Source organism: Blennius ocellaris, assembly GCF_963422515.1.
Source record: "Blennius ocellaris genome assembly, chromosome: 1".
Lineage (NCBI taxonomy): Eukaryota > Metazoa > Chordata > Actinopteri > Blenniiformes > Blenniidae > Blennius > Blennius ocellaris.
In genome coordinates, this window is record NC_137650.1 from 31,112,865 (window position 1) to 31,184,953 (window position 72,089).

The window sequence follows — 72,089 nt, forward strand, 5'->3', positions numbered from 1 at the left end:
ATTTGAAGATGAGCTGGTGAACAATGTATATACACACACGCACGCATGTACGCGCACACACACACACACACACACACAGGTGACAGTAATCTCCCGATGCTGACATGGCCGTCTCAATCTGTCTCTGCCCTCAGGCCTCCATTGCAGAATTGATTCAATTTGCCTCCATCAAAATGCAATTTCTCTGCTCCGCCATCGCTCCCCACCCCCCTACACCTTCCTCCTCCTTCTGCCGCTTATTTTTTTTTCCTTTCTTTTTTTTTTCCTGCAACCTCTTCTCTGCCCTCATATCTCACACCTTCCCTCAATGCCATTTACTTTCTCCCGCCTCGTCTCATCTCTCCCACCCCCCACCTCTGTTTTCATCTCTCAGGTTCGATCTTGATATTTCCCTGGGGCACTGTGTCAGCCCGCCTTGTGTTGTCTCTCCATGTGATGGGCGAAATACGGCGGCGGCATCTTTACCCCCCAGCATACCGATACATGGTCCCGTCCACACTGCCGAGGTTTGGGTGGGGGGGGGGGGGGGGGGGGGGGGGGGTCATGGCCTTGAGCTTCTTTCACACTCTCCTGGCAAATGGCTGTAGAAAGCTCTGCACCATCCAAGCTGCTGGGTTCATAAAAGATGATGATATGCATGTAAAGTGGTTTAAAAGGGAGCTTTTTAAAGCCCGACTTCACTGAGACACATTAAGGGTAGATGTCAAAGCCTGTGCCCCAGGAGAGTCATTCAGAAATGGTTGAACACTGTGAATAAAATACAGAGGTAAAGGCTGCTATTGAGTTCCTGTTCAAATTTGAATTGTTTTTTGTAGGATGCCAGGATTCTACATCAAAGGGTTTCCTTGAGATTCGTCCCCAAAACATCTTGATTGAAAGCATCTTTGGCTAAGAAAGCAAATGAAAGCAATGTGGTACTTCGGTGAGACTGGTGTTCTCGTATGAAATCCAAAGTTAATGCAAAGCTTTGAAAATCTATGTTCATTAATATTTTTATGAAAATGTTCTAGAAACTAAAAGTACTACGTTGTCCTCAGCCTATTACCATTGTAATGTTATGAGTTAACTCATTTTATTTACTCTCTCACACTCATTTCAGGAATATTGTTATCCCTCTTCTCTCCTCCATCTTCTCCACTTGTGTCTTATTATCCAACATCTTTTTGCTATAATTAAACGGGGCCTTCATGCAACTGAGAACTTTACCAGATGGAACTGGTTCATTTCCAAGTTGGGAACGTTTACATGACAAGATGAAACAGAGAACAAGCTAGCCCCATAAAAACTGGCAGATAAATGACAAACAATGCTGTTATCCAATTAGCTGGCACATGGAGGAAATAGAGAGTTCAGTACCATTCTACACAGATGGAAGTACTTGATCCCCCCGGAAGTATTGAACTACAAACACTAGATCAATAAGGAATAAGACCAAGCTATTTCCCCCTAAACGTTTGTTTTCTTTTACAGAGCACATCGTCACTTGTCTTGTCTTTGTCCATGGTGCTGCAGCTTCTGTGCGCCCTGCTTTTTTTCCTCCTTTGGTTTATTTTGGGACCTTGCATGAACTCTGGATTCTGCTTGCATCAACTTGTTTCGATTGCCTGCCTAGTTTTGCAAGGTAGGCATTGTTTTGTTTTTTTGGTGAGCGCATCAAACTGCTTGTTCTGATGTATTTTGAAGGCCAGTGCATTCGAGTTTTTGTAACTGAATCCTAAAAAAGTGGCTTTTTACTACATTGTACTGCATTACAAATGCTAGAGATTAGAGATTGCATATGGTAAAACCAAGAAATCCTTGTTTCCATGGTATATTTTTTCATCATTCATTTAGTTGCATTCCCTGAACTTTGACATTTGAGCGTTTGCTATAATGTTCTCTTATTTCATTACTAATAATACTAATAATACGAATACTAATACTAATCTTCTATTTGTATTTGATTCAGTTACATATGGTTTAAAAGCCACAAGCAATATATGAATAATTGTTACTCACTCGACTTATGGTGTTTATTGTGAAACTGCTCATTTTAATCAGTCGATTATATACCATATGTGCAAAGCTTGTAGGAAGGTAACTATAGCTTGTGGAATTTATTATTCTCGGCAACTACTTGCTCCTGTTGGAGCAATAAATAGCAGCAGAATGTCAAGACAGAAGATGAGCTATTAATACCTGCTGTTAATAATGAGGCCCCTGTATTTTCCACACTGCTGTGTTTTCATTGCATTTCTTTAACTTTATTGGATTGCAGTGTGAATTTACAAGAAAACAAAGTGTCTAAAAAAAAAAGAAGCTACAAAGTGTAAACTGAATTTAACAGTGCATCCTTATGTTCCATTTAACTCTAATTAATACATCACAATCAATCAGGCACCGAAGTGGATAATGGGAGAGCTGCCACTTGAAATGAGTAACATCTAATTGACTCTAAAGAACGTGATTGGCGGTATGAGTTATTTAAACTCGCTGAGAGAGGTAATGACAGTCTACAATGGAACAATAGAGGCATGGCAGCAGCAATGTACACTTTATGAAAGTTTTGTGTAATTTTTCCTGAATTATGAGAAAGGTCAGAGCTTATAGCCAATGGACTGGATTTCTGCTCTAACCTCAGAGTGAGAATGTCATGGGTTCTAACGCTGGCTGGGCCTCTCTGTGTGGAGTTTTGCTCTGGGTACTCTGGTTTCCTCCCACGGTCCAAAAAACATGCATGTGAGGTTAATTGGTGACCCTAATGTTCCCCTTGATGTGAATGGAAATATGTGTGGTTGTCGGCCTCTTTGTTTTCCCTGTGATAGACAGGCGACCAGTCCAGGGAATAGGAGATGGATGAATGGATTGAATTGTATATTTTCAAGCAGATTGTTCATGCACTTGAGCAAAGCAAAAAAAAAAGGAAAGAAAAACTTTATTCCAAAATAAAGGAGTCAACTCTTTTCTATTCAGATTTGTGTCATTTACATCTTTTCTTTACCTGAGTGGGTGTGGATGTGTTCACTTCCAAACTGAACTTAAATGTAAAGTAAACTTTTTTTGTATTTATTCTATTTATTTCAAGAATTGGAAATACATTTCGTTTCAACATTTGATTCAAAATTTTACATTGCAATTTGATTGGATGATCCTAAATGGCAAAAGTGGTTTCAGAATAATGTAGACATAAAACCAAAATATGCATTTAGAAATTAATACGATGCGTGTTATGCATTGCTGCCTAAAATCAGAAGTGTAACAGGGTTAAAGTTATACATTTGATGGAGACTTATTATGTTCTGCAGCAAAAAGTTAGTAAATTCTTATTACTGAAGTGATCCTAACAACTGTAAACTATTTTATCATCTAATGGTGTCTTTTATCTTCTAACATTTCAGTTGGACTTAACTTTCCTTTCTGGGTCATGCCATTTTTCCCGATGTGATGTTTTTGTCTTGCCTTTCTTGTTACACTGAACACAAATAAACAGATTAAATCTTCGTGACCATTTGACGAACCGCCGTGAGACGGGTTTGGTCGACGATGCGGCGGTACAAGAGGGATGATTAAAAACTCACAACACGGTTCAAAACAAGGTCAGTACCAGACAAGGGTTCCCAGACAAGAGGCGTGTGGCACAGAGGGAACATAGAAACCAAACAAAGTGACATCCAGACAGAAGGCCACTACGTATATATACACAAAAGGTGTGGGACTCGTGACGGGTGAAATACATCAGGAGTGTGTGAAGCCGAGGAGCACATGGAGGGTGAGACAGGAGCAGATCTGAAATGAAGAGTAGACGATGCCCACCAGCAGACGTGGAACATAAATCTAGACTTCATAAGACAAGATAAACAGCTCTTTAGTATCATGGAAAGTTTTTGTTTTGCTGCTGAGTTTCACTGCGATTCACACACTGCAAGATGGAAATAGGCAAAAGGGCAGATTCGCAGCAGAGTACGTGGTCCTTATTTTGATATGCCGATGTGCTTTAAACTCTATTTCATAACTGTTTATAGTGCGGGAGCCTCGTTTGATCTGATGTGGCTCAGAGTCAAAAAGCTGATCTCCTGTTTGTGTCAAAGCAGCTCAGGTGTGCACACCTGCAGGGCGCTTCACTACTTGATTACAGGGTTTGAACACGCTGTACTACTGGGCTGTGTGTACTCTTTTTGCTACATAGTTGCAAAGTTATTTCCAGAATTGTTCTCTCTCACATTTTTCATACATTTTATATGAATGGGTAAATTCCAAAATAGCGAGCTCCGTGATTAAGTGGGAGGATTGGTGGAATATTCAAAATGAATACGGATTAGATGTTAGAAGGTAGTCCACACATGCCAAATAAAAAAAACAGTATAATCAATATTTCATATTGATAGGACTATAAGTTTGCATTTGGAACCTTCAGACTGGCTTCTTAAAAAATACAACATTTCAGAAAAAAAGGGCCCAAAATCCCATCTCTAACAAAGAGTCAAATGGATTGAAGACACAGAGATTTACATGCATTTAAAGACAGGCGATCAAGTGCCTGTACCAGAACCAGTCCAGACAATGACAAAGTAATTAGATAGCGTCATGGCAACCATCCTCCTCTGCATTTAAAAGCATAAACTCTGTCATACAAAGCTCAGGTCAGACATTGAATTCAGTTGTTGGTAGATTTTCTGGGAATTGAAAGTTTATGGCTGAATTGGCCGAGTGGTCAGCCTTCAATCAGAAGATTTTATGTTCGACTCTCAATCTCGACAGTCCATATGTTGGAAGTGCCCTTAAGCAAAACCCTGAACCTCTAATGGCTCCCAGTAGATGAGTGGAGCACCTTACATGTGGCAGCCACATACATTGGTTCAAGAATTTCCCCAGGGATTAATAAAGTATTTCTATCTTTTTCTACCCTTTTCTCCCACATCGTTTTCACCTGCGTCACCTTCCAATAATTCTTTCAAGCTGCCAAACTGTGCGGACATTGAATGAGGCAGGCATTTGCTGTACGACTATTTGCAGCACTTCATTTAAGTGTAAAACCCATTTCAACACTTTTAATATCTCCCCGTGGAGGTGCTCTGAAAATGAGTTCTAAAATGGAGCCCACTGATCTCTGTGACCGACTCCCGGCAATTCTAGCAGAGAAGGTAAAACAAACAAACAAACAAACCTACACTTATAAATGCATTTGTTTTTCAAAGTGTTTGCGCTCATGTCTTAAAGGAGAATCTCAATATATTTCAATCGGTTCTATTTTGCATTTCTGTGTGTACTGTGGACAGGTGTTCCAGATGGAGATGAGAAACACCAGTCGTTAAACAACCATCCCGAGTGACTATAACGTCTGTGTTTGTGCTCAAAACTGTCTAAAAAGCGACTCCCTGTGTGGAAGCTGCACGGCGCTGCAGGCCCTGCTCATATCCGTGCACATAGTGGGGCTTTAATCTCCAAATGTTTAAACAGTATTTGGGGGCAAGTGTGGCTCAGGCGTCAAAGTCAGGGTCACGTTTCATGATTTATGAATATTGTTGTATAGATGATTGCCAAATCAGTCTTGGGTCCATAGCTTACAGAAAAATTGAAGACGTAGCGGTGGTTATTTTAGATGTATGTTGATATGACATGTCACGAAGCATGTGAAGACTTTGTCTCCCTTGTGCGCCACTGTGGGATGCTTTTGCCTGAAATAAAAAAAAAAAATAAAAAATAAAAAAATAAAAAAATAAAAAAATAAAAAAATATAGCCAGAATACTAGAGGTCAGATGATTTAGCTAAATACAGTACAGCTTTTGATGAATTTACAATTTGCATGAGTGAAGATCTCACTCCAACAGTTTTCTTCAACAGCCATATTTTCACAAGTTTAAGATTTTAACAGATTCATGACAGTAAGCATAGGCAGCAACAAAACAGCTGAGGTAAACTATTACCATGCAGCAGACAGCTCTCATAAAGGGAGGATAATAATCACTGCAGGCTGCCACTGTGGATGCTGACATTGATATTGCACATAGATAAACATATAATTAATGAAGTGCTCCAACTACAGTAAACAGAACTTCACTGGAAAAGCACCTGTTAAATAAAGAAAAGCTTTGGCTATGACTATAACTATAGGTGACTATAGGTTATCTCACGTGCACAATAGAAATGTTCATCGGTTACGTGTATCATTGCAAAAAGTAGTGATGCTGTAATCATGTAATATAGATAATTTGATTGATTATCGATCATACTGACCATGATTCAGCACTGCCTAATTTTGATTCTGCTTTTTCTCCCCGTTTTCATGTTTTGTATCCCAACATGTTTTCTGATATCCTTGTATTTCACGTCTTTATTGTTTTAGTTTCTCAGTTTTATTCCGATTCATTTGAACATTGCTGCAAAACTAGAGTTTGCTATGATTCAAAATCGCAGATATTTTATTCATTTCTGCATTGAAAGAATTAACGAAATATCAAAAATTGATAACTTTTTGACAAAACATTTGTATTATTTCACATTTCAGTTTTTTTCTTAATACTGAATGGTACAGGATGGTAATTTCTTCCAGTTCTCTACTTGTATATTGAAAATATAAAACAATTATTTATTTACAATTATTTCTCCCAAAAACCCATATGTCAAAACATTGTATGAGAAAAAAACTGTAAAAGGGCAACTCCAGTGGCTATTTCTTGAAGATTCCCGCAAAGGATCTCCCCAGAGATGAGAAATATATTCTCCGGTTCACACTTGGCCACGACAGATATTGGTTTTTCTGATACTGCAGTAACCCTTATGGCACACTGCTGCTCTGCTCGCCTGTGTTCTGCTCCGTCACCCTGATCAGAGCTGACAGGGACATCTCCAGCTGCCGAGCCTCGGCTCCTGAACCAGCAGCCGTCGACTGGATGGTCATCATGACTCACGGGCACCCAAATTGATCTTAACGCGTTAAAGCACAAACACAAAACCCACAATTGTTGCCGTGGAGTCCTCATTAAAGTGTAAATCAGCTCGTAGTCAGACATGCTGTCGCCCGGGCCGCGGCTCGGTCAGGAATGTCAAAGCTGGTTTCCAATTAGCTGTTAATGAAACCAGAGAAGATATGAGCAACTGTTCACGTACACACTCATATTTTATTCACAGCGGGACACAGTTGTATCCACATCATAAATAAATGTTTAGATTTGGAAAGCCGGCCTACATTCACAGTAAAGTTGACAGGATCTGACGGAGAGCAGTGCCTATTGGGATGCGTCATGTTCATATTACTTAAAAGTATTATTTAGATAGATAGATAGATAGATAGATAGATAGATAGATAGATAGATAGATAGATAGATAGATAGATAGATAGATAGAGATTTATTGTTATTCGATACATACAGTAACAAGTGAAGTAACTATATTTATTATAGAAGTAACTTGCAGCTGCAGTCAGTTCGTTATTTTCAGAAGTGGGCCCAACAGAGGTCATAAAGTGATTGAATTGTGAACTATATGAATGAAATACAATGAGTTGTATAAAAGGGAAGGGGAAGTAACAGCAGTGAAGAAGCAGTGTTTGCTGTGCTGGAGGACAGAAGCCCGGGGACACCTCAAGGCAAAAAAACCATCGAGACCGGCTGACTTGAGAGAAATATAAGTGGCGTGTCAATTCAAGCAGCAGGACACAAAGTGTTGTAGTGCTAAATGTAGTCTGATAGGAGCTCCTGAATGAGACAAGCATCCTGGGTTTATCACCTAGAAAGGTTTTCGTTAACATGTGAGCCTTGTGGATAATGGAAGTCTGCAGACAACCGCTGAGGAAACACAAAATGTGACAGGAACCACTCGACAGAGTTAAGAGGACGACAGCCTATCGTTCCTTGAAGACGTGGAGGTCAGGAAGTAGAAGTGTGAGAAGTGTTGATGCAAAAGTCATAGGATGCTGTGATTAAAGAGTTTTTCAGTAAGATGGGTAAGATCGGAAGTCCAAGAGTTTGTACTGATTCTGGGAAGAAGTCCTATAGAGTTTGGAGCCACAAAAATCAAAGGTTAAGTCAGGCTCAGATGAGATATCACATCAGTACTTTATAAGTTCAAGCAGCTTATATGTGTTTGATATACCCCAAAGAGAGAGAGAAAGACAGAGGAGTAGAGGGCTGTTTGAATCAAGAAGAAACTGGCTTTCGACCAGAAGAAATGAGAATGGATGAGATGAGTGTAAATGTGAGCTTTCTGTTTTTAGCCTTCGCTCCGAGAGAAATTGGAGAGCATCGGCGAGTGCAGTTTCCATCAGCGAGCACAAGGCACTTTGCTTTTTGACAGTTATTCAGTTTTTAGTGATCACGCGAAGAACCACAACATCCATCTGGTCGGAGCTTAGCGGGAAGGTCATTTGTTTATCGGCAGAACGATGAGCCAAAACACACATCCAGGCTCTGTGAGGGCTCTTTGAACAACAAGCAAAGTGATGTATAATGTAACTTCGCCTAAATGCTAAACAAATGATTAGGAGCACAGAATGAAGGACAAGCAGTGAACAAGCACTCAATGTTATGGCTTATAAAGGTTGCAGGTGGCAGGTTGATGAAGCTGATGGGAAGAATGAAGAGAGTGCAAACCTGTTATCAAACTTAAAGGTGATCACTTTGATGGTCATTTTGGATTTTGCATTTCGCAGTACTATAGTTAGTGAGCGCACAGCAGGCAATGCAAAATACTAAACAAAAATAGGATGTTTTGTGCACACTGTGGGGAGAGCACTGTTCCCCGTGGCTCCATACAGAAACACACTGTGCCGCTTTTCTTCTCACACTCTTTTACCAAGACTGGCATTACTTTCTGCAGTGAGTTGACTGTTAGTCGCTAATCTGCTGAACTGAACCACAAATCATTGACACATCTTATCACTGATGAGCGTCATCATTTATTGGGCGGTATTGGGGAAACATGGCGGTGCAGTAGTTGCATTCCACACTTTCTTTCGGATGACAATCTAAACCAGAATTTTTTTCTGAAATGAGAAGGTTCGGGCCAAGATCACAGACTGGTTCATCCACCTTGGTTAGACTTGAGATCTGCATTTTTTTTTTGTTACGTCTGAATGGGTATTTTCACAGGGCTTTGGCTCCATCGCACAGACCAAAGACATGCTGACGTCCCAAAACCCTTCTGTCAATTAAAAAACATGAAACCTTCAATTGGTGTCTTTTAGAGGTTTTGTATTTATTACCCCCCCCCCCCCCCCCCCCCCCAACGAACCACTCTAGAGCTTTGTAGAGGAGAAACACTCCCCTCATTACCTCCATCTGAGACTCTGCTAATGACAGCTCCACAGCCAGCGCACCTCAGCCATATAATGAGCTCAAATGAATCGCACTCCTTTCTATTGCGATACTTGGCATCTCATAACAAAGCCGCATGCATACTGAATATATCTATTCTACCTTAACTTGCTCCTGTGCACACAAACACACCCCATCACCACCATTAATATTCAAACTAATTAATGCGCAAGGTTGCCACAGGAAAACAGCGGCATGAGCTGAATTATAAGAGAAAGGACGGATATGATCCGGGAATGTGTTGCTCAGACATGAAACACCTGGTGTGTTCACTTCCCGCCCTGAGCTGCAGCGTTTGCCATATGAATCCACTCAAGGACACCGAGTTACGTAGGTTGCCTCTTAATTAATCAGGTGCGTTGAATGCACAGCTGTTGGACTGTGTACCTTGCTACTGTACAACGTCAGCAGGAACAATCTCTGGTCTCCTTATACTTTCTACAGCAGTGGGTCCCAACCTGGGATCTGAATCCCCCTTGGGTGCTACCAGAGATCACAAATTAGGGCAGAGGCTTTGCCGACTCTGCGAAGGCTAAAATTAGATTTGCACATGTCAAATGAAACGATGATAAGGTATTTTCTGGAATCTAAAGCAACCTGGGAAACTGTATTTTGCTGTCACTGTGAAGACCCCGGCTATGTTTGGTTGTGCACGTAGAGAATCCATTGTGTATGGATAAAGTAAGGGTGAATTGATCAGCTCATCTTATTAAATGGAGACTCGTAAAATATATAGAACTAAATTGTCCAATCTTTTCCTCGTGTATGTAAACCCCCTTCCCTGATGTCTCGGTGCCAGGTCATCATTTTACCTTTGTGTTGCAACATCCAACGTCTTCCGAAGTGCCCCTTGTTCTATTTTCTGTTTTGCTGGGTTACTCTGCCATTGGTTTTACTCTTCCTGGATACCTTCACCTGATCTGATCTCTAAGAAACTTTCTGAAATTGTTTGAGTCTGTTTTTGGGTTTGCCGTGGTTTTGGACAAAAATGAATGTGAAATAACTATTAAAAAAACCCACAATCAATTGTTTTAATTGACTGAAATATGTATGAATATCAATAAAATATGCAGTACAAAAAACATAATTCAAAAATGGATTGTTTAAAAACATATTGTTGTATCACCATGTCCAAGTATCTTGGTTAATCAGTGTCCTCTGACCTTGCCTGTTTTCTGATCATGCCTGTTTTCCTTGTTTGCACCTTAAAACCTGCACTCCATCTTTATTTGTGGATTAGTTATTAAACCCAAAACTGTGCTGGATATCAGATGGACACATAAACAAGATTTAAAAATAAATAAATCTTAATACAGTAATTTTAAGGTAAATCACTGAAAACAGTGTTTCATCAGCAAAATCAAAAAACTCTAGAATATCAGATGAAAACCTGAACTGAGCAAAGCGGCCCCCGTGGTCGGAGGTTTGCGGGTTTGAATCCCGCTGGGAGCTCCTGAACTCATTTTGACCGTTCACCCAGGAGCTGCACTGCAACAGCTCACTGCTGCAAGTGCTCATAGTCAGAATTAACTATACGATGGGTTGAATGAATTGATGCTTTCCCCAATGGGAGCAATAGTATCTAAAACTGAAAAATAAAAAGAGACAAAAAAAAGGCCAATTTCGTCAGAGAATTAATAGAAAGATAGGATAAAATGTGTAAATCTGAATAATCTTACACAACACAACACTTATCTGACTCAAGAAATGCAAATACACTGAGCGTGTTCCGAGTAGATCAGACGAATCCGAGCTTGCCTTTAGTTGGAGAAATTGGAAAGAATATAAATGGCTTTGCATGATTACGTTCTTTCACTTAGTTTAATGATTAATTGATTGATTGGTTGATTCATTGATTGATTGTGGCAGTTGTACTGAGTTGAGATCAACAAAAAATTTAAGAAATTCATTCCCTGCCTCAAATGGGTTAAAGTGAAAAGAGGCTTCAGAGTGTGTGTCCTTGCCTGTGTTTGCTCCTCAGGAGAGATTGGTTTGATAAATCAAACTCAACAAGCAAAAATCACATTTTTGCCAAGGGACCCCAAATCACCTCAAACACAACAGTTTGGCCTTGATGCTCCTTTTCATTTTCAAGCATACTACCTTTCTATGTAATATACAGCATATATCAGCATAATCCAAAGCCTGCGGGTGGATGTCCTCACTCCTCTGAGTCCAATTATAGTGTGTGAGCAGACAGGCTGCGTTGCACACGGAGACCCAGATCCAGCCAGCACCAGCCCATGCTCGCTCCGACGCCCACTCACATATACGCAGCTATAGAAACGCGTGGACGCACACGTTCACATTGTAGGAGATTTGTTCAAATTTAACCAGGCATGCTGAGCTGCTGCGTTGTTGTTTACACTGTCACATTCTCCTCCATATGCATAATTAACAAGCCAGAACTTATTTAATGATGTGGGGAAGGGGGACGAATCCTTATTCACTGACATATCTTTTCAAGTTCCTCTTCAAGTTTCTCCTTCCGCCTTATCTCCGAAAAATAATGGACAGCACTTTCATGCGCAGTTCCTATTAATGAGATTTTTCTTCCTATGACTCATTTTCTACTACAAATAACACCTTTTTTTGTTGTCTGGCCAGTCATGAAACTTATATTATAAAGAAACTTGCTACAAAAATGTACTGATGCATCACACCACTAGATGTCATTGTACAACAACATAGAGCTGCTCCTGTACCACAAAACTGTATAACTATATGAGTGACAGTGCGAGCTGAATGCCATCCCAGCCCATGTTCGCCCGCATGAATTACCAAAAAATGCTACAAAAATTGTAAAATATACAGCAAAAACACTAAAGAGAGCAACAGAAAGAGAGATGAATCTGTAAAACGTTTTCGGTTTGAGGCTTATCCGTGCAGTTGTGTCTTGGTATGATAAAATAAATACCTTTTATACACCAGTGCAACTTATATATGTTTTTTTGTCTTCCTCATCATGTTGTATTTATTGACAGTGTGTCCACTTGAGAATAACTTACCTTCCCTTAACAAAATGCTTATAATTATTTAGTAAAGTACAGGAAACTGTTCTAATTGAGAAGCAGCTGTGAGTTGAGGGTTGTAATGGTTTATAGTCTTAACACCTTCTCATGTCTAAATGTCTCTGCATGCCTCTTTTGTGCTAAAAAGTGAGCCCTGATTTATTTCCGATGTCTGGCAAGCACCCGACATAGCAGCTTGTCATCACTTGTGTGGCACTTACAGACCACTTTAATATAGATGTGCCTTTTAAGTGCTGGCTTCCAAGGTAGCATAATAGTTTCATCCAAAATCAGTTTACCTTTGTAAGCTACCTCTTTATCTGTTTATTTTTGGTATTGGCACAAGAAGATAAGTGAATTGGCATGCCTGAACACTAAACATATTAAAGTACAATGCATTATCTCTCAACTAAAACATCATTAAACCTCAAGGCTGCAACTCAGAGGTTCTCATTGTAGACCCTTGTTTGAATATTCAGCAAGAAATCACAAATTAGCCTTAAAAAAAAATAGTCCAGCTGGTTTCCTTTGAAGTCAAACACATCTTTGTTCAGGCAGGAAGCTTCTGCACCTTTGTTAGAGCTTCAGCAGACAGAAACGTCAAAGCAGCGAAAAGCTGGTATTCACAGCAGGTGAGAGGGAACAGAAATGATGTGCTTTAATACTTGTGTCATTATGGTGTGATCGTGTCCGGCACAGCTGCCTGTGGCCCCGTGGTGTCTTTAAAGCCACTGATCAGAGGCCCGGCGCCTGCAATGTCACCCTTTGGGAGGAGGGGATTGCTCGGTGCCAAGGACCTTCTTCCTCTCTCAACACGTCTTCTTCTTATCCTCACTCCACACCTTCCGACTCCACTTTGATATAACTTTCACATGAACCCTCAATCTCCCTTCACCGACCAAACCTTGCCTCCCTCCCCGCGCTTGATTGCCTGTTAGCAGTGTCAGTGTCAGACATCAGCTACCTCCCTGGGAACAAGGACTTTTTTTTTTTCTTACTTTTATATCACAGCTCTTCCACATTCAGGAGCCAAAAACATGCACATCTTTCATGTCAGTGAGATTGCCTGGAATTAAATAGTGAGCACGCCTCTTGCTGTTATTACATTTATTAAATCAGCACCTCCGTCTCTCAAAAAGCAGATGGAAATGCAGATTCATATGTTAGGTCTGTATGCTTCACACTAAGTGCTTGTTGAAAAGCTGAAGAGCAACTGGCACGCCTATCCTCTGACATTTCACTCAACATCTCAAAAGTGGCTTTGAATGAATGAGTTTCAGAAACCCAAACTTGAATTCTGTGTTTGTTTGTAGAGGATGACGCATTCAGTGGCTCCTCTCCTACATCCTGCAGAGACAGAATTGGGATAAGATGATACAATGTGGGTATTTGTACTTATCATACTGGGTTGCCATATCCCAAAAGTCCTCATGGCCAAGCCTTATTCTGTAACATGGCAGAGGTTAGCAGATCTTTCAACATCCCATTGTCCTGGATGAAATATGTTTTAACCGCTAAAAATAAGTAATACATTTACTTCAAAAAGGTTTTCTGACACTTTGACCGTTGAGCTCGGTGTATTTGCAATTTGCAGCTTAACAGACACGCATTTTTTATGTGTCCCATAAAGATCGGCTATCATGAGTTCCAAAGTTTTGTTTTAATTGAATCAGCAATGGGGGCTTGTGCATCAGCCACACTTTGGCTGCATCTATCAGACGTGATACTGTCGGTTCCCTAATTGTGGCTGTCTGGGTCAACATGGGGTCCGTTGACGATCACACCCTCCGTCTCCATCTGCTGCAACTGTGACGTCAGAGATTAATTCATCCAGGAATCATTCATACCAAGAAATATCAACATTAAGGCTGTATTATGTGTTCATAATAATGTCTTTTGTCTTCCATCTTACTGCAAACGAGAGTCACACAGTCTGGAGTCTATCTAGCGAGTGAAGGGCAAACAACATTATTTCACGGGTCGCTATTCCATCACAGGCCAAACATAAAAAGAAAGGCAAACACGTTATGTGCGCTCACACTCCATCATCAAATTAAACTGGCTAACTAAGAAACATTGTGGTAGAAAGCTGGAATAAGTGGCGAAAACCCAGGCATACACAGGTTAGGTTGAGCACATTATGAAGTAGAACACTTCTTGAAGTATCTGTAATACTGTAAAAAAAAAAATCCCCATAAATGCCTCGTAGTCCTTAGCAAATAGTGTTGTTGATGGGAATTAACCACACCGGCACAAGCTAATACTTTTTCAGAGTCCTCCTCAGGAGTAAACTTCATCGACATTGCGAAGTCACGCGGAGTACGCTATTTCCACATAGTGCGCCGGTCAGCACCAGGATTGCCACATCAACATAAAACCCAGACACCCCAATAAAAGTAAGCTCAAATCTCAGCCTGTGTAGGAATCATGTTCAAACCGTAAAACTATTAAATGTGTAGTAAAGAACACGCCACAAACACACAAATGCATGAAATAAACAAAGTTAAAAGGTAAGAGAGCCTGGCTCCCCAATTGGGAGATACCCACCATGTCAGGCAAAGCCGTTCAGCCTATGTAGAGCTATTTTCAAGTGGTTGTTAAATACTAGCAGACTAAGTCTCGACAACATGACGAAGGAATGAAGAAGGAGAGTGAAGAAAAAAGAGAGCACAGCTTCTAACAGTTTTTAACATTGTGGTGGAGACGCTTCCTCCGGCGCTTATCTGTGACGTTGGCCAAAGCAGTCGCACGTAAGAAAATATCTGAATTGATCCACATACAAATGAGGCCTGGGTCTGGTGTGGGGGAAAAACAAAATCAGAATTGGGTTTCATTTCCCTGCAGAGGCAAAAGTGCTAGTTTGGTCAGTGTGATACAGGTCCTCCATGTAGTGCACTCAGCAGACCTTCACAGCTTCTCCCAGGACGAGATGGTGCCATCTGCTGCTTGTACAGTGGAGCAATACATTATCTTCTGGCCTGGATTGTCCAATGAGGCAGAAACAAGGAGATGAAACTAAAAGAGGGATGAATAAAGACACGGTGCTTGGAATTCTAATAAGAACTAAATAATATTAAATGCAATTATGATGCAATTCAGAGAAAATAAAAACCCAATAAGACCAGGATAAATCCTACAACTCCAAGATTAAACAAGTCTGCAGTACTGCTTTCTTTCACCCGTGTAAAGTCTTTAAAATCAGGAACATGTTGACTCATGTTGAGTGACACTGAAGAATTAATCCCTGTGTTTGTTACTTCGACACCAGACCATTGTAATTCACTATTATCACAGTGTCTGAATAACTGCTTAAAAAGTCTTCAATCAATTCAAAAAGCTGCAGCGAGAGTCTTGACAAGAACCAACAGGAGAGATCACACCACTCCAATATTCTCTTCTCTTCAATGAGTTAGGGTTCGGGTTAAATCGAGAATATAATAAAAAATCCTCCTTCTAACAAATAAAGGTTAGAAGGTTTGTCCTATATTACCCCAGAAGAACATTTGGTTCTCAGAATGCTGACCTACTGGAGATTCCTGGGTTTTCTAAAAGTAGTAGCAACTGAAAGTTTGTGATCTGAATGTCCTGCCTCCATCGCCACGAGTGGATTTCCAACTTTAATTTAAATGACAATCTATTTGTTGCTTTTTGGACTTGTTGGCACAAGGTGAGATGTTTGCATCCAAAGGTTGGACTTAATCTCTCTCATGAGAGAGTTCTGCTTTATAAAGATTAAATAAGACATTTTTTAAATGTTTTTTTTTTGGTTTTTTTGCTTTAACGCAGAGGACTTCCATTTCATCTGCCAGTGTGGGTCAATAATTATATGTCCATGGGAAATATCCCCAACTTCCCACCCAGCAAATTGCACTCTGGCAATGCAGATTCTGAGAAAATGTTTGTTCCACACATTTAGCATTGTATAATTCCTCTCTAGTCTTTAAGTGGTTTGACAAATCAGCTAAAGAATGACTAAAATGCAGAATGATATATAATTAATGCCTGGACTTGTATTTCAGTGCACTTTCACTTGGAATTTTCTTTTTTTCTAAACTGAGGAATATTGCATTTTCTGTGTGTATTCTTACAAGAATCAGACTGGCCTCTTTAGAAGTTGATCTCAATCCAACAGGAAGGCTGCTGAGTGCAGTAATGATGTACTGAGCATTGTTAGAGGGCAATATTTATGCTTAGGTTTTGTCTTTGCTCCAGCACTTTCTCTCTCTTTCATCTCTTGACTCCTTTTTTCTCTCCACTGCTCTCTCGCCTTCATCTGCTCTTGTCCTGATGTTTGCAGCATGTGACTGAACAGATTTAGAATCAGGTCAACTTGAAGGCATGAAACGGCATCCCATCTCTTTCTGACTTCATCTTACCCACCTTCCCCTGCCGGCCCAGTTCTTCCATATCCCAATTCAATGTCCACCTGTCCATCCGTCCTTGCATCTTTTCCCTTGTGAAGCCAATCCCATTAACACTCAGGAAGACAGAGACACGTCTGTCAAGTGAGTGAAGGTGTGGGATGGAAACAGGCATCAAGCTGGAGGTGAAAGGGCATCAACAAAACGAGATGAGATGAAAGATACAAATTTAGATTTTACACAAGCTTGACAACAGAAGGGAGAGAAAAACACACACATAAACTATCTCAATTTACGCATGTGCGCCAATTAGATTATATGTAGTCCCTTTAAATAAATCTTATTTAAAATGGGCTTTCTAGCTTCTGGCGAGGAACAGGAAGGAGAGTAACTGGACAAAACATGCAAACTCCACACCCAGAGGAAGAATGTTTTTTTTTATACATAGGTTTAAATGTAGACTGCTTTTGGATTTCCAGTTCATGAAGATAGTCTTTCTTGTGGTGCTCCAGGAAGGAGCATGCAGGATTACGTTTTCTCTGAGTTAACCTCCATGACATTAGCTAAAAAAAAAGCAAAGTGCGCATGAGACCGACAATGACCACGATTCTTTGCCAAAATATTCAAACTGGTAAACGCGGCCAAAGTGTGTGTAAATAATAAACTCATGTTTCAGTAGCATAGTCTGCTCAACACCACTGCAAAAGGTCAAGATTTTCATCAAAATAGTTTAGATATTGTTGAAAAATTATATCAATGGCAAAAGACAAAATACTGAAGTCTAATAGGCTAAAATGTTTCATTTTTTCTGTCCGGAGTCTCTGTGTGTGTGTGTGTGTGTGTGTGTGTGTGTGTGTGTGTGTGTGTGTGTGTGTGTGTGTGTGTGTGTGTGTGTGTGTGTGTGTGTGTGTGTGCATGGTCTCAGTAGTTTGGTGTGGTAGTCTACCTTCGCATTTTCCCCTCTCCTCCGTTAACGTGCTGTTGCTAAGATACAAGCTGCTCATCTTTACTCCTCCACACAGTGTGTGTGCGTGCGTGTGCGTGTGTGTGTGCGTGTGTGTGTGCGTGTGTGTGTGTGTGTGTGTGTGTGTGCGTGTGTGTGCGTGTGTGTGTAAAAGACATATTTCCTGCTACCTATTGAATATCCTTGACACACACACACACACACACACACACATACCCACACACATTTGTCTGTATAAATCATACCTCCACACCCATTCACCACCCTCTCGGTCACCTGTTTGATAAGAAATAAAGATGTTTTGCTTTTTTTTTCCTTCTACCTCCTACTCCCCTGCAGACACATCTCCGCCACGAGAAATCTGGAGACAAATTAACTAAGACTGTTGAACTGACCTGGGATCATCTGAGGCACTTCAGATATCAACTCACTTTTCAGTGGGGAAAAAAAAGAAAGGCGCCCCCATGTGCCATCTCTCCATTGAAAATCCCTGTTCGCATGGTAGAAAACCAATAGCTGGAGGTACAGTTTCCACAAGGGAAACGAGACGAAAACACACGTGTAATACAGTATATAGATCTACAGTGCTACACATGACATATTTAGTAGCATCATCTATCATGCAATACCTTCTGGGAGGTATCTAATACCTGAATTAAATCTGCAGCATTACTATAAGCCGGAGAAGAACAAGAAGTCCTTTAACAGATGTTATTCCCCTCAGAGAGACCAGATCCTGAGAAGCTGAGAACGACGACATCAAGAAAGGAGCTGAGGCACACTCTTCCAGATGCTTCAAATAACCCACCCGTGTGCCAGTGTAGCCAAAAAGCAATGGGTAATACCAAATATTGAAATGTGAACTAGTTTACGTCACTTGTATTAAATTACTCAGTGCTGTTCTCTCAATGTGGATGATGGATACAAATCTCCAGATGGAATTTACAATGTGGGACCGAATTGCATGGTATGCGTAAAGTGTTGCTCCATTAAATACAAGAACATCAGCTGCACAAAGCTGAGATGTCTACCTTCAACTTCCTCACAGGATGATAATCCTGGCTCCTGAGCATTAGGAAATTCACACACGTACACCTTGGGAGTCATCAATAAACCCTTATGTGACACTGACTTCCCGGGTCAAAAATCAACATTCTACCATTTGATAACTTAGGTTTAAAATGAAATGTTCTTCATTTGTGTGGTAAAATTGTCTTTTGCGTACAAAAATGCATCAAAACTGTAGTTTCGTAAACATTAAAAATAAATAAAAATGGCCTGTTTGAAATGATGGTACAAAGCAGCTTTGCCTCTAGTGAGATGCTGTGATTATTGTGGTGAGAGGAATTTCTTTTAGACGTCTGCTTATGGACTCTGTTTTTTTTTTTTGTGTTGTACCTCAGACATGGACTTGGAAACTGATCATCTCCCATATTCTGTTGTTCCTTCTTTTTTTTTATTTAGACCCTGCAAATTGCTCGTATATACTGTTTTGTTGCACTATTTGACACGGGTCTACCTATATTTATCTATTTATCTTTCACGTGCCTAAATTCGTTTTATTATTGTTAATGTACTTACATGTACATAAAGCATTTCACTGCACATTATGCTATGTGTAATCGTTTGTGACAAATCTCGCTCTCTCTCCCACCAGATCGTTCTCAAGTAAACAGGGTTAAAAGATCATGAATCCTTTGTTGTTCGTTGATTGCATGCAAACTGCGGGTGCATTCCTTTTGCAGAGGCATTGAGCAATTTATTCTCTTTATGTAGAATCTTGGTTAATCACACATGCAAACACACACAACAATAGGATATGTAGTTCAGCCATTGGAGGTTGCGGTTGCGTGGGTTGCTCAGTGTAACAGAAGACTCATTTATTTTCTTCACAATGTGAAGAGAAGCTGGAGTCCTGAGCTCAGGCTGTCTTGTTCAGTATGTGTGTGTGTTTGTGTGTGTGTGTGTGTCTGTGTGCGTGTGTGTGTGTGTGTGTGTGTAGTCTGTTAGTATATATATATATATGCATTTCTCTGTATGCAGGTCAAATCGATTTTATTTGTACGAGGGGATCATAGTATGTATACTCAATCATTCATTTTACCTCAAATATTCTTCACGGAAAGTAAATTGATCCAAAGAGGAATTTCTTTTGTTACATTTTTTTTTTTTTTAAGGAAAAATATAAAATGGGTCACTTTGACTTGAACCACAGGGGAAAAAACAAAACGTTTATATTGTGGACATAAGTCAAACTATTGGAAAAAAAACAAACCCATGCTGGAATAACATGCAAACTTCACACAGAAAGACTCTGAGGCCAGAACGGAATCAGGGTTTTCTTCTGTTTTTGGCAGCAGCGCCACTGGCCACTAAACACCAAAACACCATCTTCAGTTTTAGTTTCTGACAGGATCAGACTGTTTCCTCCACCACGATGAACAATGCCTTTTGTTGTCCGGCTCGAACTGTCATCAATCTTGTTGTTGTCAGACTTCACACTTGTGTGCCGACTCGGTTTCATCCCAACATATTACGTGTGGATTATGTGAGACATATTTCCTTCAGACCGCCAGAGCAGACATCGTGCTGCTTGGGGGGGCGCAACTCGTCTCATGGAAAGCAAATAAAAGTCTCCAGTGGACAGTTAACTCCACCGTTTATGTAAAGTACTACTTTCTTCAGCCTTGACCTGAAATATGAGCACTGATGATTTCTGTGGTGAAATCAGGCAGAAGCACTGTCGTTAGTTTGGCTGTGATTAAGCTTCAGACAGCAACTGACTTCCTGATTCTTTGAACGATAAAACTAACAACCGCCATGTAATGTATGTCTGTTTGTATTATCTTAATCTCTCCCCGTCGGGCGTGTTTAGTCCACAATCTATTAGAAAAAGGAACACATTTCATTATAATGCTTGCTGTGGGTCTGTAAGTATGATAGATTTTGTTGATTACGACTGATTACGACTGAAATAATAAACTAAACATTTTACTTAATGTGACAACATCCATTTTCTTGTTATGGGATTTCTCATTTTTTTCCGTCTGCATTTATTTTTATTTCATTTCAAAATTTCATCATTCAAAAATTACGAATGAAAGGGAGCAGAAGGAAGGATGAACTTATGTAATGTTATGTTGATTTTCTTATGGAGAAAGAACACCAAAACACACACACACACACACACACACACACACGCACACACGCACACACACACACTTGCTCTCATATGCGCACGTGAAGGCCTGCAGCACATTAGATGAGAGGAACACCACTAAAAATAAAGCTTTCTGCACCGAGCCACTTTCTTCTTGAGTCACACACACACGCGCGCACGCACGCGCGCACACACGCGCGCACACACGCACCCACACACACACACACACACACACACACACACACACACACACACACACACACACACACACACACACACACACACACACACACACACACACACACACACACACACACACACACACACACACACACACACACACACACACACACACAAATCTCTTCAGTTTAGTTTCTGCCAGCAGAAACGATGAGCTTGGAGGCGAGTCCCAGCGCTACACAGCGATGAGTCAAATAAACACTGGAGGAGAAAACAGTGGAGTAATAAGCCAAAGAAAGAGGCAGAGGAAGGATTTGTTTACGGAGAAGCTTCATGCAGACGATGTGCGATGGAGAATATTTGGTTGGGTTTGATTTTTACAGAAGATGGTCACCGTTGAGAACTAATCAGTGGGGCTCGTCGTGTGTTCAGGGTTCAGCTCCCAGTGTGAAGAGTCAATCACAACCTGAAGAGATTCGGTGTTGTCACGCGAAACGTTGTGGTGTAAACGGGGCCTAGCCGAGATAAAGAATAAGAAAGAGCCATTCTCACAGGACTAAAATAAAAGCAGTTACAATAATGAGCTCAACATCACACCATCTATAAATAAATAAATGAAATATCACTGGAATGGAGACATATGTTCATAGAGAGAGACAGAGTGCTGTCAAAACACATCGGCGCTGCGATTCTTGACAGCGGTGAGTCACAGGATCCCTCTGGAGCCTGCAGGTGACAGATTTTTGAGCTGCCTGCATTTAGAACAGAATGAGGAAAAAAAAAATTCCTTGTAGGAAATAAATAACGGAAAACGTGGGCCTCACTCAAATACATTAACTTCTATGGGAAAGACAAACATTTTGCTTTATGGAAGATTATTATGTTTTCTACTGTTTACAAAGAGACAAGCTTTTATTCTCCTCTGAAAAAAACTCTTTTGTTCTGTTGTAAAAATCTTACTAAAGTGTCCGTCAAGCTTTTAAAATCCCTCTTGGCTTAACCTGAAAGCCCCCAAAACGTTGTGCTGTTATATATTCCTAGAAAACGATGCAACATGACTGCCACCTTTTGGTTTTATTAAGCATTTCTGCATATTTTTCTTGGAAAAACAAAAGAACATAACTTTGATCATATGTCATCATACAATAAGTATTCAAACATTTAAAAAAATAACAGGTTCTTACCAAAAGTATTATTGATTAAGGATTTTTTTGTGGATCTCATCACAAAAAGGATAAATGATGGTTGGTGTTATCAGTATACATACAGCTCTGATTTCAGAAATGGCAATTTTTTCTTGGATTATATTAAAGAAAAATCTTTACTATATTTCATGAAGCATTTTGACTTAATTAAACTTTCACTCATCAAAATATATCGTGTGCTTAATCTTTGTGTGTTTTGTTACTTCAAATAACCAAATCTAAGTACTAAATAACCAATCACAAGAAGTTGATGGTATTGCAGTCTAACTTTTTAATAATAATAATAATAATACAAAATTTGTAATACACTTTACATTTAAACAATCTCAAAGTGGTACAGACAAAATAAAAACTATTAAAAGAAAAGGTAGGTAAGGGCGACAACAAAACATTAAAGTTTTAAAGGGACAAATAAAATACTATTAAAATTAGGGTTTTTTTTTTTTTTTTTTTTTTAAAGCTAGGTTTTTTTTTGTCCAAACAAAACCAAAACATTTCTGATATAAAAAAAAAAAAAAAAAATTCTAATACTACATTCACATACATTTGAGGGGGGGGGGGGTTGTATGCTAAATCAATTTCTTAAAAAAAAAATCAACAACAACAAAAAACAGTATTTCATGTACAATTCAGTTTCTTTAGAAAAATCAGCTGCTGAGAGTTTGACGTGATTGAGTCCATCCGGACCTTTCGGTTAAATCCTGTCAAGCTGAGAGTTGATTTTTCCCGAGATCGACCAATTCTTGATGTGTTTCTAGAAATAAAACATGAAATCAGTGAGTGGCCTGAAGTCTTAGCAGGGCTGTGTTTTTAAAGCATGACTTATTTGAAACAATAGATACAGGTTGGTTTTTCTTTTTCTTTTTTATATATATGTACTCACAGCATTTGTAAAGCCGGTTGACACGGTTAATGTCATTTTTGCTCATCACTTTAGAAGTCCCAAAGTTGAGGTGAGGGTTGGATTTGGCTACAATGGTTGGTTTACCATTTTTGGAGAAGGCATACCTGCAGAAAGAGACGTTTTGATTTGTACTGAATTTTGGACTCAAACAAAAGCCAACAACACATTGACTCTTTTCACACTCAATGCAGCAAGGCAGTATGATAATTAGTATACTAAATTATATCTGTTAACTGGTTGTATATGCTTAACTACTTACTTTTTCAACATTTTTCACAATGGCTAGGTTTTTTGTAAATTCTTATTGTCATTTCAACGTAACAGACATACAGTATAAGTGTAAATATTATACACAGTCAGTAACTGCAGAACGCACGCACGCACGCACGCACACACGCACGCACACACACTTACTTGGAGTATTGCATGATAGACTTTAAGTCATAGGGGGTCCCCAGGTTGTTGGTCCCAATCTTTCGGAAGTTGTGCTCCCTTCCTGAACAAATATAAAAAAAAACAAAAAAAAAAACAGATTTTTAGCTTTATGTGGTGACTGCCCTGAAAAAACAAACTCAAAATCCACGTTGCCTGTTTCACTGCTACTCTATAAAGTTGTGAAATGTAACCACAGTTGAGATTCATTTCTTTCAGCATTTGCTTGATATGACTTGAAATATGTCGGCGTGGATGAAAATTGATGCTGCGGTGAAGTAATCCACTGTGAGCAACAACATTACATCCGAATACAACTATAATAGTATATTTTCCTTGAAAATTAAGCTATTATTGAAAGTGATGCTTTTTTTTTTCTTTTGAGCTTTTTCCAACAAACAACCTCTAGTTGATAGACGATGAATAATTTAATAATCTGAATGACAAATCAATTGTCCCTTCGTTGTTATGTGGAAATATATTCCTAAATACTTGTAAAGCACATCTAATTTGCTCACAGTCTCCATTAAACAAATCTGCTAGTGTATGCTCACTTACATGAGGCACATTCATCAGCTGGTTTAAATCTATTGCCATGAACTGCTTTTAATTTCATGTTCCGGAAGAGAGACCGTGACAAATCATTAGATGTGATTGGTTGCCTTATTCCTCAAGACAAGAATCCAGCGATAGGAAATCAGAAACGATATTAGTGGTGGCTGAACGAACCTCTGATGACGTTCTCGAACCGGATGGTGATGTGTTTGTCTCTGTCAGAGCGGACCTGCTCATGGTGGAAGCCCAGAGCATGCAGAACCTCGTGCTGAACGATGCCTTGCTTCACACATCCGGGCCTTGCCAGAGAGATAGATTGGCCCCTTGTCTGACGGCCCAGTTGGGAAAAGCAGCTGGAGAACACATGCAAGGTAACATTAGTATAAACAAACATGTTTAGACACGAGGATAATGTGCCACAGAATGTTCAAGATGGTATTCTGCAGTTAAAAACACAATTTGTTCAGCGGATGATACATGACTTGATGCTTTAATACTGTATAGCAGACATGGGCAAGAACCCATTGTCGACAAATGAAAATATTTATTGTTTATGTAGGTTGTTGGTCCTTTTATGTTATAATTTTTTTCAGGTAAAAAAAAAACCAATTCAATGCAGGTTTCTACAGAAAAGACTCAAAATGATTGTATTTCGTTGTATATTTCAACGTAAAAATGACAAACATTTCCATTAAAAATTACTTACAGAATAGGTAAATAACCATAATTTTCATCATATTCAGAAGAATCATGATTTGTTTATGCTGAAAGTTTTCAGCATCCAACTCAAAAATCTAAAGATGTTTTTTTTTTTTTTTTTAAATTCATGTGAACACATTTTGTTGACAGTTCGAACACGGTGTTTTCTATTTTCGTAACCGCAGTTCACTGTGTGTTTGTCTCACCCGGCGCCAGGGTAGAAGGATATGTAATTTCTATGCCACCACCTCTTCCAGACAAAGCGGATACAGGTGGACCTGTGAAAGGTCAGCAGGGCGGCGATGATGGTGTTCAACTCTCTTCTGGCTGCAGAGAGAAAGACAGAAGCAGCATGAGCAGGTTGTACATTTCCTCCAAGCGAAAAAAAGCCCCTCACCTTTTTGCCTCAGATGACAAACACAGAGCGCAATGGTAATGAGATCCACCAAACGTGATAAACATAATAAGTCATAGGCTGATCTACTCATCATTCAAACACATGGTTATCTCTATCATTCAATGAGTGATGTATTTGCGATACCTGTCACACATGTTTATATTTATGGTAACTTATAACAAGGTTGATGAAGGTGGATGTGATCAAATTAAAAGAAAATGCTAATAATATTCCACAATGTTATGGTTTTGCTGATGTATACTGATATAATTATGAAAGTGTTAAGCTTTATCGTCAAGGTACAATATGGAATATTTAAATTTAACATAAACGTACCACCAGATAGGCGTATTGAGTCACTCAAAGAAGCTGCAGGAGCAACAGTAAATACAATACTCAACACTGCCTTCTGATGTACAACAGTGAAATCGTGTTTGCATGGTAGTTATAATAACATAATATTAGCATAATATATGACCCAGGATATCAGATTGCTTCAAAAAACAATGTGGTCACCTTGAAGTATAAAACATCACATATGATGAGTTCACTCTTTATATTATGCCTTCCAACTATTATCCTTGATGAATCTTTTAACATGCCATCGCGTTGTTATTATAATGAGCATGACCTGCTTTTATTATGATTACACACAAAATGAACAACACAATAGACCGTCATAGCATGTGTGACTCTAAACGGCATACGTGTGGTTTGCCTGATGGCAAATTCTTCTCTGAAATCTCTGTAATACATCTTCATAATTAGTGTCTGAACTGACAGGATCAATTTGTACTGTGGCCTGTTCTGTCGCCTGGTGAAACGGCTGTCAAATACAATGACGCCAGACTTCCTTGAATGTTTGAAACAGTGTGAACTCAAGCCAGAATCCGATATCGTGAATATTTCAGCACCAGGGACAGCGTCTATAATCTTCATCTGGTTTAAAGTCTATTTTTAAAGGACCTCATAGATGATGGAGCCACTGATCAAATAAAGCCAGAATTGCTGAGGACATGACTATTACAAAGGTCTAATTGAACAAAGAAGAAACAGTGATTGGAATGTTATATACCAGCGATAATAATTATATGATGTGTTCATGAAACAAAAAAAGTCTTGTAAAAAAAAAAAAAAAAAAGCTTTATGGGAAGAAACCACGATTAGAGAAAAAAAAGATTATGTACATGGGTAACAAAAAATAAAATTGGGAAATCCTACTCGGGGACCATCAAACTTATACCCCATCATAATCGATAGCCGGTGACTTACAGTATGTTCTGGAGAAAGTAACAGGCACGTAGACGTAGCGGGAATATTTCTGCCACTTGCATCCCCTGGCAGTGCATGGGACAGCATTCCTGGTTGAAGAGGGCAGAATGTCTCCATAGACCAAGGCTGTTTCTGCAGAACAGCAAACAAACAAAAAGCTCGGGTTCATTTTCCACATTTCCACTCTTATCTTCTCTTTTGTGCATTTTCTATTTTTCCAGCATCAGGAGGGATCAAGTTGATCTCTTTCTATAGTGTGAGTCCGAACTCACACAAATCTTCCATTTTTCTATATTTTATAATAGAACTTATCCAAAACATGCTTATAATATTATATTATAAGCAGCTTTAGCAGAGGATGATGTATCTATGGTCACTCGTACATCCATATTAAAAACATCTTACTTGAGTTAGCATTGGATTTTTCAATGGTTTCGTTGATATCTGAAGGCTTGTCTGAAAAAAAACAAAAAACAGAACACGATCACTTTTTTATTAGTTGTATTTTGGGGGGATTATCCACAAAGCAAATATCAAAAACATAAATAAAAATACAATTTGAATTCTGTACTCAGTTACTTAACTCACCATGATGTTTTTTGGCAGCACTCTGCATCACAAAAGAATGAAAAACAATTTTTAAATACAACTTCTGGTCATATATGTTTGCAAAATGATTAATTTGCTGTTACACGAAAACTAAGTGTTGCATTTCACTGTCGCATAACATTCAATTTGTTTTTGTTTTTTTAAGGCTTTATGCATACTAAGGTGACATGATGAAAACAATTGTTCACAGAACAGCAGACAGCATTTCAAAACCATTGTTTCAAGTAATAATGATATTATTAATAATAATAATAATAATAATACTTGCCAGAGAAACAGCCGTCATCGAGAGGATGACAAGGAGGGGAAAAGCTGACTTCATGGTTAATATCTACTTAAATCCAGCACTGAAAGCATTCATAGAGAGAAACCATGAAGACCGTTTCATTGTTAAAATACAATATTCGCACATCCTTGAAGTGGATGAGCACAAGAAGAATCAGAAGAATCTGAGAGGAGCTCACCTGTCACAGGAGTTGTTCGATGATGGATGCAGCAGGTGCTCCTCTCTTCTTATAGGCTGGCCGTGCTTGGCCATTTTCAGGTTTAACCAGTCAGCAGTCACTTTGGTATTTCACTTTTTTTTTTTTTTTACCCATTTTTTTTAACAGTTGGGAAACAAAAATGTATTTTCCACGAAGAGATCAAGATGAAGAAATACAGGTTTTCAAGAATTTTCCAAGTGAAAGAAAGAAAAAAAACAACTAACAATAACACTAAATATAGTCGGCTTTGTTATTTTTTATGTTTTAATTTTTTACTTTGTAATTATGAAATTATGTTTCAGTCACAGATTGTGTTTTGCAATCTGTGTGATTGTGGGGTTTTTTTTTAGAAGATGTTTGTTGGTTAACAGATCGTTTTCTAACAGTGTGCATGTTTCCTCTGTGGCTGCATGTCTTTATAGGATCTTCTTCACGAAATCCAAGGATATACATTAATGGGTGACAATTCACCAGGTCTCGCCGCAAGTTTTGACACTCTATATGAGCAATTTGATTGAATAGCTAATTATTCTTGTGGCAAATGAGATTAAAAGCTTGTGTTTTTTGTGTTTATTTCTGACTCAGTTTCTTTTTGTCACTCAAGAGACAGTTAATTGATGTGCAATTGGCACACCTACTGAAATCTGCACTTTTTCTAAACTGCCCCAGCCTTTGCAATACACTTTGGCACCACAAGAGGGTGTGTTGAGTCAAGAGGAATAGTTAATACAACAATGGCTGAAGCTGTTTATATGCCACCTACCCACTGGATCCAATCGGGACAATTTTTTATAATTAACCAGGAAGAAAAGTCAAAACTGATGAAGGCAGGTGAAAGATTGACCGGTTCTAAAGTTACTACACACTGCCTTGTTCACATGGTGCCACTTTAAACTGCCTCCGAAGCACTGCGAATCGCACTCCAAGTAAATCTGTGAATTTGCAAAGGTTTGGTCAGGTTCGTTCTGGCTCTGATTCCACATGTGTTTTCAGCACCAGACGTTGCTAAATGGTGAGGACAAAGCAAGATTGTTAGCAGTAATTGCAGAAACTCCAAATAAGTTCCATTGTTAGTCTTTTAGTTTTGTTTACTTGCAGGTCTGTCGTGACTGTGAGTGTTTTTCCTTGGTTTCTTTGTCGTATTTTTGAGGCTTCATGTTCGATTTACTGCTGGTTTGTTTTTCGTTGTTGTGTTTTTTGGAGGGACTTCATGACTTGCTGTTTGAGAGAATTCAGCTGCTCCAAAGACGACTAAACTTAGTAAAAGAAAACGTGTCTTTCTTCGTGGAATGAAACCCTCTATTGTTCATTTGAGGTGTGTCAGATTTGAGGGAATTTAGTCAGGATTAGCTTTCTCAGAAAAGTGGCTAATAACCTCAAAGGCAGAGGCGTCAGAACACAGGCAATTGCCAAGAGCCCCGAGCGAAAGGCTGACATTGATCAATTTCAATAACAAAATAATGTCACTGCTTCAGACGCTAAAACTAGAGCATTGAAAATCCTCCGCATGGGGCCCTTTCAGAGTAGTCACTGGCTAGTTTTCAGTAGGGGGGCCCCCGACAGACGGCAGATATCAGCGACACAACTTGAAACCCCTGGACACATGTTGATGACACGTCGGGACTCTTCCTAATGGGGCCCCACTGCTACCCTGCATCAGCACACCGAAAAAAATGAAGAGGACAAATCTCTCAGGGCTCATGAAATGAAAACAAAACAAAACAAAACAAAAACAACAAGAGGATCAAAAGAAAAAAACGTGATAGTGGTAAGTGAGAGTGTGAACATGTAACTGTGTTACATGATAAAAAAAAAAAGTTAGTCCCAGACACTCTGTCCCAAACTCTATATACTAAGAGTGCCACACACACACACACACACACACACACACACACACACACACACACACACACACACACACACACACACACACACACACACACACACACACACACACACACACACACACACACACACACACACACACACACACACACACACACACACACACACACACACATTGAAATGCCAGACAAAAGTGCCTTTAAAATAACAGACAGGGACACACAGTGTGTTTCTCTGGACTCGAGACCCGTGAAAAGAAGGGAACTGAATTTATAGAAATTGACTGGAGGGTACAAATGGTTGCTCTATAGCCAACCTGCATGATCCAACTGAGGATTGCCAAAGACTCTGGAGCCAAGTTGACAGTGGACAAACATCATGTTACACACTGAATAGCTGGTCAGTTACAGACAAACACACACACTCACATTTAGTCCCAAAGGGGACTTTGTTGTCAGTAATTAATGAGCATATCTTTGGATCGGGCAAGAAAGCCAAGGTACTCTTTAGGAAGCCTGAAATCTTCTTGTTGTCTCAGTACTTATCAGTCCAATTAGTGACAATAACAATAATGATAAAAAAAAATTTTTTTTAAATTATATTAATAGGCACAATAACAGCAAATTCCTCGACTATGACATACTTAACTACACAAAACCTGAAGCCAGCAACTTTGTTATTTTGCTACTACAATGGGACATTTGCTGGATTGAAGTTTTTAAACTGATCTTTCACAAGAATTTACAAGAAGCAAACAACTCAGAGACTTTAAAGGATGTACATTGGATGAATCATGCCAGAGGTTAGGGTCTGTGCAACACGTGCAGCTGACAGACTTGAGAGCACATGTCCAACTGATTGCTTAGAATTTGTAGTGACAATTTAATTTGAAAAAAAAAAAAGTACATTTTTTTCTAAACAAAGTTCTTGGAAAGCAAAAATGTCTCTCGTAGTCACGTAGCATTGACTTACACGTCTGTGTACGACATACTGTAAATATGTCTGTGCTGTGCATGGCCCCACGCTGTCATTATGCAAATGTGTGTGTTTTCATATAATAATATAATATAATATATATATATATTTTTTGCAGCAAAGATTTGAAGCACAAACTAATCTGAAATATTTCTGCAAATTTACATTTAGCATGCACTTGCACAGTGCAGTCACAGTAGGCAAGGGAGAGGAGCAAAAAAAGAAGAAATGATTATTATTATCATTATTTTTTCTTTATTTTTAGTTACATGACCAAATTGTAGTCTGGAGACTTTTTAAAATACCGATAGTAGTATTTTCATGCTTTTTATCTAACTGGTGCCTCTTGCTATGTAGTCATTCACTTTTCAAAACTTTTTATAGAATAATTTCTCTCCGGCTTTATAACACAGGAGAATTTCTCTATCAAATAAATATTACGTACAATATACAGCCACTGTTCTTGTTTGGGGGAATTTGAAATGAACTAATTCCAGGTTCTGGTTTTGTTACTTACTGCCACGGTAAACACCATTTTAACAAGTATTTGCTTTTAATTAAAATCAAACATGGGGGTCCTACAGTTTCATTGTCTGGTGATCAGCCCCGACACACATGGAGCTGCTTCTGTTCGTGCAGACTGGATAATGGCAAAACTTTCTCATTAGATTCTAAAACAGTGATTCACACATTTTTATGTTTGTACATGGTTCTGCACATAAAAGCTCTGATGGGAAAAGTAATGTAATCTATTCAACTACAATACTGAAAGCTGAACCCCTAAGTGAACAAGGACAGAAGTTGCATCTTGCAGTATAATGACACGTTTACAAGCAGTATGCATTTTTGCATATTACAAAAATAGGTAAACCTGAAGGGAACGTGAAGAACCATGAGAAATTCCAGCTATCTGTGATGCAATAATGCTGCCAAACCAGATTACTGCATGCAAATATGAAGAAAAAAAACCCCAAAACAAACAGTACAAGAACAATAGAGCACTTTAAAAAAAAAAATGAACTTCAATAATCATATGGCACAGTACAACATACCTGGACAAATACAATCAACAGGGAATAATGGCTTCAGCACAATACTAACAGTCAGCTACCTAATTTTAAAGTGACAAAACCCAACAAAAACAAAAGCTTAACTACACAAAAACCTGGCAAAAATAAAGTTAAAATGCAGCCAATAACTTAGGTGCAGTAGTTTCCATAATTTCAATCATTATGTGCATTTTTAAGGGTATATTTTCACAGGCATTTCAGCCACTTGACCTGCAGTAATTCCCCCGTTGCAGTGAAGGAATTACCCACAATGCTTTGCCACATCCACCCTGAGAGAGAACTGTAGTGGCACTTTTGCAACAGTAGGTGTCAGTGTTGCGCCGTTTAGCTGGATTTAGACCTTGACTAAGTTACATATCCACTACACTGGCGGCCCTGGTTGGTTATTTATCAATCAATCAATCAATCAATCAATCAATGTAAAACGTTAGAATCTGTATAAACAATGATGCAGCAGGGCAGACAGTGATCAGCACAGAGTTTTGGGCAAAACCTGTTATTTGGGTTAGGGTTATTATCCATATCAATTATTAAGCAAATCAATGCTCAGTCTGTGAATCACTTTAGCTGGTGATGTGGATATCTTTTGTGTAAATTTGGAGAAGTTTAAGTCGGCAAGATTAAGTTACTGAGGTTAAAAAAACAAACAAACATACATGTCATGTTTCTACTCATGTGATTTTTACCTCAATTTAAAAGAAATGAAAGATAAATGTTCCATCAAAAGATCATCACCAGACTTCGATTCAAATCACAAGCCAACAATAATGAGGCTATTGCTTCAACGTCTGCTTCCTCACTCCGTGTCTTTACACTGGTGTTTGGGGAAGTCACGTCCAGATTTCCCCGGATGGTTTCCAGGAAGCCACATGGTCCATCTGTCGTATACTGTCCTCACACACCAAGATGTGTGTACAGTATATATCGGTTGTGAATGTGGGGACTCTGATTCCCACCAACTGGGCACCAAATGTCGTGTTTAGCCCAGAAACAAAAGAAAAATGCCTTAAAGAAAAAAAACTCGATTGACTTTTGTAAGCAGAATTTAAAAAAAAATCTTTTAGCTCAAGCTGATAAAACGAGTCACTCTTGTGTCGATTGATTTTCTCATTGGAGAAGCAGGAAGAGCAAAGACTGAAACATTACATGCAACAATGAATGAAACTCATAGACAGTTATAATTGAAAACTAGACCTTCCTAAGCACAGGAGTAGCATTACGAAAACCAAACTGCACCTTCAACCCTTGACCAAGCAAACGCACATTGTTGGTAACTTTCAACAGACTTCGTGACAACCGACAACTTTAGCCATTTTACATCGAAAATATATATTATAGTGGTTTAATGCACTTTAATAAGCCACCAATTAAAATAAAATCATTTTTGAATTATTTCAGAGGCGTGGCCTATAATATGCTGAAATAGCTTTCATAACTCAAACTGGAGTGATTACTTTTCTGGAGGCTGAACAAATTGAGCTTTACTGAAGATAAATGTTTCTCTGGAGTTACAGTCAGCTCGAGTTAATCCAATGCTTCTGCATTCGAGTTTATTTAACTCCATTTAGCACTACTGAGGTCACAACAATAAAGGAATCCTTCAGTGAATATGTTTTCATTTGTCTCACACACACACACACACACACACACACACACACACACACACACACACACACACACACACACACACACACACACACACACACACACACACACACACACACACACACACACACACACACACTTTATTGAAAGCTTTTCTAACAGTACACGTGGCAGTGCCACAAAAGAACTACTTTTGAATGTCAGTACATCACAATGTAGGAATGTTGTTCAAATAACTTCTGTGGGGGGAAAAAACAACAACAAATGTGTGTATTGGCCTCAGTACTCAGTATCGGTGAACCACTAGTGTTTATATACATGTGCGTGTACATAGTCTTTTATATTAGATAACATCCTTACTGTTATAGTTTACATCTATAATACTATTATTAAAATAAAAAGAATTATGAAATCTAACTTAAATATTAGAGAAGGGGGTAGTATTTGATAAGTTTACTTCTTCCTATCCCTTTTCAGATATGTTAATCATATACAGTATACAAGGTGGGTGTGTATATGTATATTGACAATTATATGTTAGGTAAACTTAAATACAAGTTATACATTTTGCATAACTATATATTCATAATTTATAATTTCATTATTTACTATCATCAAATGGTGTATACATTTTTTGGACGTGTGTGTGCGTATTATATGGATTATGTATGTGATTACACAGAGTGTTTGAAATGTTCCATGCCTGAAATGAATGGGAAAAAAAAGATATATATACGATTTGACATATGTAATGTGGGAAGACCGGTACAAGAGGGAATCTGTCCTGTGATTTCTTGTCTGGGTTCTGGATTAATTGGCATACGAATTGACAAAATATGCAGTATTGCGAATTTATCAAACTCAGATGGAGTCACAGCATCAGAGCACTGCCTCCGTCAGTTTCACCTGAAATTCAGTCTGAATAGTGATACAATGGCGCCACCTACTGGCAGGACCGGTTGCTATAAGACAATCAACCCTTTTGAATTAATACACAAGTATAGAGTTTTATTGTTTATATTAAATCAGAAAGGTAAGGACTATAACATACGTTACAAACCAATAAAATTTTATACCTTGCGGAGAAACAAACTCAAATGACATTACAAAAAAAAAGTCGCTAACACTAGTGGACAAAAACATTCTTTAAATAACATAACTGTACATTTTAATATGCATCTAAAAAAAGTAAGACACCAAAAAAAAAAAAAAAAAAAAAAATTTAAACAGTGAAACTACAGAAAAAGGTACCAAACAAAGCTGAAGCTAATGCAGGTTACTGCTGGAATATGAAAAATACAATAAGGCAGCAGAAGGCGTTTAGACAGCAGGAAACAGGCCGGGACAGAAAGAACTGAGAGAAACGAGTCAAGTTATTAAAAAAAAAAAAAAAAAAACCCAAAACAAAAAAAGAAAGTATTGAGTGCTACGTGGCTCCTTTACTCACCCGCTGCATTCTAGTTAATAAGAGAGCAGGTAACATTTTTTTACTTGCTGAAATTTAATAGAAACTCTTACAAAACAATCTCATAATAAAACCCGCGTCCCCCCTTTTCATTTCGTATTTGACAGAACACAGTCCGCGCAGTGCAGATGAAGAACAAACAGATAAACGACAAACACTTGCTCTCTGACGGGATGGCGGGGCGAGTGAGTCGTCGCCCTGTGGACACTGGACACATGTAAAATTGTGATTCCGAGCAGATTTGATCCCGCACAGTGTGTGAGTAACAAAATGAATGTGCAAGCCGTGTTATACTGCATAATATACAAGTTGCACCTGTTCAACAGGTTTCACTTTCTCTATGAAAAAGTTGCATAGGTAAGAGCAACAAATAGTAAAGACAGCTCTTTGATTTCGATAAAAACAGACACTAGGGGGCACTCAGTGCTCTAAATGGCTTGAGTCGGTACATTATCAAATGTAAATAGGAACTCTTTTACCAAAAAAAAAAAAACAGAACAAAAAAACAAAACATCCTCAGAAGAAAAGAAAATATTTCCCCAAAATTAGACACCTGCTTCCCGTTTTGAAATGTGTGTTTCTACATTGCCTTTACGTGATTAGTTGTGAAGTTTATAAGCAATGGCTTTGTTCGACTTCTTTGGGTTAAACAGGTAAAAATACAGTAAAAAAAAAAAGAAGAAATAATTAGTTATATATGTATATATATCTCAGTCGACACAAGGTGACCCAATTAGTGCAAAAGATTAAGTGCAATGTTACATGGTGTCCGATGTCCACATGATTACTACCTGCTCTCTGAGTCCCTCATTGACTGTGGAGCCACAGGATGGTGGTGGTGCTGGTGCTGGTGGGGATGTGGGCGGGGCCGGGTGGGGATGTGGGCGGGACCGGGCGGGGATGTGGGCGGGGCCGGGGGAGGGTGTTGCGGTACTGCTGTAACAAAAGGACACAGAAGCAACCAAAAAAGACGCAGGACACAATGTATCCACATCAGCACAGCGCATGCCCTTATTCACAACAAGATTTAAAGTACAAGTGCCATAACAACTCGGTACAAAATGTAAAATAAGTAATATGCGATGTACAAAAAAAAAAAAAAATGTAGTTCCTTTTTTTTTCCATTTTTTTTTTTCATTGATTGGATTTTGATGCTCGTTCTTCGCAGTGCTGTCCCGAGTTCTGCCAGCAAACATGACAGCCGACTCATCAGTGAGGGAAAAATATATTCAATAGTTCTCAGAATTGCATTTCTCAATTAGAAATTCACAAATGAATACTCCACAGTAGGATTTACTTAAGAAAATCTCATATTTGTAAACAGTTTGCCCTTTTTTGTCTCTTGTTTTGAAAATACATTCTAATCAGATCGAACTGGACAGTGGCAAACATTTAAAAAATAATCAGCAAGGAAATATATTTGCCAACAAAAGCTTCTCTAAGTCTTCAATTCCACTGGTGATTGTTCCGGAGCGTGACGGAGGTGCAGTCCAGCTGGATTCCACTTTACCTGAAGAAAACTACCAGATGTTTCACCACGAACGAGCGTCATCGCCGCTCCGGCTGCAGGCTCCTCTCCTGAGCTGGAGGAAACATGCGCTGGCATTTCTGTTGCTCCTCAGCATGGCGATGGGGTTGCTATGGTGCGTAGCCATGGCGACGAGGTTGCCATGGCCTCGGGGAAGGGGCGGGGGATTGTAGTAGGGGGGTGGGGGGGGGCTGGTGATGAAGGGGAAAGAAGCAGGGGGACTCTGGGCTCCTCTACGGACCACCTTGCAGTGGAGGGGTTTTTTTTGGGGGGGGGGGGGGGCGCGTCTCAGGACTGCTCCTGAGTCACATCCCAGCGCTGAAGTTTATATGCCGCCAATGTAATATCGCAGTGATTTGTGCATCCTTGTGGGAAGCTGTAACAAGTGCATCCCGGGTGTGTTTGTAATGGAATTTGTGTGCGTACTTCGATTTGTGCGTACACCAACCGGTTTGTGAAGCATATCTGTGTGCTGGCAAAGTCGGTTTTGTGTGTTTCTCTTCGCCTCCCCCCCACAGGAGTTTATTTTTAGGATTTGTTGAGGACACAACTTTAAGTAGTCCAGACTCACATTCATTACGAGGACTGTTTGGTCTGCAGTATTTCACATAGAATATGGGACAGGAGACATCCCCTGTTGCAAGTTATCCCCGCGTATGGTTGGGTTTTAGTCTTCTGCGTTTTTTAATTTGAAAGAAAGGTGTAATAAAATGGATGACTCTATCGTCCTGCACAGTCACGTTTGTAATCACTGAGCACTACAGTCGCTAAGAAGGTTGTGTCGCGAACGAAACACATTTTAAGACCAATCGACCTTCAGCCCGACAGAGTGAGCCTGCAAGTCCAGACCAGGGGGAAACAAAACCCAGACGTGAAAGATAGCCCAGTGAGAGGCCTGTCTGAGGTGCAGCCGTCAACAGAGATATTCACACATCCTTGTGGGCACACGGATCTTAGTAAACACACAGAAAAACGATTACATGTGTAGAGGTTGGATTGTGTACGCACAGATCTTGTAACGCAAACACAAATCTCAGCAGAGCCGCAAAATATCAGTTGCCGCCGGTACGAGTCCCCATATGTACGCACCAATCTTTTTTGCTGCCGTAGGTAGCGTCATATGTTTAAACCCCAAAACTGCATTGTTAAAGTAATATTTGAGAAAACGTGAGCTCCAAGCGTGCGTGAAAGTGACTGCCCAAAAAAGCAGGTGTAAACTGTACTTGTTCACAACTGTCCTGAAAAAAAAAAAAAAAAAAAAAAAAAAGCACGGATCACTGCGGACATGCTGTTTATGTCTTTCACATTAAATCGATCTTAGTGGCAGTGGGTGCATGCAGAGTGGCCCTATAGTGATCGACTGCATGCACTTTCAGAGTTTTGTACACTATGCACTGCAAATCCAAGTGTGACTCCGTGTGTGTGTGTGTGTGTGTGTGTCTGTTTTTTTTCTTTTCTTTTCTTTTTCCTTCTTCTTGAAAACGTGCGACACTCTCATTGCATTCAGAGTCTGTCACTGCGGAACGTATCCTCCACAGATGGGTCAGGCAACACCATGTCGGGATCACTGAGCATGCTCAGGCCGTCCAGGCTGAGGGGCTCGATGCGCAGCTCGTCCTCCAATGGGAAGCCTCCCTCCGAGTCGAAACATTCAGGCACCGTGGAGAGCGCACCGCTTATGTCCTTTGACAGACTGGGGTTGGAGTCATCTGAGAGAGAGAGAGAGAGAGAGGGGGAATAGAAAGAACGAGAGACAAGAGATGGAGAGAAGTAGACAGATGATGGTGGGTGAAGCTTCCTCTGAAATTCACTCCCTCTTACAAACACTCTCGCTGCCCTCATGAGTCATTATAGCCTTTTTTTTTTTTTAATCCATCTGATATTCCCCTCAATTCAAGACTGTGGTGTTCACATATTTTCAGCTCTGATTCAAACAAAATATCAACGCTCGAGGATGAGGACAAAAAGAATACAAACAAACACACAAAGTGAAGCCACGGAGTCATATTCACGTCCCTGTGAGGTGAATAATCAACACACAATCTGTAATCTCAATAAATAAGCTGCTGATCTTTTGATTTGAGTTTCAGAAAGAAAAAAAAGAAAAAAGAAAGGCTCAGGCAAACTTGCCTCGTTCTTTCTTTCAGGGACACTGTGCATTTAAAAGGCAACTCTTCAATGAAGAACAACACAGCACAAGATTTTTTTTCTTTTCTTTCCGAGGCCAGCGTGCCAAAAGGGAGCACTGTGGCTCCTCCCATTATCTTCAGTTCAAGGTAATTTACTCACTTCCCCCATCATAATAACTCAGTGGGACAAACGATTAACTGAATCACCACATGCAAAGTGAATGAGTTAACAAAAAAAAACACCTACTTTGAAGCTCACTGGCACTTTTCTGCCTCGTTCACTTCGTTCTTTGGATGCCGCCCACATTATTTCTCAACTTTTCCAGCAACAAAGTGTCAATTTTCACATGTGTAGCAGGTAACCAACGACCAAAGATCCAGAATGAAACACAAGTTTGTTGACTTGATAACAAAATCCAAAATGTGTTTTCCACATAGTATATAGTTTTATAGTTGTAGCATATTACACATAGATTGTAGTATATAAATAATGTATTTTGGACGAAAGAAATGTGAAGACAATATAAAAGTAAAGCCTGTCGGTGAAGTTGGCATCATACGACTGGAGGGTTTTGTCTAAAATGAGTTGTTTTCTCCTGATGATGGTATGAATGTCTCAAATTAAAGAATATAAATATTCAAAGATTGCAGAACAAAACATACAAGCAGGAAAAGTAAAAACTAGGTCTGGGGTCTGAAATCCAAAGAGCCATTTTGTCGCCAATAAAATCAGTCTGGAAATGGAAAACTAAATGAAGACAGACACACATCATTTGCTAAATTTACCAAACACAGTAGTTTGAACAGCATTAATAAAATCAAAGTGATATTGAGATACTTTGAACTGTTTTCTGCCTGAATTCTCATAGAAATTCCCGACACCAAATTATAAGATGGTAAGATTAGTGTTGATCCAGTCGCTGAGATGCAACGGCAGCTTTAAATAATCAGATTTCGCTGTATGCTGGTGATTTAATTCAGATGTTTCTTATTGCTGTTTTGTTGTTGCTTCTTGTTGTCATTAGATTGTATACAAGTTGTGCAAAGTTATCCAAACTTTCCTCCAACTAACTGATGCAACTTCCACAGAACTTGCACATGGAAACAATTCAGCTGCACCGAAAAAACTCAAAATATTGTTTATTAGTCTTAGTTTATTAGTCTTAGTCAAAATGTCTCATCCCACTTGATTTAAGATAAATTCACCTACCAAGGAATATTTCAGCAAGATAGAGGGACTTGTTTTGAGACGACGCATCTTAAATATCCTGATAAGTCAAACAATCACAAAATGATTTCGTTTTGAGTTATATTTTAGAAGAAACACGGTTTATTTCCTACATTTTCCAAGCTGACATTTTATTTTCACAGGATAGATAATTCAGATTTTAGAACGTGTGGCTTATTTTAATAGAGCGTTGGAAAGTACTAGAAAAATATGGCTTAAAATACGTTTTCCCTGTTAATTTTAACATCTCGGTATTGTAAATCATGTCTTGGTTCAAGAAATCTTACCAAGACAATTTCCACTTGTTATAGTGGCAGGTTTTTTTCCCCACTCATTTTATTAAAAGTACCCTGAAATATATATTTTTTTCTTGTTATGAGGGTTTTTTTTCCCAGTGTGACAAAACCACTCTGTGCACATTATTAAGACATGCCCAACAGCGGAGTCAAATCAAATAGGGCAACTATATCCAAGTAACTATTTGCTTTCAGTCTGCAGTAACAAGTAAAGTAACTCTACTACTGCTTTAAAGAAGTAGAAACCGTCGTCGCGTTACACTTTTCAGTACCGAGCTGTTCGCACCACAGCAACAATACAACTTCGTCCTTTTTGTTTCATTTGTAATATTTATTTAGGACGCTCAGTCAAACAAACAAACAAATATACCAGCTTATTACTGAGCCCAGAACAAGCAACCAAACTGCTGGGACTCACCAGTGAGAATAATGTTGGGTAGTCCTCCGCTGCAGTTTGAGTACAACATGTTGGACCTCATGTGCATCGGGTCCTGCAGGCTGCCATGGCTCCCGCCCAGCCCCGACAGGGCCGCCTGGGAGTAGTAGAGCGAGGAGGACGACGACGACGACGGATCGAAGCACGATCCGCCCACTGTGGAGCTCATTGCGTTCTCCAAAAGGCTGAACTGATCCAACTACTCGCCAGATGGTGGAGAGAAAATGGCAATCGAGAGGAAACGGAGCGAATTAGTGAGCTGAGTTGGCGTCGCGTTCACCCTGGCAGCGTCGTTTATGTGATGACTTCCAGTCATCTACAATGTTTTCTCATAACACTGATGGTACAATGAAAACATTATTAACTCTGCAGCGGAATGAGGAGATCTTAACATAGCATAAAGAGACACCGACCGTACAAATATCACACCACCAGCGGGGCTCATCAGCCGATTCTCTGCATATTTCAGCTTTTTACAGAAAACCTAATTTGGGTGGCGGTGTGAATATTCTTACTACACCTGTGTCAAGTTGAACCAAAGTTGCCTTTTGAGATGTGGTAATGCTTTCATGTTACATATAAACAAACTTAACCAATGTGTTTATCGCTTTCACCTGATACGGGAGATTCTTGATTTGACGATTAGAGAACTGTTGCTCCATGAAGGGGTCGCCGAACAGCGCAGCCATATTGTTATGCTGTCAGGAGATCAAAAAAAAAAAAAAAGGGAAATACTTAACAGTTTGCAGAAATAAAGTGTCATGTATTTGATCGATTTTGATCAAATCTCCAAAATAACATTTTACAGAAGCTTCAGTGAATTTGTGGGTCTTTCAGTTAAGATGAACAAAATGCACATTTTCTTCCCATCAGTTCACACTCAATGACCTTTTAATGACTTCTGGAAGTGTCAAGGTTGAGGAGACACTCGCAGCTCCATCTGGTGAGATGTAGGTGCAATTGCAGAGAATGCAGTCGTGCAACACCTGCAGCACGAGGCATTACCAGCAGCACAGCAACATAAGTGAACCAAAGTGACGTGTTAATGTAACTGCTTTAATCTGAATAGGAAACGGGATGAATCAGAGATTTTGGCTGGACGAAATATTCAGGGTAATCTCAGAAGGAACCTAAAATGCACTATAACATTTACAGTTGAACTTAATGTTAACACCCTTGTACTTTTGTATGTATTTTACCAGCTATTCACAAAAAACGATTAATCTGAATTGCCTGAACAATTCAGCGAAGATTTGTCATCATCCAAGGACGAGTCCGTTACATTTTGGGAGCGAACAGATCCTGGAGAGTTGTAGACACGCTGGAGCTCTGCTCTGCGCTGCCCGTCATGCCAACTCAATAACGGTGCGCTCGAGTAACACCAAAGAATGGGACCCAACAAAACTTTAGCGTTGAACCTTAACATTGCAACAACGTGAAGCAATTCAAACGACCATGACAAATGATGGAAGGAGTGGTGTGGTGGATCAAATAACCTCGTCAAACATTGGTTTCCATGGTGACAAATGCGGTGTTGGCGAAACAGGGACTTATAGGTTAAAATAAAACAGAAGTAAAAGAAAAACGATTCTTGGGAAATATATATGGTTACGTAGTCGTGTGCAATCAGTTTCTTGGTTTAATCAGTTTGTAGTTGGTTCTCATACTTTATTGTGCCTTAACTTTTTTTTTTTTTTTTTACAAAAAATTATTGAAAGTCTCAAAATACAAAGTTTTAAAATTGGCAGTTACTGTAAAAAATAAATAAATGTCTGGCTGTAAAGATGCTGAAGGATCCAGGCAGGATATGATTGTAAGTGTGGGCTTGTTGGAGGACCACATGTATCAATTTATCCAATGTCTCAAGCCTACATGGAATCTATTGCATGACACTTTCGATGATGTTCATGTGCTTGCATGAAAACTATTTGCAAGAGCATTTTTAGAGTCAATGTTTAAAGCATCAACACTTAATTTTTTTTTCATGAATGAAACAATATACAATATTAAAGGTCATTAAGAGTAGACTGGTTGGGGAAAGCAAGTGTAACAATTGAAACCGTGTTGAAACTGTAAACTGAAACTCAACCTTTTTATAAACACAAACCATGTAAACAAAATGTGAAACACGTGTCCACCTATATATTTTCTGTGCACAGTCTCACACAGGTTGAGTTTTTATGCCTTTTAGGAACGTTGTATTAACTTTGATACGTCGTCTTCAGATGTTCTCGAACTCCGACTACATATCTGCCCTACCCTAGCACAATGTGTAAAGACGCTGTTCACTCACTTGGCTTGTGTTGAAGTCTAGTGGGATGCTCTGCAGAGGGGAGACAGGCTGCTGCTGCTGCTGCTGCTGCTGCTGTTGTTGTGGCTGCTGTTGCTGATGAGGGTGTTGGCATTGTCGGCCCTGGTCCACTGCATGCTGGGATTGTTGGTAGAGTGGATAGGGCGGGGGCGGCTCCCTTGGCATATTGCTGGTGTCCAAGGCAACTCCCTACAAAAAGCCAGTAAGAGTCACTGAAGACAAACTGCAACTCTAATCAAATGTTGGCAATCTGGTTCATTTACTATGATTGTACAGTCATTACTCATGGTACTTTCCTCGTCAAAAGAGAGGGAAAAACTCATACTTTGATTTATGTTATTGTCAGTTTCCAATTTTCATGAAAGAAATGAAAGGTGGTTTAATTATTTTTTACATTTGTTTTTAGTATAAGTACAACTCAATGAATGTTGCTATAAACATTCAGCTAGAAAAAAAAACCCTATTCAGTTTCAGGATTTAACTTCGGGACTGTGAGACCTAGCTGTGAGCATACCTGCGTGATCGGGGACAATGAGGGGGACATGGTGGGGGACAGCTGCTTGGCCAGACCCCTGTGTGGCTCGGCCCCGGGTGACAGGGTGAGGGGGCTGATGGGTGCGGGCCGCCGCCGCGGGGAGTTGCTGGACAGACGCAGGGATGAGTTGATGGAGGGATTGCTGAGTGACGACTGCAGCTGGCAGTTGTTGAGGGAGGCCTGAATTGAGGGGTTGCTCAGAGAGGACGACAGACCTGCAGGGAGAATCAAGGCAGACAGCACATGTGCCACTTAATCAAAGAAGCTTCAAACTCATCATGGCATTTCATGGGAGGAACATGTGGACGTTGTGAGGCGGCATGTACATTTTCCGGCGGGCTCGCCAAGCTGCTACCCAAAACACTGGACTTTTTTGTGCAACTGGGGAGGGTGAAGAGCATGGCGAGCCGGGGACAGAAAAATGAGAAGACAGAGCGAAACTGAGGGAATAGAAAAGAGCCGATTGTAGCACGCCAAAAGAGGGTCAAAGTTCCTCTGTGACTTTGGTGCCCGGCCAAGCTGTCATGGGAGCCAAACTACTCAGAAAATACCAAAAGCAGGGAAGTAAAAGGAGCGGCAGCGGGTCTGATCTCATCTGACATCCAGGGATTTCGTAGAGCTTCCTAAGACCTGCCTCTCATGTAAGCAAAGACAGAAACCACGAACCTGCTCAAAATACTTGAGCTGTGTCACAGTTGTGCTCTCCGTATTGACGATAAAATGTTTGTGAAGCTTACGATGATCAACCTCCATTGTTCTAACCTTCAGGCAAAAAGCTTGTACAAACTTTCTGACTAAAACCTACAAAGACTAAAATCCCCTTCAGATGACGCTTCAATTCCACGGGCATGCATAGACTTTTTTAATCCCAACATTGATGAGAGGCACATGTAGAACAACGCTGAGGCGTAAATTCTGATGACAGTCAACATTGCGAGCGGTGTTGCTGGGCAACGCCCCCCCCCCAACCCAGCAAGAAAACAGATTCTCATTAAGCACCCAGCTGTAATAGCATCCATCAACAAGATATGTGTTGCTAATTTTAAGCCATACAAAATGATTTAAAAAAACAAACAAACAGTGGAGGAATGACACAATACCATTACATTTTGATGAAATGGGTTTTTGGAGCAACAAGAGTGCAGTGTATAGTACTTTATTCAGTCTATTAACTAAGCTACCACGGAATGTAATTTACTTCGGGCTACAGTATGAGCTGCTAGTTTATGATCCATTATGACTAAGCTTAGATATCTGCTCTCGGAGCAGTTCTACCAAATGGCAAGAAAAACTGAATATAAGCTCACATACTGAGAATAGAAGAAAATAAAATGTTATGAGACACCGATGCTGTAGATGAGTTCCATTAAAGTATAATTAAACAAATGAATCAGCGTTGTGATCTCATCACACCACAGAACGTTGTATTGAATGAATCACAAAATCATGTAAATAGCAGCATGTGTCTCTGACCTGAGAAGGTTTATATATTAACACATTGAGTACAGCCTCACAAATGTCAAGACACAGTAACTCAAAGAAACTGGTGGGCACACATCAAGCTACAGAGCCAGAAACAGCCAGGGTCAGAGGGTGAAAGTAGGGAGGGTGACCAAGTAGAGGTAGGTTTAGCAGTTAAACCTCAAATATTTATCAAATAAATCAAAGATATTTTCAGGCAATCGAAATATGGAGATCCCCTGATTCAAAAGATACTTAAAGATCATGGGAAGAGCTGTATACTGCCAAGTACCGCGCTGATATCAGGTTATAGTTTGTGGATGCCCCTGGAATGTGTTGGCCACATTATTAGGAACAGTATAATCAATCAAGCAACCAACACTACCGCAGTTTTAAAAATTAATAGGCCAATTACGTTCTCTAGTGATCTCAAGAGGAAATATCAATTAGCTTTATAAACACAGAATTTATGGCATAGTCATTGTACTGGAAAATAATATAATGTATAATTAGAGCAAAAGTCACGATCAAGACCTAATGAGGTTATAAATGTGTGAACACACAGATCCTGATACATTTCCAAATGTGTGAGTTCTTTGTTTTTATTGTAATAGTGTTGCAGGAATAAATCCATTGGAATCAGTGTATAATCACTCTTATTCTCCCTCTTGTTATGGCGTTCTCATTGAGCACTATTATAAATGAATGATTGTAAACAAACGACCAACAATGAGAGGTGCAGCTCACATACTCACCCTGTGAGTTACTGATGCCGAGGTGCATCATGGCGGCAGGAAGGTTCCCGGTGCTGCTGCCCCCGCTGAGGTTGGGGTATCCTCCATTGTCATCGGGGTCAAGCGGGGTGGACAGCGGCGAGGGGAACTGCAGGTTGCTGAGGTCGGGCAGCGAGCCACCGGTGCTCAGTGAACCCTGGTAGTGGGACAGGCCAGGGTTCTGCTCCGGAGATGGGAATATGCTGCAATGGAGGTAGAAATAGAACAACACTAATGATCCAGACACACTTCAATGAATATAAGCAGTTAAATCAAAATAAAAAAGATGAGTCACTGTGTGTGCACCCACTGCAATGTGAAATTGCGGCGATGTTTCATCCACAATGTTTTTCCACCCACCCTCCAATTTGACGATTATTTCTTGTATTTCTTTTTTATATTTTCCTAACAAAACTATGAGAAGCAACTGTAAATATTTAACCCACAAAAACTTTGAGAACACGGAAACACTGAACAAATGCAGTGTTTTTCTTTCCTTTCCGCGGACCAGCCGACTGAGGGACAGCTTCATACACCATCCACCTTTCAACACTGAACCTTATCGCCCTTATTTAAGATGGGAATTAAGTCAGAGACCTGTTTTTCTGTTTGCTGTTTTTATTTTCCCGTTTTTAATTATTTTTATGTTTTTATGTTTACTGTACTGCACCACGGGCCAGAGAGAAACTCCGTCTGTCCTCTACATACTATGGTATTGATAATACATTTGACTTTGACTTTGACTAGACTTTGAGGCTATCATGACATGAAGATGCCAAAACAACTTGAAGTCTGTTGGTCATTGTTTATTCCAACATTGAACATGAGACTATAAATCCAGGCATCTTAAATCTTCAAAACCCTTTAAGAAAATTACATTGCTTTCTCTGTGATAAATATGTGACCTATAAATTAAGCCCCATCTGTGCCATGTCTCGGCCATATGTAACGACTGCTGCTGTAAAGCTAATGAATTGCTAATAAATAATGGAGCCATTTGTTTTCTTTTTTTCCCCTTAAATTATGTCACTGGAGGTGGTTTGTAGTGGGAGGACAATAGACTCAGCAAAATGATGTTAAACAAAGCCCATGGTGTCTGATTGTCATAATGACTGTGTCCCTCGTATTTTAAAAGGGTCAGAGGTGTAAAGAGGAACGCGGACATCCTGTTTGAAGCGGTGGAAATCTCATTTCTTGGAAACCATTGTTTCTGCTGAACAGCTCCAGCATTTACTGCCAGTAGAAAACACCTGCATCCTATTTCAAGGCACATAATCTCGGAGGCGTATCCATAAATGTAAATACTTTGCTTAACAACACAGTAGTAATGATAGTGTGATACAACAAAAGTAGTTAAGACAACACATGAATATAATAACAGATTGATTCTGGCTTAGACTCACTTGATTCCCGGCACTTCACATGATTTAGGCCTTGACGCCATCGACTGGACCTGATACATGAACAACACAACCATTAATATACAAATAAAGACTGGTGTTCAACACGAGCAAGTAATAATAACATCTGCATTTTGACATTATGTTATGATATCATTCCAATCTTGACGAGTTGCACAGCTATTACATTAACCCAGGATGAATTTGTATTTCAAGATCAGTCGGACAGGAAATAAAATACCCAAACAAAATGAAGATAGGCAAGGAGGAGCTTCCAATATGATAAATCATCCTCAGTATTTAAGAATGCAAAAATATAAATCCCACCCACTAACAGGTGAACTGCATAGTCCTGGTGATTTCTCTATTATGGTACATGACAGTTCTCATAACATTGTAACGGATGGTTGTGAACCTCAGGCATGTTTCACCCAACGCAGGGTGTTATTATAAATGCTAAAGGTCACAGCTTCTGTGCTGTGTCGCCTGCAAAACCCAGAGCATGCCATCTGAATATTTCCCATTGAATTTCCATCTTTGTGCCTCAGATATCAAGCTTACAAAGATTGCTGATTTGATATTTTATCTCCAGATCATTCTGTTTGTTTTTTTTTGTTTTTTTTGTGATTACACAAGAAATACTGGTTCAGCGTGAACCAATCTCTGTCAAATCATGCAGGAACTAAAGATATAAATCTGACATCGCAATCATTCTTATATTTAAAAGGAATTGCACAATCTGATTCTCCTCTGTCCTATTTTGGGAATTTGAGCAGAGTAATAATGCATCCAGATGTGAAAAGGGGAAACAAGAGGACATACAGTCATAAATCAGATTCCATGATTCCTGTCAGGTATTACCCATGTTTCACAGATGCAAGAAAAGAGCAAAGATCTCACCTTTTTGGCTTCCCACAGCTGCTTGGGAAGAGGTTTATTGACGCAGATTAAATTCTCCTCGTTCGGCAGAGCCGGGAAGGAAAAGACTGCGAATGGAAATAAAAACAATTTTCATTAAATGTGTTTTCCACAAACAATCTACTGTCAATTACAGTGGCGGAAAAAAAAGCTGTCGGCGTCCCAATACATTTGTGAAATATCGCATTAAGAATCATTCTCCGGTGTTCCAAGTGCAATTTGTTTTGGAACGGTCAAGCCAAATTACGATTTAGGATATTTTTACATATCCTAAAAAAGCCAGTAAAAACTTAGACGAGTCATTTTGGCATCTCTGATCCACAAGTGAATGTTGTGCTTTTTATTAAAAGGCAATTTTTGCTGCTGTGTTTCGTGTCAATATAAAGCCAGTGCATTTGAAAGTTCTTCAGAGAAAAAAAAATGGCTAAAACATGGAACTTAATGGAAGAAACAGGCCTGGAGACACGGACCACAAACTGATCTGCATATGCAGGGTAAAGCCACCGAATGACATCACAGGAGCTCTAGCAGCAGTGGTCAAAACAAACAGGTTTTCCAACTTTACTGTATGACCTAAGATCCCATGAAGCTGTCAAGAAGCCCCTGATCAATGAGACGCAGAGGTTAGCCCAGAGGTGTTTGACACAAGCACACGAGAACTGGAAGGCAGGGAATTGAAGGACGATTCTATGAAGAAGATTCTGTAATGTGAGAGTTCGCAGAAGGCCAGGTGAAGCATCGTCTCGAGCAGGTACAGATCCTACTGTCAAGCATGGTGGAGGTCTGAGAGGGGCCGGTTCAATTCCCAGACATGAGCCACATTGAACATGACCTTTTGATGATTCACCACAGATTTTCAAAGTGTTAACAGAAGAATAAAAAACGGCAAATCAAAAAGAATGGGACCAGATTACTCCTTGGCAGTGTAAAAAAACAGGATTAGAGCTCTCATGCATGCTGATGGGAAGACAACTACATATAAATTTGATGATGTGATGGTTCATTTATTTCATGATCAGTTTTGAAAACATTCTCTATTATCTGTTGACTTTGATACAACGTTCAGAACTGACATATTGAAACTGTCAACAATTGAGTTTCATTAGTTTTTCTCGGAAACAATAAAAAAAAAAAAAAAAAAAAATGTGTTTGTGTCTATCTACTACAACCACACCTTTTGAGATTGTGTAGGAATGTTAAGGGTGTCAGCAAACTGTCTCCCACCACTGTGTAGTTTGATTACCAGATGAAACTGTCACTCACCGTCTCCGGAGCCATCCACCTCTGCCTCATTCACGCTCGCTGCATGCCAGCCTCCATGAGAAACAAACAAACACAAAGAGGAGAAGGGGGAGGGATGATTGATGAAGAAATAAAGAAAGATATGAAAACAAGATCAGAGGAACATCAAGAGAATATTCAATTTTAACCAGCTGTTTGACTAATCCCAGCATGTCTGGAACAATAATCAGCCCTGCTGACAGGAACACGCCCTCTGGAATACTCTGCAATTACTGTGCAGTTTTATAAACACAACAGCTGGCATCTGGCATCATGTTATTAATAAGACAGATGAGGAAAGGAAGAATAAAAGTTGGGCGCATGCAGTGGGCACAGGAGGGTTCAAATACTGATTAGGAATAAAGAGAGGGGTCATTGTTTTCCTTGTACCACAAAGAGGCTCTTGTCTTCCTCCTTACACCAGACTCCATGCCAGATGCACAAGCCTGACTTCTTACTTTTTAACTTCTCATTCAGTTTGAGTAGGACTTCTGCAATGACACTTCAAGTATAATACTTCTACTGCTCATGAGGAAAAGTGATTTTTGTTTCTCTTGACGTCTCCCTTCCAGTCCCCTCGTGGCTCAAAGTTGAATAGAGCTTCTCTTAACATCAGCCTTTGATCCTCTGCCCACCCATTCCTTCTCCTTCCATGCCCTCATTCTCTCTGAGGCCCATTCATTTTGAGAGACAGCTTTTCAGCGGCTGGAACAGATGGGACAATGAGGCGATACAACAGTCTGGCATTGCTGCATTTGCCCCTTCAAAAGGTGTCTAGTGGCTGCAGCTCATAGCTGAAAGTGGGACGGAAACAGGACAACCGGGATGGATAATGTCTGGCTCGTGTCCCTGGCCACGCAATGCATTTAATATGGGTGTTGTAAATGCTCTACATAAAGAAAATAAAATGACTGTTTCTTTTTGCAATCGGAGCTCTTTCAGGGGAGGTAACACTCGATCTCCACTCTGTCAGGCTGCCCCTTTCTGGGTAGTACTACCCACTGTAAGACAACTGTTGCTGAACTCCTTTGCTGTAAGTGTTTCTACTTGGCAGAGTGACTCATAGCTGTAATTCCTAGTTAGATGCTTCTTTAATCAGCCAGGGCTTACACCACTCAAAACCTGCTGAAACCTTGAGAGGTGTCAATGAGGCCTGTCAGGCTTCACTGCTCCCTTTGCTCATGCACAGAGCCACAAGACTGAGCTGCTGAAATGAACTGTGATTGTGCCTCATCCACTTTTTTAGAAGGAAGAATAGGCAGCCTGAGGAGCAACGTGTCGTATGAATTTTTATGGACGATATACAACAAGCTATTCCCAGATAATATATGACGCGATTCTACACAAGCAGATCTTTTTATTTCTGGCCATCATAATGAACTCTGTATGGATTTGGATTGCTCCAGGAAGTGTGGCATTCAAGCAAAATGAAGTGCTTGGCTTGAGACACTTGCAATGCTTGGGCTGAGGGTTTAAGGCAGGAGTCTCACTCTCAGTGCATGCTTTTGCAGAACTTTGTTTATATATATATATATATATATATATATATATATATATATATATTTTTTTTTTTAAGGTAATGGTTAGCATTCAAATAAATCATACCAGTGGCAATTCAGATCCCTATATGTCCAATAAAAGTTTTACATCCGAATCGGGATTGTCCAATGATGATCTTCATTGAGAGCTGAGATCCCAAGAGACACCAGCTTGGAAGATGATTTTTATCATTGGTAATTCCTGCAGTAGCAGCTTGTAGCAAAGCATCTCTGATGTTTACTTCACATTAAATCCCCGGGATGTCTGCAGAGCCTTGTTCGATGAATAAAGTACGTTTTTCTGTACATTATATATGATGTTATAAATATTATATGTAACAGGGAAAACTTTGTAGTCATACAAGACTTTTAAAAGTGTTCACTGAACCAGATTATTCATGACAAAAATAATCACTACAGTAATGATAGGAGCATTAACTGGCTGCAGTTGCTAATAATTCAATGAAACTTGAGACCAAGGAGCATGCTCTAACTAACAAGTGAATATTTGATTTAGTATATTTATGCATTTCTGGGTAAAACATTTGAAAGTAGAGTAGGCTTGTCCTAGATTTGACCGACATCTCCATTAGACAATTCCACAGATGGCACATTAGCGACCCAATATTTCTATTAGATGCATAATTACACTAAAATTCAAAATACCCCTGAGCACAGGATGAGTCATCACACATTTGACTCATCAAAAAGGGACAAAACAGGGGCATTTTAGGTGAAATTAATGCAATAGTCATTGTTGAAGCATTATTGGGATCACAGTAAGAGGTATATTAAATTGTAGTCCAGAGATAACCGATAAAAACTCAGGATGTACATCTTCACTGTATGACATCTTTAAAGACAAGGTGATATTAAAAGCAACACCTAAAGCATAACATAACACTGCTTGTATATCATGGATCTTTTCAGTGTGGATTCCCTTTGTGTGCAAAAATCATTCTTGGGCCAGATCTTGAGACAATACCATGTTGGCTAAACACGGGGAACAGTAATCCACTGGAGGGACACTTCTCCAAGCCACTCTATACTTCCTCAACACAGAGCAGGGCCAAAGAGATGGGGACATGAGTGTGAAGGGAGGGAGGGAGAGAGTGAGAGAGAGCTCTTTATTCTGACTGGGAGACAAACGTTCCTCTTTGGCCCAGTGGCAAAGGTATAAACAGAACATTTTAAACCAACTAAGGACCATTGTGATTTGTGTAACTGTGCATCTGTGTGGCTTATTGGACCGAAAGGCAGCTGGCTGGATGGACTGTGTTCCCTGTTAATGAATAACCAGAAGAACAGAAACACAAACACCATAAAGTAGCACGATTACAATGACATGAGCCAAGTATAGAAAACAGCCTGCATCTTACGTGCAACCAGGGGAGTATCTGATTAAAAATCATGAGCTCTGAGCAGTAACCACCCCGGTTTCTACTTTGTCCACATAATACACTAGAAGCGTGTCAGAGATAAGTATTTCTTAATGCAAAAGTGGATCTAAATTACTCTCAATAGACAAGCTGCTGCCCTTGTTGGTGGAGTGTGTCATACTGCTAATATCGCTCACTCTTTTTCACCTGCTAATAGATGCTGTTAGCTTTGCTCTTCATGAATGATTAGACAGTACAAGAAATAAATAGGTCAACTTCAGCTAGAAAGAAGGACCAATTTTATTTTCATATACGTGTTGGTGTGTATTCTGCAAATTCATGATGTGTTTTTCACATCATAGTGTGTTAAAAGTTTTGTTCTGCAAGTTATTTTTCAGCAACGTGACAAGGATAATTTGTGTCCTTTACGATTTTACAACAGAAGTTTAACTCTTCTCACTAAAATTCAATATATGTAAATCACTGTTCCTTTCTAGATCATTTTACCTTGAAGAGTGTGATATTGTGCCTCAGGTAGAATCAATTTTAAATGGAGATACTTTCCTATTAAATCAATATTTGTACTCTGACCCAAAAGTCACGTGCATCTCCTCAAAAAAGCAAAATGTTGCAGTGTTGTAAAGCAGAATAGCTGTGATAGGTAACATCACGATTATCTCAGCTAATACACAGTAACAATGTTATCCAGTCTGTCTCATTTTGCCTTAATTCAGTCTGATCTGATGTAAAGACTTGTCAAAAGTAACCCTTGGTCATCCATTTTGGCTTCACATTGAACATGGCCCACTAAGTTGCATTTGCTTTCAATTGTCACAAAAGTAGTCAATATTTAAGAGCAAAGTGTTAAATAAGCCATGCTTACATGCGTTCAGTTTTCTAAACAGATTTTGTTGGACTCTCTTTATGGTGAGCAGTGAGATTAAGAGAATGATTTAACAGAAAGGAAGTCAGAAATAATTCCCCTATACATTATGTTAAGATACTGTGGACCACAACATACAGTTGATAGTAGCTGTACATGGCGCAGTCCTTCACTATTAACATCTAAAATGAACAGGGATGAGTCGACGTGCAAACGACGGAGGTGATAAATGATGCTTTCTAAGCTGGCACGAAGTCAAAGCCACATGAAGGAAGAGCATTCATGACAAGACACAAGTTTAAACATAGACACACAAGTAAAGAAACTGCTCTCTTTCAGAGCAAAGCACTTGTGCTGTGAATGAGTGTGCGTATGTTACTCTCACCATTGCGCTGTGGGGGACCTCTGCCCATCTGCTGGTTCATACCAAACGGGTCTTGGGGGTTTGGGTTCATAGCGCTCGTATGCAGAGCGGAGTCTGAGTTGGTTCTGTGTGGGAGGAAGAGGAGGAGGAAGAAGAGGGAATTTATGCAAAGTATTCCAGCACCTTGGACAGAGGCAGGAGGTTTGTAAAGGCCGTGAGGTCAGTGAATCATTCTGCTTCCTGCTCTGCCTCCACACAAGCTGCATTCATCTTCAGGCTCAGGCTGACCTTACAAATAAACAACCTCTCACAACACCACTTGAAATATTTGTCAGTCAAGGACAGAAACACAGCTTCACTCCGTGATGACAATCAGAATCAAGCACGCATTTTAAGCGCATTATTTGCCGTCTTGTCGCTTGTGATTCAGGTAAATGCAAAGAAGACACGTGCTCACATAACATAAAAATGAAGCATTATTCATAATTTTTTTTCAATTTAATTTGAAATAAAACAGTGACTTTAAAAGAGACAAATTATTTGGTTTGAGGTAGCCATAACCTGGAGTGTATATAAGATGTAAATTCACACATGGCCAGCTTTCAATTATAATGAGCTCTCAAACACACATCCATAGGCCAACCCACACAAACCGCTGAGTCCTATATCACTTCAGCTGAGAGCTTTCTTTACTGCGCTCCATTAAGCCTCAATGGCTTCTTTCATGCGTCATTCCTGTTTTCCTTCGAGTGCACTGTAAAAAAGTGTTGCAATTGCATTTCCGTTTGATCTACTTTGAGTCTTTTAAACCTGCTGGATTTCATTCCAGGTTGTAATTTTATAGTCAATTCATGCAGCGATATATTCTTGAATTTAAAAAAACATTATAATCAAAACAAGTCAAAAGATTTTCTCAACATTGAACAAACCCAAACTTTTATGTACTGGAGTAATTGTGAGTATTGGGGATACATAAATCTCCGCTCACGCCATAGCAATGCTGATATTCTGTTTACAAATACATTCAGTGACTTTGGAAAACTTGGGAAGAAAGAAACCCAGACAGAACATTTTTCAAAAACAATATCAATACAGGACTTTGAGAAGGTTATCAGAAGGATGAGAGCAAGAAAGATGTGTATAAAGAGCCTTGATGTTAGCCTGCAAACGAGCCAGGAGTCCTACTGTTGGGTTAGTGCAAGGGGAACGACTGATTAATATTTCAGAAATACCAAAAACGTGAGTGGAAAAGTACAAAAAGAAAAAGAAAGCATCAGTAAAATAGAGCATAACAGTCTGTGGTTGAGACTTTGCGGCCATCTATCGCAGTGCTTCAAAGGAAGAAAGGAGAGGATTATTGAGATGTTACAAATCAGGCAGAGATTTACAAAGGATAGAATCCAGGATGTTATGTGGCCAAGAGAGATTGGAAGCAGACAAAGAACTGAATTGTTGGCCTCTGTGAGCGAGGGATAAAGCGGTAAAGAGAAGCTGAGGGCAAAGAAGAGTGACAGAGGGGGGGGGAGGGGTCAAGGGTCACCTGTTGAGTTGTGATATTAATCTAAACCCAGGCCGTTTTTCCTCAGTCCATGGCTGTTCCCTTCAAAGACAGAAAGAGGAAAACCATGACAGACAAGTTTAGTGGGTGAAAGCAGAGTCCCCCTGAGTTCCTGCCCGGAATTTTGAGACAAGGCGACACAAATTCAACTAAGCATAATACATATTTCTTTTGAAGCTGCTGAGGAAGGAAGAATCCCTGGTAAAATACTGAGATACAGTATAAGACCCATTCATTTAGTTAAAGTTCATTTAGAAAGTTGTAGTACAGACGCAAGGAAAAAAATGTAATTGAAAAGAATGACAAGCCCAGATTATAATCCTGTACTGTCACACACACACACACACACACACACACACACACACACACACACACACACACACACACACACACACACACACACACACACACACACACACACACACACACAAAGTGGTGCAACACAACCAGCTTTCAGAGTAGTGGCTGGCCACACAGAGAAAGAGCGTAAACAAGTCCATGTGAAGACTCATTGTCAAAGTCTGAAACCGGGGAATGGAAACGGTGACTAAGTGGACTTTTCTGAGGTATTCTGTAAGAAGGGGTCTTGACTTGTTACAATGCTAAAAGCAGAGAGAAGACACTCATTTCTAACTACTGCAACCAGTCTTTATTTAAAAATACAAAAGGTCTAACAAAGAACTGAAATGGACTTTATAAGAGCCGGAGTATCTTGATGCTCCTGGAGTGATTGATATCCAAGTGTCTTCAATGAATGAAAGACACAAATGATTATGCATTCTTATTCTAATTTGGTTCATTAGATTTCATTTCTTTGGGTTACATTTCTTTCTTTGGTTTACATGTCTTTTGGCTGTGTTAAAACTAACAGGGCAACACATATACAGCAACGATACATGTGTCAGAAATGGTGTCAATGCTGGCTTGGAAACATTTTAACTTTAAATTTCCAGCTGATAAGATCAAAAAAAAAAAAAAAGAAGTTTGTGACAAAAGCATATTTTAAAGTGGCTGACAAATCCATTTGGTTATAAAAATTTAAGCACACCTTTTCAAAGCTTAAAGGGACAAAATGTGGAACTCAAAATTATGAAACAACTGGATCCCTCGAATCCAAATGAAGCATAGAACAAAAAAATAAGGAAATGCGTTTGATATATAGATATATATATATAAAATTCAAATAATGAATAAAAAAAATCTCTCTATATATAAATCTATCTATCTATCTATATAAATAAAGAGAGAGAGAGAGAGACAGAGACAGAGACAGAGAGAGGGAGGGAGAGAGACAGAGAGAGATTTTTTTAATTCATTATTTGAGATTAACAGCAGAGCTGTTTATGCAAATTGTGTTTATAGAAAACTTGGAAATCTCCTCAGCCAAGACCAGAGCTTGTTCTGCTACTGAGCTTCTGCTACTTCACAACCTGACAAACAATCCTGAAGTCAACTCTATTAAACTCTTGTGGGATCATCTTGGGAGGGCTGTGTGAGCCAGGGTTACCAAAACATCCAAGTTGGCTCACTCTGGAGAAATGGTGGCTGTGGAATGGCGTGTGCCAGCCCACAGCAGTTTGTGAGCAGGCTTATAAGCTGAGCAGCATGAGGATGTTCTGCGACACCGTTACGGTTGTATGTGATTCTTCCACAAGCTACAGGGCTTGTTTATCAACTGTCAAAAATGCCCTTTAGACTTTCATCATCCAATCTGCCAAACGACATTGAACGGGTCAACCGCAGAAAAACATGAAACACAAATACTATTCAAAAAGCAAAACAAATAACAGAAATGACCAATTACTTTTGTGGAAAGTTTAAAACTTTGCTTGCGATAAACTGTTAAAACATGGGAAAGGATCAGCATCTCTAGAATGGGAGTTACGTCAGAAAAGACCAACGTCTTGCAATCAAGCATGCTGTAAACTAGATACCGAGCTCGACTGCATCATCACAACCAGCATTTCTCCCTTGTGGTCTGCGAGCTGAGGAGCCAGTCATTTGAATCAGGTGTGATAGAGAAGACATCTTTAAAAAAAAAAATATATAAAAAAACATGCCAGACTGAAGGCCCTTGCTGATTCCAACAACTTCAGGCAAAAGTAAAACTTTAAGAGATGGTTTTGGCATTCACAGGTCTGTACAATTAGCCTGGTAATCAGATAGGAATGTGGGACAACAGGGCCAGATTAACCCTTTAGTCCCCCTGGGTCAAAAATAGGATGTAGATTTGTATTGAGCACACCTTCCGTCCACTCCCTCCGTTTTTATACGCATCCTGTTGCCTTAAATTACACATCAGGTACACAACAATGACGATTGAAGTTTTAAGCGTGCTTTCTTTAAATAGAGCACTCCGTCATAGGAAAATGACGTACTGCATCTCTCTAGAATGGCACACTGATTAAACATAAAAATATGCGAGGGTGGAGTGGTTGTTAGCACTGCCACCTCACAGCAAAAAGGCTACTCCCTGGTAAACCTACTGCCTGGTCAAATACTGTGGATTTGTGGCCATTACTACACAGCCTGATTGATCACATTGTAAAATGAATGCCGATAAGTGTGGACTTCAATACCTGTGAACTGGAACCGTCAGAGACTAAACACCATAAAGGTAGTTTAATGAAGAGAACCAAGCAGCAGTAGTTTTATAGTGTGTTTATGCTACCATATTTGAACCAGTCACCAAGTTTTCCTGTAGAGTTCTGTGCATGATTGTGGAACTTAAACAACCTGCAGAAAATACCTCGTAAATAAACTAAAGCTTAGAGGCAGAAGAACAGAAATGCTGCAATTAATCATAACATGCAAGATGCTGTTATTTTCCGGCCTTCACAAGCTAAAGTTTGAGTCTTCCTTGACATTACTGGGATCCATCCCTATTTTGCTGATGTTCTTCCATGTTATTAGATATTTGATGAGCAGTGAACCAACAAACAAAAACACGCTTCCATGTGTCATATTACAAGGATGAACAGCACTTGTTACCACAGTGTCTATATTTAGACATACAACGTTGAATTTTCTTTTTTAATTTTTTATCATACTTTGCTAATCTCTTGGAAAAAATTCATTTTTATTTCTAGTATGAGGTGAGTTGATGGGGGTCAGAGGTCTGGCTCAGGGTCTCACAGCGGTGACCTGTTCGCTGTGGGGATGGAACCTGTGAATTTCTGATCCCAAATCCGGCTCCATGGCTGGTAGGTCAGCACTGCCCCATGCATGGAATGCAGATTAGTTGTGGCACTCCACCCAACATGCAACAAATACAACTCTCACACAATGGCACAAGGAATTAATTTCTGCTTGTAACAGCCATGAGATCAACATGTTGAAATTGATTGTTAAAGTAGTCTAATTTTATCCAGGAGTGGCCATCTATGAGCAAGAGCATATGTATTTCGTTAAAGGAGCAGTGACTGTTTTTATGATGTTGATCACGCTGTTCAAGGCTGCAAAACAGAAATGCAGGCTCTTTAATATGAAAGCAGCAATTAGGCCACCTAGATAGAGGATGAAAGTCCTCCCGAAGGGACAGCGTTGGAAAAAATTTAGATCTCCCCTCTGGAAATCCGTTCCCCAATGCAGCCTCCAGGGAGTCCCAGGGTCTGAGATTTCATCCCAAGAGAGACGGGTACAGGAACAGCAGGCCAAAGATGGGCGATTGGGAAAGAAGAAGGGCGTGGGACTGGACTGAGGGTCTGACCCTGAAGCAGATGGTCTCTAAAAAGATGCAGAGCTGGACTCCGGTCTGATATCTCTGGACCCCTCAAAAACCCCCAGTTCTCTTTCAGAGGGTACCAGTCACCAGAAGACACTGACAGTACCGACATCCCTTGTATGCAAACATACTTGTGTTAACTTTTAAGGTCAGATGGAGGATATCAAAAATCATGGCCTGACTCACCACGGATCGACAAAGTTGGGTAATCACATCTTTTTGTACATTAAAAAAGAAGTTTCTAAGAATCCAGAGAGATGATAAAATCTGTTGGCAAGACTTCTGGTCACAGAGCGGTTAAAGGCTATGTGAACAGCTCTGTTCCCCTGCATTTCTGTCATGCCTAGCAGGCCCTTAGTACTGGCCCAGTGCCTCAAAGGGGTGTTGTAATCCAGCCAGGAAAACTCCAAACCAATCATCTTAATACAAACAGATGTATGCTCCGAAAGAGTACAGTGAATTAGACGTGCATGTCGTTTTCTGTTTAACTGTCATGGACATCAAGAAGAATTTACAAGAATTCATCAGTGAATTGACGACATCTTATCTCCCTTTGTATTATTTCGGCGCGACTCAGGGCTCAATAGAGGCTATACCATCTCCTGGATGACTTCTTGTTGGAAGAAATGGTCCTTTACAACACCCGATGTGTGAATTTGACTTGAAATAATCCAATGATGATGATATACGCTGATGGTATCTTATGGCAGTTTTTTTTTTTTTTTTTTATCTCAAAACTGTCTTAAACATCTCATACAAAATGACTCATAAAAATTGCTGCTCTCTTCTCTGTCCTCTTTGGTTGGTGGAGGCAAGCTGACAGATGTTTGCTCTCTGCCACTCGTAAGTGCTGGAGAGGCTGGGTGTAGGCAGGGAGCTGAGGACACTGTTGTGATAGTGAAAGCAATGAAACAGTTAAAGAGCTCTGTGGCTGGTCTCCTCGACTGACTAACGATAATGCAGTGCAGATGTAGCTGGCGTTGTAAACACTTACCGCCCCACTCTCCCCTGAGACGGACAAGCAGGGAATCTGATTCTCACTGCAGCAACACGAGAGCCTAAAACCTTTTCCAGAGATGGTTAACTTTAGCCCTTTGTCCACTTTTTGAATAAGGTAAAGTATATTACCAATAGACAATTTTGAGAAATACAACACAAATGTTCTTTAACATTGCGTCAACTTAAAGAATCAACTCCGGCAACATGTCAGCCCGCAAAAATCCCCCCCCCCCCCCCCCCCCAACAGTATTATGTCCTTATGAGTTACAAGTTCCATCTGCAGGTTGAAACTAAAACCACAACACTGATAGTGCAAAAGCAACCTTAAGAGCAATTCATTCGATGTACCCAAACATGAGGCTTACAAGACAAGGATACTCTTGCAAAACCGTGTTGTTGTAATGACAATAGCCCTGACCCAATTTAGGAAATTACCAGGCAGCAGTGGAAACATCCGCTTGATAATGGTGAGTGGGCTACATCTTTCTATATAGCGTGGTGTGTGAGGCTTACATCAATGTGTGCAGTTGGATGTTCTAACCTCAGAGAAACAGTGAGGAAATGTATATTTGGTAGTTTATACCTGCATTTTTAGAGCGACATTTGTCAGGAACATGCATTTGAGGGATGAGCTGCAGACATGAGTATGTGCCAGTGCCAATTTTGTGAATTTCTTTCTTCTTACGCCACTTATGCAAATGACTTATTTTGAGCTTCAGGGTTTCTTGCTGATAATTAAAAAAAATGAAGATGCTGAGATGAGGATTTTCGTCTGGAAAAGAGCTCTACTCTCCAGCAGAGACGGTTTCCACGGGGAGGATAGAAAGGATGAGCTTGCCTGCCAGCAGTCCTGTCCTCAACTTCATTGAACACTTGTGGGATCGGCTGAGGTGAGCCATTTATGCCAGACTGACCAACACAAGCGTGTTGTGACTCGGGACAAATCCAGCTGTAGAATAGGATGCTATCCTACAGCAGAGTGCGAGCAGGCAGCATGAGGAGGTGGTGTCACTCGTTATGTGGCTGTATGTGATTCTCCCACACACTACTAACGCTGCTTGTTTACCAAATTGGGAACTTTCCAATGCCTCATTTCTTCAGGGTCTAATCTCATGTAAACCATCCACCAACATGCATAATATATTTGAAAACGAATAAAGAAAACACCACGAACCAAACTAAATGATCTCCTTTGTAAGGCAAATGCATTTTTTTTTTAATGCCAAAGTTCATTGAGTGGACAAGAATCATATGGATCTGAGCGGTCTCCATGTTTTTCTATTCTTACCATTCATTTGTGCTTACAAAATCAACTAATATGTGTATCTCTGCATGTGACAGTATGGGCCAGATCCACTCCTGAGGGGGGGGGGGGGGGAGTTTATTCCTGTTGCACAGTATGGCTACAATCTGCTGCAGGTTGAAGCAAGATGGTTTAGATTTGGCCTGCATAGACTTGACAGAGATTAAGCCAAGCATTAACATAGTGAAGGAGAAATACAATCCGAGGAGAGCGGAATGAAGCAGAGACAGACTGTCATGCTGGATGAGTTGGGCATCAGTCATTCGTAGGGAGTCACAACAGGGGAACAAAGTACTGCTCCTCAAATTAAACGTGAGAGTCTGCTCACGGTGCTTTCATGGTGCCACATGGCTCAGCGAGAAACACACCCGCTCCAAGAACACTGACGTCTGGCTGCTGAGGGGACGTTTGTCAGCCAACCTGTTCCGACGCCGTCAACAATGACGAGAGGGCGTGGGCCTCATTCATTTCTACCGTGCAAACAAGCTCAGTGCTGTGTGTGTGTGTGTGTGTGTGTGTGTGTGTCAGCGCTGTGGAAGAAGACGAGGCAGGGAGATTGGCAGCCCGCCAAGAAAGCACACAAAACACAAGCGTGGAGTCAGAGCAAGACTGAGGAGAGTGAGTGGGGAGGAGCCTGGTTGAGCCGTTTTATCACAGGCCTATAATTCACTCTTCTGTAAACACTGGGGAAAAGCCGCCAACCAACAGCAGACTGGCTTCTCGATGCAGGCACAAGCAGAAGAGAAAAAAACGCTACCTTGTAACTCGCATCGAGAGCAACTAGTTTACACCGAGATTGAATTTCAGGTAAGTGGCGGATTCTCCACCACAGGGCAATGGCAACATTAAATCCCTAAACAGTGGGATGACCACTGTAGGGCATGACCTTTAAAAGAAAAGGCTATCTGTCAAACACCTTTAGTTCGATGTATCCCTCTGGGGAGGACACAACTTTCTCCCACATGAAAACAATTGAACAATCAAGACAGGCTCTCATTAGCCTGCTTCTACTGTCACCCAGGACATTCGAGAAAGAGAGAGAGACGATTGGCATCTGCATTTCAAAAAAAGAAATGATTAGCAGAAGCAAAACAATTCCGTACAGGAAGCCCCTGAGCAAGAGGAAACAGTTCCTGTTGTAAAATAATGTCATTACAGGAAGTGGACAGGAAAATAAACATTCTTTCAGCAGCTTAACAGAGGCGCTACTCACCTTCTCCAGTTGTCCGGAGGTGGGGAAAGGTACACGGCTCCATAGGGAGAGCTATCTATGTGAGTGGTTGTTAGGGAAAGCTTTGTCACAAACAGAGAAGCATTACTGTGATATCATTCAATTCAAGAACAGCAAAGCAAAGACACAAATATATTTTCAATCCGATTAATCCGCAAGCTTTTAAATATCTGCAGTTAAAACAAAAAAAAAAAAGAATTTCATTGAAAATGTAAACCGCTTTCAAGAGAACATTTCACATCTGGAAATTTGTGAGGAATTCTGAATTAAAAGATTGTTAGAGAAAAACACAAGCTTATTTCTTCACAACGATCTCGGCAACGGGGCCTGGTCTTCCAGGGGTCAGGAAATCTGGGGCACAGTCGAGTAAAGTAAAACAAAAAACAACAACAAAACAAAAGTGTCTTGTACAGAACATGGAGCTCCACCTCAGCCACTCCTCAACATTCATACATTGCAACTGCACTGTGTGGTATAAAAGATGTTCAGGACAAATTGTTTGATGCACAGTTAAGAACAATCCCCCTCACTCGGTACCAGCTTTGCAACACTTATCTGAATACTCATATCCTCCAAAAATGAGCGACCAATTGATAAACAAACAATACGAACACCAGCAGATGTAAACACACCGTTTTAACAATCACCATGTCCTCTTTATCCAAGTGGCAAGGGAAAAAAAACAAAACAGAAGGGAATATTCCATTTTGTAAAACAATGAACTCCTCCGCTTTGTACACGAGAGGAAGCTTCAGCACAGCCGTTTCTCCAAACACTGAAGGGATGACTGTGAAACTCTTGGACACCCTTCAAGGATGTTTGAATCTCATCTAACAAGGCGGAAATACAGATGATCAACAGGCTCTTTGCTGTTGTTTATCACGTGTTCATGGACGTATGTAAAAAAAAAAAAAAAAAAAACAACTTTGCAAATTTCATATGCAAAATATTTGTTATACGTACACATTTGTGAAACAAAAACGCCAAAGGCGGAGAAAAAAAAAAAGCCACTAAAGTGAAACAAATTCGGTGAAGCCTCAATTCTGACTCTGTTATTTGATAAATTGTGACAAAACCTTATCGCAGTCACTACAAGAGCACTTCGTAAAATCAAGGCCAAACAAAAAGATTGTATTTTATTTGAAAAGAACCGAAACACGCAGTGAGAGTGAACAAAACAACTTTGACACTCTTCACTGTACCACCAATTGCTCATGGACATTTAAGGTTAAAAACATAAACCATAGCACCCAAAAAAAAAACCAAAAAAACAAAATTTGATTTTTGTGTTCAGTAGAATATTTCTTCATTTCAATAGTTTTTTGGCAATAAATGATATATTCTTGGAAACCTGTTCATTTCTCTTATATATGATCCTTCCACATGCTACTGAAGCTCCAGTTCTCTTGAATAACAAAACTGGTATACGGCAACTGTATCTTATCATCCAAAAAACAGTCCACATCAAAATAGGCTATTTGGCTTGATCGAATAATAGTAATAAAATATTAAATAAGAAAATGTGCCATGGAGGCAACCCACATACTCAGTTATGCTGCTCATCCCACAAATGCACCTTACTTACAAATATGACAGCATTTAAAAAGGTAAACAAACACACTTTCAAAAAATACAAGATTTAAGGACACAAAAAAAAAAAAACACTTGTTTTTTTTATATTAGAGGAAAAAAGAGAAACAATCACTGCTCCAGAAAGCAACTGTTTAGGCCTTTGGGAATATCATCAATAGTGGGACCGATACAGAGACTGAAGGTTTGTTGTCACTCATCATCCTTCTCACAAAATACGGGATAAGCCTCTTTTCAAACATACACAAACACAACACAGTAGACAGGACACTGTTGTGGTTTCTCTACAACAAAAGAGAGGGTGCAATCCTGTCAAACTGGATTAACACCTTCCAACAACTACAATGTTGAAGTCACAACGTAAAACCGTAGATGACACATTTGTGTCGTGTGTCTGGTATGCAGCCTAAAAAAAAGAATGAGTGTGCAGCCATTCCTGCCGTTCTCCACGATCAGTGGCGGTAAAATGCAAGAATAGCTCAAAACAAAACCTTTATTTCTTTAGCCGCGTCACAGCCCCAAACCACATTTCCATTTTCAAAATCGAGCACAAACATGGGTCAACTGAAGTCACGAACCACATTTTCCTTTTTGGAGAGGTTTGACTGCTCCCTGCCATCAACCTGTCATTCCGCCTCTCTTCCTGGTAGGTGATGGTCTTATTCACAGCTGCCAGATTGAGGAGAGGCTCTTCTTCAAAGCCAGAAAATCAAACGTCCACCCAGAGTCCTGACAGAATAGTCAAGATTACATGAAAGAATTTTTTATAACTGTGTTATAATGAGCCGTAAATGAAAGCATTAAGCTCCTTAGAAGTGGAAAAGAAATTTTTTAAACCAGAGAAATGATAAGTAGAAGAAACAAAGTTATCATTTAAACTGGCGTCTGCATGTGATGAAAGATTAATCAAACTAAATCATATCCTGCTCTTTAAGCGACTTTCGTGGAAACCTGCTGACCAAAGCTAAATGTTCACACCAATCTTTGCAAAAAATCTATATAAATACAGACAATTTGCGAGTGAAGAAATCGATGGCTCGACCAGGCCCTGGAACAAGACCATCCAGGGCTCTGTGGAGGCTCAAGGTTTTCTTTCCCCCAAAACCATTTATAGTAACTATTGCGTCAAAGTCCCTTGTGACTGCACCAGCACTATCACAGCCATTTATTGTGCTTTGTGAGGTACTTTTTGTTTTTGTATTTAATTATTCAAATGGGCGTGATATATGTGTATAAGGACTGTGGAATCAATGCAAAAACATCCAACATGATGTAAGAAAGTCTCAAGCCCCAGTCTGATATTCTCTAGTCAGAGTGTGCGTCCTCACCAACAGGCTAAACCCAAATTACACTTCAATACAAAAGAAAATAAGCAAGACATTAGGGCTGAGAGTTCAGGGTATTACCTTTAATTTAATTTCCTACTAGAAAAATAATGGCTCCTTCCTGTATGTGTCAATCTTATTTGTGCGTGTGGATTTTATCAGGGATTAGCCACAATAGTGCGTGATTTTAAACAATCGGCACACTTAGAAGGCCTTTGTCAGTGTGTCAATGATTATTTCAGAGCATGTCAACTGTGGCACCTATAACCACCTCCTGATCTTTATCCGCAACTGCAATAAGGGTATTTCTTAATACAAACTCCTTATCGTTGACATTTTATGTGGCATTTTACTAATTGGAATTAGATCACTCCAGGTCCTCTCACTCTGACCCACTTTCTTGACAATGCGTTCATTTAAAAAAAAAAAAAAAACACCCTATTGTGTTTTAAAATGGAAAACGGTCTTTCAAAATAATAAGCAAAAAAAACCACACAAATTTTTAGTTTTGTCATAACACTATGCACAGCAGTCTGTTTGGATACCTATTGCGAAACAAAAGCCAAAACAGGGAAAGTCCCACATGGGCTTGAATATGTGAACAAACTAATGGGAAATGCCACAGCCGTGAGTTACTGGCTCATAACAAATTGCTGATCTTGACAAAACAGGCAGACACAAACTAACAATCGACCATGTTTCTTTAGGTCACATTCAGCAGAGGAGATCCTCTCGATATGAAAACCTGTTGACTGCCCTACTTTGGCCAGAACAACACCAACTATCTCTCAGCGGTGAACTTTTGGCGACGAAGTGGACTCGTGCTGAACAGATGAATGTAATAACCTGCACGTGTGTTGGACTGACAGCATCCACCCAGAAGCAGATGGAACAACTGCTTCTGTTTTGACACCAACAAGAGCAGACTTCGAGAGAGGGCGCGTTCGCCCAGGGTGTATAGAGGGTAGACGATACTGTGCTCTACGTTACAGGGAGTATGAACCTATACCTTATAATTGAGCATCACCCTTGATCAATCACACACTCCTTCAAACAGTGGAGTGTGTCTACTGCTTGGCCAAACTGACTGAACTGCGTTTAAATTTAAGTGATCAGCCAAAATGTGAAATAGACGTAACCATGCAGAAACAACGTGATCAATGAGGAGATGCTCAACCGGCGATAAAAAAAAAGAAGCAAGCAGAAATATTTTGGACATTCTCTTCAAATGCATTACAACCTGAAGAACATCACTTTATGCATCAGGTTTGATTGCTTTTCCCAGAACTGTACACTGATCTGACATCAGATGCTGGGACAAAGGATAAACTTCTCTCCAGCTATCCAAATCCATAGAGACAGGTCACTGAATCAACTCTGCCTCGAGGACAATAAGAACTAAACAGATCAGTTTGTGAAAATGCCCTAAGTTGGGGGCATACTGATGGATCAGTGGGCAAACTGGCATTCAATGGAAATGCTAAATATTCAGTGTGAATCCAGATCAGAACACTAAATCTATGTTATGCACTTTGTGTCTTCACAGTCCTTAATGATTTCTTTTTTTAAACACATTTAAGACAGATCTGAATAAAATTACCAATTAATGCATGTATTTGATGCAGTGGGAGGATGTACAGCACAGGAGCAGAGTGTTTTCAATAATCCATCAGGTCTCGTCTGATAAGGAGCTTATTCAAAATCATGTTTACCAAGCCTATATTTACATTTTTTTAGGCCTCCTGGACAAACCGATTTTTTCTTTAACTTTTTTTGTAGGGTTACAAGTCACAGGGGGATGCTTTGGTCTTTGATTATTTCTGTGTCTTTGCTTAAATTACATTATGACAAGCCGACTGAGCTGTGATGAATTACAACAAACGTCACATATGTAACTGATGACAACTGACAGCATTCATGATAATTAGCTGTGCATTGCAAATGAGATCATTTTATATAACACAATCTGATTTATCAAGCCTCGGAAAGCCTGAATTATTTCACAAGACCATAAAACTTGCAGGCAAAATGTTGCAAAAACAAAGATCGTCTTCAACGTTCAGAAAATGTAATCATTAATAAAATAAAACTATTTTCACTGATCTGTTCCTCAGTCATCACCATTCGGAAAACTACCCATCCAAGCTCCATTTCAGAATCACACAGGCTTCAACACAGAAAGGCTAAACATCCACACAACCTCAGTTTGCATTCAGAATATGCAGAGAATCCCCAACTGTCAACGTCCATTAGGCATGAGTAAAGCACACTACCTCCGCGTCACATTTCAAATTAACATAATGACTAACTCTGTCCCGAGGCTGCAAAACAGCTGCCTACACTAGTGTCGTCACATCAGAAACCATAAACACAAATGCCATTTAAAAGAAAAAAAATAAAATGCACCAAAGACCAACCACCTGGAAGCCACAAAACACACTTCCATCTTTTACGAGCATGGAAGCATCTGCACCACATGGAAAACTCGTTTGTCAGGTCTCCTACTGTTGGTGGTCCAGCATGGAAAAAGGATATCTGCCGTCCGTGCTTGTCGATGGGTCGGCGGTGCGGAGAGTTGATGCGGCTGCGATCTCTGTGGACCCTCTCGACCAGCCCGTGGTGGCGGGTCCCTCTCACTGAATCTAACCCTGAAGGGAAACCGCCCTGTAAGAAGGGGTGAGGAGGAAACGTTCACATCAGAGAAGAAACACAGCAGTTAACCAAAGACGGGCAAAAAGAAACAGGAGTCCGATACTTTTTTTTTTTTCTTCCTTAAATTGTACCATTTCGTTGATACAATCATTAACAATGTCAGATGCCACATGTCATCAAGCCGACTCCTCAAACTTAAAGTAGAACTGAATAACACCACAGACACAAGAGCCTTTTCCCATTATGTAACGGCAAAGTCAAATACTTTAGTACCACCACAATATTCTAACAGTGATTGCTCAATACTAATGTAACAGAAGTAGGGCTGCAATATGATAAGAATTAAGTGGAATATAGGAAGAAGCCTATTAGATTGTAGAACGTTCTCCCTTGATAACTGATTTAAAAGGCCTCTTTAAATGAAAGAGGTCTCTGATTCAAGCCACCGGAACAGTGTTGCAATGACTGCTCCACCTCAAAGGGCTATTCTTATGGTTAACAAGGGCACCTTTACCTGGACGCTGCAAACTCCTCGGGGAGCTGACACAAATACAGAGCCCAGTTGCGACAGAGAACTGCCGATAAATCGCACAAAAGCAGTGGCTGCTTGAAGCAGCGCTGAAGACTACTGCGTTGGTATTCACTCCAGCTTTCTTCCAGTCTGCAGAAAGTGTTATTGAATTATTTAACACTCTCAGGAGAAGCTTGTTTGCACTTCTGAAGGTCCATCCCACTGTTTTGCAGTTGAACTGCTTGTTAGAAATGGGGGTCAAACACAATTAGCCTTGGAAAAAGCCAGAGATGAGAACAAGACCTTGAGTTTGGCAGATTGTAATCTCAAGGAAAGCAGAGTTTGAAAGAAAACATCCGCGCGGAGCTTCACATCAAGCACTGCTTGGCTCAAATTAAAGGATCCGAGTAGATTTTGCAACAGAGAGAGATTTGAAGATGCATCAAGATCAACTTAAGACAGCGAAAGCAAAAGCTGCTTCATTTAAACAGGGCGGCTGCAGCAATGCAGATGAGGTGCTGAAGCACAAGTTCCTATGTAAAAAAAAAAAAAAAAAAAAAAAGGGCTAGACTATAGTTGCCCCATATGCGTTTCCATTTAATGGTTTCCTGTCAGATCCAAAATAGTAACTTTAAATTCTTCATTTAACATACTAAGCTCTTAACAACCAGGCTCCATCTTATCTTCGAAGTGCTGTACCATATCATTTGGGAAGAACACCTCACGCTCAGACTGCTGCTCAGTAAAAGTTTTCCATGTCTCCCAGAGTGAAAATGGGAGGCAGAGGTTTCAGTCATCACTTTCCGCTCAGGTAGAACCAGTTCAGGAGGTCAGAATAGTCTTTACGTTTAATCCCAGGCTTCGAGTCGTGTGTTGTTTATTCACTTGTGTCCTGTTTTTTTTTTTTTCACTCCTTACTATTCCCTAACTCCAGGCGGTTGGAGCAGATGTCACACCCTCTGAGGCTGCTGTTTGCTGCCGGGTTCTTCTTGTTAAAAAGGAGTTATTTTGCACTTTACACTTTGGCGTATTCTTGCTCAGATTGTTGGGTTGTTCCTCTATATTTTATAAAACTGTAAAGCTCTGTGAAATGATTACATTGTAATTAGCAAGTAATTGAATTGTGGGAAATTAAAAAAAAATAATAATTATATATATATATATATATATATATATAGTGGACTTTCAGGCTAAACAACTTGATTCAACTTTGGTGCAACACAATAGAGAAATCATAGGCTCAATTTAACATTCCCGATATATCACTTCACACAATCAGCGGGTTTATCTCACAATCAACAGAACAGAGGACAAAATGTTCTCTCAACACTAAAGAGATACATAAAATAAAGATTGGTACTACAACCCAATAAGTACTTGCACAGCCATCACACGACAGGTCAATGGATGTGTGACACAGTCATTTGTGCAGCTTTATCCTTGACTTTAACCCGTGAAGTGCTCGAGCCATTGAGATCATTAACAATTTGAAGTGTTATTTTCAAAATTTCAGAAATGTGTCCTGTGTTTTTTTGTTTGCAAGTCTGACGCATATATCAATGTTCCTTGTTAAATATATGCCAGTTGCATTCAGCTATCGACTACAAAGCATTGTTCTGATTTATGAAAAATCCTCTTCGAAATGTATTCAGTCATTGAAATGAACAGAAATGGGCTGAGTATTAAATGAAAATTGAAAGATCTGCCTTGGGCCATTTTGTAAGCGGTGTGTGATATTTAATGTGATGACTGTATAAGAGAGGTGTTGATACATTTTAATTTTGTGGTTTGTGTGGGTGCTGTATATTCTGACTGTCATTAGTTCCCACCTGAAATTCAGTACTTGTGTTGCCGATTTGATTGACGTTGGGCAGAGAGCCTCCGTAGTACTGCGCCCGCGACTGAGACAACCGGAGCTGTTGGATCTTCTGAAACTGCACCTGTCAATCAAGACAAAGAATAAAGGTTATGGATTTGGGACTTGCAGTCCATGTGTATATAGAAAACAGTTTTACTATATATGGTTGTATGAAATTATAGTTGTATTTAGCACAAACAAGAACTTTGTCTTTTAAACAGTATTCTGAAATTGAACGGAGGGAAGAAAATTAAGTGATTAGTCAGATCAAAGAGAAGAAATGTTTGCAAATTTCACGCTCACGGGGCACAGAGAACACATTCTTGGAAAAGGCAGCCTGGTATCCAAAAAAACCAATGTGCCAACAGATACAAAGATTCTAAAAACAGTGGGCAGTGTGTTCTGCAAAGGTAAGATTTATCAAGCCAGTCCTTCAATGTGATCAAGAAAAGTCACTGGGGCAACATTAAATCTCCCAAAACATAACTTGGACACTTGCCTCTATCAATGAAAGCATACAAAGGAGTGATGTGGTGATAAAATAATTCAGATGGCAGTGTGTAATTACACTCTTTTTGCCAGCAACTTTTATGAAAACAACTTGTATCTTCAGTTGACCAGAAGCTTTGGCCTGTATACAGAAGCCAAATTAATTTGCAACAGTTAGAGCGACAAAATAACAGTTTCTTACACTAAATGAACCAAAAACATGTCGGCTCAAGCCTGTACGGGGAAAAACATCACACTTACAAATTAATTTGCAATACTAATAAATATGTAGCTTGAATTTTTTGGGAAAAAAATGTGCTTATTAAACACCCAATACTAGATCCAACCTCGACAATGTGATATGCTCTTTGAATCCGCAGATGCTGCGTGGACGCCAAACACAAGTTGAATACGTCGGTATTCATTTTTTCTCCCCCAAATAACAGTTTTTTAGTGTTATTATTTCTTTGGCCAATCAGCAGTTCTGCACTTTTTTTTTTACATAGTAGAAAAAACACAGCCTGTATGTTTTGATAGTACTACCCCCACCCACCCCCGACACAATCTTGTTGCTGAACCGACAAGGTGAATATGAAGATATGAGACTTCATTATGAGACAACATGGTTAAACTCATTTGGAGTGGGGGTGACGCCAACCCCCACCGTGTTGTGGGGTGCAGTTAATCTGGCCTGATTTGGCTTTGGCAAGGTCCGTCCTTGTTGAAAGCTCCCTGGTTTTTCCTCCTGAGAGAGTATTTTACACCACAATCCACTGCATACAGGTTTATAATATCAATGCGATATTTGCAAATATCTCTTTTACGCGTGAATGCTGCTTTTTCTGTCTTAACGCCATGATTCTGTCCTTGCTTTCTGCAAGCAGAAGCCCTTACAAATGACCCTGACGCCTTGAACAAAGCAACAACTGTGCACACTTTCATTCATTTCAATGAGGATATCTATAAATATAGACATAAAATATTCCAGCTTGAATGTTGGCGATGCTATTGCATAACATCCAGCATGCACACTTCAGTCATTTATCATTCACAAAGATGCAACCGCCCTGCAGCAACGTCAAAGTAGTCTGGATGTCGCTGGAGTCCATTTGTGCACAAGGGGAACGATGTACACTTCTTCAGAGTCCCTTCGGGGTTTAAATTAGGTCCTCTGGTCGTCGGTATAAACATTAAAGCAGCTACTTCTAATTCCAGATGTTTGCTGGCAGTGTGTCCTCTGCCCAGGCCAGATTCAGCCTCACTGACTGGGCTTTTATGTCTCACCGAGGTCAGAGCCAGTTCATACCTTATGGCCAACTTTATTCAGTGTCGCCTCAAAACCACATCCTCTTTGACTGGCCATGCAGGAATCTCCCACTCATAGAAAGAGCACATTGTGAAGCAATGGTGGAGAAATAATGTGGAGGGGGGGAAAAAAAAAGGTCTCAAAGGTCTAAAAGGTCTCAAGACAAACTATTTTCATTGCTTTGAGTGGTTACTGTATCGTGTTTTTGATAGAAGGGGAAAAGCTATTCCAATAAAGAATGTGTGTAAAATGCAAATACGACAAAAAAGAAAAAAAGAAAACCTGTCTCTCTGTGTTTGTGATTGATAGATGGCATAAGTTCCAGCTCCCACAATAATGAATGAAGGTGGTATAAAAGATGGATGGATATTGATTCCAGAAAAAAAATTGCCACACACTCATTTTATTAAAGTGACTTTTTGAACAACTGCACACTGCGCAGAAATCTTAGGCCATGTTTACATGTACCTGGTCATTAAAAAAAGCTAAAAAACTGTGATAATTCAATGTATTTGGGACTTGCGTTTACACATAAAAACAACAAGTCGCCGCAAACAACAATTCCTGAAAAATCCAGCCACAGTGACGATTTAGAAAA

General features: G+C 39.9%; 2 protein-coding genes across 2 annotated transcripts in view; both read right to left on the minus strand.

Annotated features, from left to right (window-relative positions):
* Positions 1-6,755: 6,755 nt before the first annotated feature.
* Positions 6,756-27,578, minus strand: LOC308131365 (low choriolytic enzyme-like; the record flags this gene model as incomplete). Its single annotated transcript, XM_080498093.1, has 8 exons — positions 6,756-6,883; positions 23,056-23,180; positions 23,491-23,572; positions 24,238-24,416; positions 24,969-25,089; positions 26,432-26,563; positions 26,837-26,887; positions 27,512-27,578. The coding sequence occupies 8 exons, from the start codon at positions 27,576-27,578 to the stop codon at positions 6,756-6,758; spliced, it is 885 nt and encodes a 294-aa protein (XP_080354219.1).
* An 8,527-nt stretch (positions 27,579-36,105) lies between these two features.
* The window catches only part of crtc3 (CREB regulated transcription coactivator 3), a gene marked incomplete at its 5' end in the record, with an annotated part of 37,580 nt that continues 1,596 nt past the window's right edge, over positions 36,106-72,089 (minus strand). Inside the window, 14 exons of the mRNA XM_080496969.1 lie at positions 36,106-37,722; positions 40,085-40,301; positions 40,717-40,800; positions 42,396-42,602; positions 42,928-43,163; positions 45,165-45,385; positions 46,586-46,635; positions 47,483-47,568; positions 48,764-48,814; positions 52,967-53,070; positions 54,486-54,545; positions 61,743-61,797; positions 67,207-67,339; positions 69,668-69,778. Coding sequence (XP_080353095.1) covers positions 37,517-37,722; positions 40,085-40,301; positions 40,717-40,800; positions 42,396-42,602; positions 42,928-43,163; positions 45,165-45,385; positions 46,586-46,635; positions 47,483-47,568; positions 48,764-48,814; positions 52,967-53,070; positions 54,486-54,545; positions 61,743-61,797; positions 67,207-67,339; positions 69,668-69,778 — 1,821 coding nt within the window. The 3' untranslated portion in view covers positions 36,106-37,516. The remainder of the gene's footprint in view (positions 37,723-40,084; positions 40,302-40,716; positions 40,801-42,395; positions 42,603-42,927; positions 43,164-45,164; positions 45,386-46,585; positions 46,636-47,482; positions 47,569-48,763; positions 48,815-52,966; positions 53,071-54,485; positions 54,546-61,742; positions 61,798-67,206; positions 67,340-69,667; positions 69,779-72,089) is intronic.